General features: G+C 42.5%; 2 protein-coding genes across 2 annotated transcripts; both read right to left on the minus strand.

Annotated features, from left to right (window-relative positions):
- Window positions 1–38,220: 38,220 nt before the first annotated feature.
- Window positions 38,221–57,566, minus strand: dok2 (docking protein 2; the record flags this gene model as incomplete). Its single annotated transcript, XM_080852145.1, has 6 exons — window positions 38,221–39,228; window positions 39,377–39,552; window positions 49,594–49,708; window positions 52,524–52,691; window positions 53,104–53,232; window positions 57,507–57,566. 6 exons carry the CDS (start codon window positions 57,564–57,566, stop codon window positions 38,221–38,223), a joined length of 1,656 nt encoding a protein of 551 aa, XP_080708271.1.
- A 6,534-nt stretch (window positions 57,567–64,100) lies between these two features.
- kazald3 (Kazal-type serine peptidase inhibitor domain 3) lies at window positions 64,101–69,669 on the minus strand. Its single transcript, XM_080852687.1, has 4 exons — window positions 69,007–69,669; window positions 67,362–67,522; window positions 66,315–66,462; window positions 64,101–65,822 (listed from the first exon to the last, which is right to left on the minus strand). The coding sequence occupies exons 1-4, from the start codon at window positions 69,503–69,505 to the stop codon at window positions 65,740–65,742; spliced, it is 891 nt and encodes a 296-aa protein (XP_080708813.1). The 5' UTR covers window positions 69,506–69,669; the 3' UTR covers window positions 64,101–65,739.
- Between the last annotated feature and the right edge of the window lie 2,420 nt (window positions 69,670–72,089).

Raw genomic sequence — 72,089 nt, forward strand, 5'->3', positions numbered from 1 at the left:
TGATAAGAACGGGTCCAAGGCTGAGTTCACTGGATAAAGAGGCTATTTAGTGTTCATAAGTAACCCCCCTAAATGTGTCACCTGCACCCTGACCCTCAGCGGAGCGGAGGAGTCGGTGAGTTATTATCACCAAGCCTCCATGAGAGAGAGCGGGAGCTCTTGTGACCCTTCGCAGGGGCAAGGATATGCCGCCCGCAAGCGATGCATTGCCCGCAGAGTCTGAAAAACAGCGGGCCTCCATCACTTTGCGGTAACTAAGAGGTTTGGTGCGTCAGTCTCAAGTGATGAGATTTGAGCCCTTCATTTTTATCTGCGTCTTACTTTAGTTTATCTCCCAAATAGCAGAGGAAGTCTCAATTTCAAGTCTTCAAGTCTCCATTTAAAGTGTCCATTCAAACACAAAAGAGACGTGGCAACTTTTCTCCCAGTCAGATCAGAGCAGAAAAACTTTTCTGCAGGGCTGGTATGGCAAAAACAGCTGAAAGTGGCCTACAGGAGTTTTTGTATATGTAGGTTTTATAGGTGTGCACTTTGTTTGGTCTACTGCCGGTTTGGGATGATTCCTGACCCAGATTGCGTACTCACTGAGACATATGTAAAGAAATCTGGATATATTATCTCTTTAGTCTGTGCTAAGAGAGGGATAGGGAGGGTGGAGGGAAAAACTCTTAACTCTACCAATGCAAAGTACAGAGCACCTGGAGATAGTTTCTTTATTTCTTTAGCAAAGAGCTTCTGAGCGTGATGGCTATCTCTAATTGTGAAAGTGCATTTACTGGAATCAGAAAGATTTCAATTATGATTCTGGAACTGGCTATGGACAAGAAAAGTGTTCAAAAGGAGACAATGAGAAAAGAAAAATTACTTTTCTGAATGCAATATTTTATGCTTGGACAGGTAAGGATTGGGATGCTGAGTTTTACTCAGGGAGAAATACAGCTATTTGTGTCTTTGTTTCTTTCTTTGTTTTTGTGTTTTCTTTTTCTTTTGGGGGGGGGGTGGGGGGGGGGGGGTGCATCATCGCTAAATACAATGTGCTGATTCTCTGGTGGGGCTGCCCAAAATGCATTACTTTGGTTACTTTAATACGATATGGACTGTTTTGGGGATACACAGAATGTACTGTGAACTGCATAAGTTGGTTAGAATTGAGTGCTTTGAAATAGTGTGTTTTGTTTTAGAACTACTAGATATGGTTTCAGCAGCATAACATCACCGCAGCGCTGTTTATTCGACAATAACCACAACACCTCGTGTTCTCTTACCTGTCATGGTCGTCTGATCACACTTCACATGATATTGCCATATGGAGCACAGTTCTTCAGGCAATATGGAGTTGTAATGCATCTATGATCAGAACTCAGCCTGTCACCAACATGTTGAGCACCAAACCACTGTCTAAAATATGACAAAAAGAGAGTGACACACAGTAAAAAAAAGGACAAAACATAGCCTACCATGAATACAGTCATAACTGGATGTTCTTCAGAACAGTGCATGATAACTGAGAGATCAACTTTTTCCAAAGTCCTTTCTTTCAGGTGGCTGGCTTTATTTCAGGTGGCTGGCACTCAGCATCTCTTAAGCATTGAGAGGTTTCCATTAACAGGAGCATTACCTGTTTCCATCAAACCCTTTGGTGGCTTTCAAAGGCAAACACTGGGCCGCCAGAGTGTGGGCGTTTTAGTGGCAGGAGGTTGTGCCAGCAGCCACATCAGAGATCTTACAGGTACGTACTGTAAATGGAACCCCACCTGAAGGCCAATGTTTCACGTTTTTGATAGATTTTTCAGCAACTGTGAGGCAATGTTTTCTCCCACCGAAACAAATGTTCCATTAGGGAAATGAATGTCCTGATAGTTCTCCAGGTTCACATGTCAACATCTTTTCAATATAATACTAGGCTTTATGTAAGTAGGTCATTAGACCTGTGATTGATGACCTGTGATTGAGGTGGAAAAAAAAATACAAGGGCAAAGAGTGGAAGACAAAAGGTTAGGGCTGTATTCCAGGCAGGCTCCATGCCAGCACCTTGCACACTGTAGCGTTCACTTTTAAAGAACACACCTGAGCACTCACACATATCAACATAGTTTACCGCTGTCTTTCAATGCAACTCTGGATTAGCAGTAAAACATAGTACATTCAAGCCGGCTACCAAGCAATGGTGAACACTACTAACAGCATGCAGTCATAACAGAAAGGGTTCACTTTGGATGGATTGTTTTGCAAGAAACGCTGTGGAGATCCTGCCTCCGCAGCGGCAATACGCTGAGTAGGTGAGAGAAGCATCTCAGTTGGAGAGACAGGAAGAGAAAGGGACCGGAGAGGAAGGGAATGGAGAGCCACGTGAGCAGATGGCAAAGCAAACCTGAGCTGTGTAGCTAATCGCGTTACAGGGCCACAGCGGCACCCTGTCTGCTAAGACTCACATAAATGGAATATCTAATCGTCTCTGGGGCAATCAAGGCCCTTCCTCCTGAAAATATATTTACAAAAAAGAAAATGTATAACTGAATTAGAGTCCGCAGTGGGAGGCCGTGGTTCAACTTAGGCTGCAGATGGACCCCAGGTTATAAGGGGATTGGAGACAGCTATAAGTGTACATCCACCTTACTGATAGCACATGGCCGACGTTTTTTCACACTTTATGGTCAGCTGAGGTCAAAGACTGACACTTTGTCCCCTGTGAGTCTGACAATCTGAGGCCTCCACACAGACTCAGATACTTCATAGATGTAAAACATGTCAAGAAATTGCTCAGTATACTGTCTGTTAACTTGTAAAGCAGGTTAATTTGGTTATTCATTGCCTAATACCAATGTCATATGTTCAGTTTCAAAGAGAGTCCCATGCTGCTGATTAAATCTATACCCTACGTTTATTGTTCAGTTGCTCTGAAGACCAGCGTCTGATTTAATATAAATATTTTAGATATTGTTGGTATGGTGTGTCCAGACTGTAAATGTTATCATAGTTCAGACACGGGTACAATTCCTACCTATTAGTCACACTTGCGAGACACTTTAAGAAAGACTGAGGGGACAGAGAAAAAAACAAGAAAGCACTCCGACGTAATCAAAATTCTCCTAGTCAGACTGCCAAAGCCAAAACCGTAACCGGGGAAATTTGATATGAAATGTTTTGAAATGCAGATTTGAATTGCAGATACACAAGGATGGCCCTGTGCCCCTGAAATTGGATATTTATGTCTGGAGATCCTTTTTTCTCTTTTTTTCCCCTCTCTTCTTTCCTGGATGTGCTAGATGAATCCAGCATTAAAGCCTCTGTTGTTTGACAAGCTGCTCTTAGCTGCTGACCCACATTTGCATCATCTAATGTATTTTTGTCTGCGTTTCACAGAAGACAAAGAATTAGGAAATTATTACAGAGGCATTCCACTCCGATTTTGACACGGTGGAGCAAAATTACTGTCACAGGAAAAGGCAGCCATCCATTTCACGAAGTCTGTTTACCTCGGATTGACTTCTGATCTGTTTTTCCGTCCCTCTGATGCTTTCTAATCTCATCTCCAAATACTTTTTTTATTATTTTTTTTAGGTGGGGATGGGGGGGGTGAGTTTATTCAGCCTGACCCGGAGTTTTACTTGGGAAAGACTTCCTGAGTACACCTCAGGCATGAAGATACACATATGAATATGAAACTATAACAGATGAACAAATGTGAACATGCAACAATTATTTTGTCATAATTGTCTCAGTTCTGAATATAAGTTTATAATCCCTTCATTATAAAATGAAAGTTGGGATACCTGAATCTCATTTCCTGTCCCTAGACAAATGGAGGGGGAACGATGCCTATCAAGACAAGCATTTCAGATATCTCATTAGTCTCCAGAGGTTGGGCTAACTGAAGCAGACTGCTCCTGCTGACCTCATCTGAATCTGGAGAGCTGACACATCATAGAGGCCCATCAGTCTATTCTGAAGGCTAGTTGGGTCATTGCCACACAGAGATGAAAAGACTTGATCTTTGGCCCGCCACTGATAATGCCCTGAACACTCAGAATTATCCTATTTGGTCCCCTTCAATGAAATCTTTTATTTGGAGTCAAGCGCCGTTAAATTGCAATTTGGGAATCGGTCCCGGTGATGACATTTGTGTTATTGGAATGATTTATGAACAAAGGCACACTAGGTGGGGAAAAAAAGAGAGGAAAAAAAAGAAAAAATCCCTTGTCACGCTACAGAAAAAGATTCCTTTACTTGTATTAGAGAACAGTTCCAGCACAAAGCCCTTTGCCCTTCAGTCATTCTCAGAATTTAGCTTCCATTGATATATACTCTTTTAAAGGTCAAAGGTCACTATCTCTGTTTGGGAGATTAGCATCCTACCTTAACTTTGTGCTCTGCAGAATGGCTCTTGACCACCGACTCTGGCAGGAACAGTGGCATTTGAATGTATATGACCTTAAATTGTTAATGTCTTAAATTATGTCTTCAGCACAAGTTAGTTGTCTTGTATGTTTAAAAAAACTGATTTATATTGTCCAACTTGTAAATGATGTGAGACTTATGTGAGAAGATCTCAGGCTTCGTCCTCACTATGCTGCTAAATTGGCTAAGCAGTAAAAACATACAGACCAAAAGCTGTGCGGGTGTTTATACTTCCTGTAATATATCCAGCCCATGCCACAGTAGCTTATAACATTTCAAAGGCAAAACTTCTGGGCATGATTCAAACTTCAAATTCAGACATCAGTCATAAAGGTGAATAGATTACTGATATATGCTTAACAGGTGAATTTAATAATAATTGTAACTGAAATAGTAATTGTAATGATTATCATTTGAATTATATCAGGTTTTTCCTCATAAACAAATAAATCATATCTAACTAGAGTTTAGGATTTAAACTGGAAAATATACCGTACATTTAAAACAGTTTGACGCATACCAAAGCTCAGGAGAGAGAAGGTGTAGAAGAAGGTGAAGAAGAAGGTGAGAAGAAATGTTTTTGTCTATGTACAATACATCACCAACCCATTTTTCTACTGAACAGCTTCTCTGATGGCAGAATTAGCCGTTTATTAATTAACCTTTCTTTAAATGTCACACCGAGCTGCTTTGTCAGTTTCGGACCCGGAAGGAGACTCATCTGGCAGCGGCATCTGCTCCCGTTCAGCTGTGGCTGACACCGGAGGAATTGTTTTTCGTAGCAGGGGAAATTGGGTAGCTGTCGACGAGAGGGAGCAAGCTGACGTACAAGCAGTGCTTTGTTTTGTGCTCAGGCAGCCAAAGAGAGGACAAGAGTACTGAGGCGGTTTTGAGCATTTTTTTCCCCCTCTTCTATTTTGGAGGAGACCTTGCCATGGCTTTCCTTTCTCAAACAAACCCCACAGAACCTCTTCGAAACTACACATGGGTTTGTTTACTCAGAGAAACAGTGCATTTCCTAGCGTTACATGATGATGTCAACAGACTTCCAGACACATGTGGAATTCACGATGAGATGCTGCTCAAAATAAACCACACCTGTTGTTTATTCCTCTCAAAGCATGGTGGCAAAAAATAAATAGTTTACCTAACGAGGTAATTCGTATGTTTTCATCTGCAGCTAAGCAACTGCTTTTTTCTGTAGTTTCTCCTTTAAAATCATTGATTGGTCGCCCAAATTCTCAATTCATCAATTTTGCCTCCTGTATAGCTTAATGTCTAATTGGTATATCAGGCCAACATATCTTCATGTAACAGATGTCTGATATAACTGTAATGTACTGGCTTTCTTATCAAAAGTATATCAGACAGGGTGAATATATTTAGTTTGTTTAAATTAGGTTTGTGTTTTGTTTTTTAATTCATCATTTATTAGACTCCATGGATCCGGTACCGTGTCTGAACCGATCTGTATCGATATGTACGAGTCTGTGCCACTCTGTACGGGTCTGTACCGCTCTGTACGGGTCTGTACCGATCAGTACGGGTCTGTATCGATATGTATGGGTCTGTACCGATCTGTACGGGTCTCTAACGGTCTGTATGGGTCTGTACCGATCTGTACGTGTCTCTAACGGTCTGTATGGGTCTGTACCGATCTGTACTGACTCTGTCCCGGTCTGTACACAATCTGTCCCGGTCTGAACACGATCCATTCCAAACCGTAACGATCCATACACTGTACACAATCCGTACCGATTTGTACCAGTCTGTACACAATTCATACCGACTTTAACCCAATCCCAGCTCAAAGGTTTGGTTTTGTTCAACTACAACGAGCTATAGTGAAAAAAGCCAAACTGTCTAGAGAGCCTAAACTGAGTCTACTTTCTACAGTCTAAACATTTCAATTTGCATCAGTTATTACAACATCAGTTATTAAAACCAAGGTAACCATATTGTCAACACAGCATATTTATATTTTGAAGTACACTACCGTTCAAAGGTTGGGGACACTTAGAAATGTCCTTGTTTTTGAAAGAAAAGGGCTGTTTTTTTCCAAAAGGATAAGATTTAATTAATCAGAAATACACTCTATACATTGTTAATGTGGTAAATGACTATTCAAGGTGGAAACGTCTGATTTTTAATGAAATATCTACATAGATGTATAGAGGCCCATCTCCAGCAACTATCACTCCAGTTTTTTAACGGTACCTTGTGTTTTCTAATAGCCTAAGAAGACTAATGGATGATTAGAAAACTCTTGAAAACCCTTGTGCAATTATCTTAGCACAGCTGAAAACCGTTTTGCTGATGAGAGAAGCTAAAAACTGAGCCTTCCTTTGAGCTATTTGATTTTCTGGAGCATCACATTTGTGGGTTCGATCATACTCTTAAAATGGCTAGAACAAAAGAACCGTGTGAAACTCGCCAGTCTATTCTTGTTCTAAGAGGGGAAGGCTATTCCATGCGAGAAATTGCAAAGAAACTCAAGATTTCTTGCAACGGTGTGTACTACTCCCTTCAGAGAAGAGCACAAACTGGCTCTAACAAGAGTAAAAAAAGAAGTGGGAGGCCCCGGTGCACAACTCAGCAAGAGGACAAGTACATTAGAGTCTCTAGTTTGAGAAATAGACGCCTCACAGGTCCTCAACTGGCAGCTTCTTTAAATGGAACCCGCAAAACGCAGTGTCAACATCTACAGTAAAGAGGCGACTCCGGGATGTTGGCCTTCTAGGCAGAGTGGCAAAGAAAAAGCCATATCTGAGACTGGCCCATAAAAAGAAAAAGATTGGTATGGGCAAAAGAACACAGGCATTGGACAGAGGAAGATTGGACAAGTTTGAGGTGTTTGGATCACACAGAAGAACATTTGTGAGACGCAAAACAGGTGAAAAGATGCTTAAGGAGTGCCTGACACCATCTGTAATGGTCTGGGGCTGCTTTGATGCTGGTAAAGTGGGAGATTTGTACCAAGTAAAGGGAACTTTAAATAAAGAGGGCTATCACTCCATTTTGCAACGCCATGCCATACCCTGTGGACAGCGCTTGATAGGAGCCAATTTCCTCCTACAACAGGACAATGACCCAAAGCACACCTCCAAATTATGCAAAAACTATTTGGGGAAGAAGCAGGCAGCTGGTTTGCTGACTGTAATGGAGTGGCCAGCGCAGTCACCAGACCTCAATCCTATTGTGCTGTTGTGGGAGCAGCTTGACTGTATGGTACGGAAGAAGTGCCCATCAAGCCAATCCAACTTGTGGGAGCTGCTTCAGGAAGCCTGGGGTGAAATTTCCACAGATTACCTCAACAAATGAACAGCTAGAATGCCAAAGGTCTGCAATGCTGTAATTGCTGCAAAAGGAGCATTCTTTGATGAAAGCAAAGTTGGAAGAACTAAATTATTTTTTCAAATAAAAATCATTATTTCTAACCTTGTCAATGTCTTGACTATATTTTCTATTCATTTTGCAACTCATTTGATAAATAAAAGTGTGAGTTTTCATGGAAAACACGAAATTGTCTGGCTGTCCCTAAACTTTTAAACGGTAGTGTATATCCACAAGTTTTTCCTCTACATTGAGATGAAGGTTAGCCATGTATTTTCACTGAAGTGACAGCATGTGCACATAATGATTGTTTGGACAATAAACCTGGAAACCATGCTAATTAGTTCTGTTCTCTCTCCTTCTGCAACTCACCATGAGGGGAGTGGGAAAGAGATGAAGAGGGAAAGAGAAAGAGAAAAAGCCAGTGAAAGAGTGTTCTGGCATTCACCCTGCCCGTATCTAAACAGCAGATGGTCATAAGGATCCTCAGTTGTTCCACAACCCATCTTCCCAACAACAAGAGAGAGGGAAAATAAAAAAATGTGAACGCACAGGTATAAGGAAAGAGGGGGGAGGGGGGGGGGGGGAAAGGAATGGCACTCAGGGAGTGCAGCCCTCCGCCAAGGCCAAATGATCCATTTCGCATTGGCCCATGTTACACCCCTCCACCAGGTTTTAAGAAAATTGGGCTGGTGGTTTTTGCGTAATCCTGCTGACAAACCGTCAGACAGACAGACAGACAAACAAACCGCACTGAAAACACAACCTCCTTGACGGAGATAAAAATGACTCATAATGTATTCAGGGATGAAAAAACCAACAACATGTTTTGTTAGCATTTTCCTGTCATGAGGCAGGCTTAGGGATTCCATTTCTGGACAGGCATTGAGATTCAGACGCTTCTCCCACTCACTTCCTGCGCATCCCAAGACCCCAAGCAGCAGGTGAATACTCTCCCGCGCTCTGTGGGGGTTTCCAGGCAGCATGTTATTTTTTTTATTATTCCTTAAAGGGGCGTTTATGACAGAGATTAATGTCTGCTCACAGGGAAGAAAGCCTATAGCACACCAAACCAGCACCCCCCGAAAGCATCCTTTACCCTCCACCTCGATCTGTGTCTCTCTGGCTGGCTGTTTTCCGTCTGTCTCTATGTGTTCTCGCTAGTGGTAGTGGTAGTACATTTACCAGATCGGTAGAACACCCGCATTGTGGGTCTAATTCAGTTTTAGGGCTTTCATCTTCTGTCTGTCCATTTTTATTCTCTCTCTGTCTCTCTATCTTTCTTGCTCTCAGTGCCTCTGATGTGCTCTCTTTTCCTCTGTCTCTCTCTCTTTCATTCGCTCCCACGCACTCGCTCTCTGTCTATCTCTCTCTCTAGCTCTCTGTCTATCTCTCTATCTAGCTCTCTGTCTATCTCTCTCTCTAGCTCTCTGTCTATCTCTCTCTCTAGCTCTCTGTCTTTCTCTCTCCCTCCCTCTCTAGCTCTCTGTCTTTCTCTCTCTCTAGCTCTCTGTCTATCTCTTTCTCTAGCTCTCTGTCTTTCTCTCTCCCTCCCTTTCTCTCACTGTCTTTCTTTCTCTCTACCTCTTTTTGTCTTTCTCTCTCCCCCGCCTCTCTCTCTCTTTATCTCTCTCTCCCCAGTTTGCCCGTGCTCAGCAGGAAAGCAGAATCCTCTTCCTGGTTTGCGTCCCAGAGTACAGCAGCTCCTCAGCGGCAACTGTGGGAGTGCATGAGTGATTAGAAGGGGTGAGGAACGTGGCTGAATGCGCCACCCATCGCACTGACTGATAAATAACACTTTCCGCCCACTCCGATCGCTCCAGCCACCACCCCCGCCATACACCTACCTCCTCCTTCCTCATCCACCATCTCCATCCATGCAGGCCCACCAATCACAAGGTGTGTCAGTGATGGAGGAGACGGGTTGAAGAGGGCTGTGTGTGAGTGTGTGTGTGTGTGTGTGTGTGTGTGTGTGTGTGTGTGTGTGTGTGTGAGTGTGAGTGTGAGTGTGAGTGTGTGTGTGTTTGTGGGGGGGGGTTGTGTTGTTGAGAAACCAGACCAGGGGAAAAGAGAGACTACTGGACACAAGCCTTTAGGGAGGAAGGAGTGTTTCTTACTCTTCTGGTTGTCGTGGGGTGTGCAGGGAGTGCCATGGCAAGGGCTGGGATGCCATAGCGAGCGTCCCTTCAGAGAACACGAACTGGATGACAGAGACAATAATGTGGGAAAGAGGGAGAAGGAAAGCACTGGGGAAACAGGGAATGATGGATTGCCAGCAAGCCGTTGACTTTGAATATGAATGCAGTTGATTTTCTATTGGTCTCAACTGGATTTATTTTATGCAAAGTGTCAGGGTAGGAGATTAAATTGGCTTCCAGGGAACTGGATATTGAAAAAAAACTGAAAAAGCTGTGAAATGATAGTTGGAAGAGAAAAAAAATATGACAACAATGACAAATGCAGAATTCAACTTTTTCTAAAAATGCCATTACACTGTTATCCTTCTTTTTCATCCATATCCATGTGCCCATTTGTACCTCGTTTATTTATTTTGGATTCCATATATTTCAGCATACATACTGTTGCTATATTATATTACAAAATTCCCAAAGAATAATCATACTATCGGTTTTAGACAGCTTCTTTCTCATAGGATTAACATGGAGTCAGGTCAGAGAGAATATGGACATGTTGTGCATACAGAGTCTGTGTACACCTCTGTTGTAACGTGTGTGTGTCTGTGTTTATGTGTGTGTCTGTGTTTATTTGTGTGTGTGTGTGTGTGTGTGTGTGTGTGTGTGTGTGTGTGTGTGTGTGTGTGTGTGTGTGTGTGTGTGTGTGTGTCTGTATGGTGTGTGTGTGTATAGTGAAGTGGTGTCATGTGTCTGTGTGAGTTTGTGTGGGATTGTTCCTGTGTCTACAGTTTACATTTGACTGTGTGTGGCTGTGCGCATGTGAGCAGTCATTTGTATGTGCCTGCATGAGTGTGTGTGTGTGCGTAAAGTCCCTAGTGGGATGAGTGTGTGTGCGTACAGTCCCTACCGGCATGTGTGTGTGTACGTACCATCCCTACCGGCATGAGTGTGTGTACGTACCGTCCCTACCGGCATGAGTGTGTGTACGTACCGTCCCTACCAGCATGTGTGTGTGTGTACGTACCGTCCCTACCGGCATGAGTGTGTGTACGTACCGTCCCTACCGGCATGAGTGTGTGTACGTACCGTCCCTACCGGCATGAGTGTGTTCTGCATGTGTGTGTGCGTACAGTCCCTACCGGCATGTGTGTGCGCACAGTCCCTACCTGTATGTGTGTGTACTGTATGTGTCTATGAGTGTTCACCAGGGGATGAACACTGTTCTCTCCTCATAGCCCCCACACTGACACTCGTTTACATGGCTGGCAGACGTTGTGCTGGAATGCAGGAGGTCCACGTCCACACACACACACACACACATACACACACACACACACACACACACACACACACACACACACACACACCCACACACACACTCTCATACCGGATCATAAATGTTAATGTTACACTCGAGAGCTTCTTTCCTGCTATTCCCCCCTGTCCTCTTCTTCCCTCCACGCGAACCCTCTTTACAGGAATCTCTCGATCCATATTTATCATTCCAGGGGTGTTTACATCCAGGCAGCTGCTCAGGCCCCTGCTCTCGAGACGTGTGGCACACAACATAAAATATAAAAAGATCAGCAATGCCGTGTGTCAACACACGTACACACATAAATTATTACATACATGCATAGAGTGGTTGGAGGAGCTGAGAATCGCAAGAAACAAGCTGTGCTACACTAACATATGAATTCTGCTCTATAGAGAACATGTATAAAACATTACATTACTGACCTGAGGGGTATTGGTGATACACAGTTAAGAGTAGGCGTGTTTCAGATGGGGACTGGGGCATTCTGCAGGCCGTTTTCAAGAGCAGCAGTGAAGCCAGCAGGAGTTTTACTTTCACTGGACCCTTATTCAAAACTACATCATGTATAGTCAATGAACATTTACCCCCGTTTAAGAAAGTGTCTGTAAAATGGTGCTATTAATTTATATACTATAATGTCTACACTTAAACATTCCATTATGTATGTGCGGCCATACTTATATTGATGAACTGTGCTTTAATTGCTTTTAATGACAGGAATAATCTTTACATACAGGCTGAAATGCCAAACATGTGTCTCTATAAGGTTTCTTTAATAATTTAGCGGACATAATTATAAGGGCATTTAAATGGGTTGTTGGTGGCGAGAGGCTGCAGGATCTGGTTACCTCCCATTCGTGCTTATATGGCTGACATGATGATGCTGCTGACAACAACTGCTCCATGTACTCGTCAGCTGTAAGCGAAATTGAATAACAGTCTGAAATGGGCAAAGATGAAAGTGAAACCTAGCAAATGTAGAAGTGTATCTATCAGTAAGGGAAAACAGGTGGAGGAGTGTTTTTCATATTGATGGTGAGGGGATTCCGTCTATTGCAGAGGACCACCACATTGAGTGACCAAAGACAGATTTAAGAGAGTTTTTCAGGCTATCGATACCATTGATAAGACCTTCGGCATTGTATGGATAACAACACACGTGCCTCTAATACTTCTGGTGTCCATGACAACACAGTGACGAGCTACTGGAAAATAATGCAGAAATAGTGTGGAGGTACAAGCCAAGATATAACAAGTTCATAGACTGTGTGATAACTCACAAAACCAGTGGTAGCTCCTCTGCAGAATGAATACATGTGTACAACTCCTACAACCTTAGAATATTATACTGCATTTTTTTCACCTGCTAAGCCTGCATGATTGTCTTTGGGTTTTATTAAAATGCTGGTGCATGTCTTTTCAAATGTAAGTTGCACTTTCAACAGTGGATCATGCCCGTGTGGATTACATTACAAGAATGATTGTCACTGGGGACACATTGGTGTCAGATGGATACGTTTGATGAGAAGGCTTTCCCTCAACCCATATCGCATGGTGCGAAAAGGGGGGTGGGGGTTACCCCTCAATTCAAAACTTCAACCCTCCCTAAGAAGGTTGGTCTAAATATTTACACATTAAGTACTTTTTTGAACTACACTGTACTCTCTAGATTCTGTGTACACCCTGACGATAAAGTTGATCCCCACATGTCAATGTCATGGCATAATTCACTCTCTGCCTTATAGACTCCCACGGGTGTGGTGAGAAATAAAGAGGGCCACAGTAAGACCCTCTGGCTCTGGTGGTCTAGGTCTCACTGGTAGATCTTTGGTACGATGATTAGACACTCACAGATGACAACAAAAAAAACAAAAATACAGTATGCTGTGACTGCTTGGGCTATGACTTCTACAATCTCAGGAGATGGGATCTGTAGTCGTATAGAGGTACTTGGGTTGAATGTTTGTAGGTCTGTGTGAATGTTTGAGTGTGTGTGTGTGGGTGGGTGGTTTTGTATGTCTGATGGCTACTGTGAGAATGTGAATGAGGTTGTGTGTGTGAGAATAAGAGGGAGAGTATGTTTGTGCAAATATGTGTGTTTGTTTATTTGTGTGTGTCTGTATGTGTGTGGGTGTGGGTATGGGGGGGTAGGCATGTGTGCTATGTGTACATGTACATGTGAACATGGATTGAAGTTGTTTGTTTTTTTGTGTGTGTGTGTGTGTGTTCGCATGCATGTTTATGTGTGTGTGTGTGTGTGTGTGTGTGTGTTCGCATGTGTGTTTATGAGTGTGTGTGTGTGTGTGTGTGTGTGTGTGTGTGTGTGTGTGTGTGTTTGTGTGTGTGTGTGTGTGTGTTTGTGTGTGTGTGTGTGAGAGAGTAAACTCTAGAGCACACTTCTGATCCACATCAGTGGGACAGAGAGAGAGAAGTCCACCAGGCTTTGCTCCCTATAAAAAGGCAATTTCTCTGCAGATGATTTAGCCTCAGATAGTTGATTTCTACACAGCTACATGGCTCTGGCAATGAAATAGAGAGAGAGAAGGGGGAAAAGATAGAGAGATGGGAAGAGAAAAAAGAAGGAAGAGAAGAGCACAAAATTCCCATGACTGTGGCAAGAGGTGAGGAGAGAAGAACAGGAAAAGACGAGAATAAAACAAGGCAAGAGAAAAGGGTAAAATCAGACAGAAGAGGCTGATTGTCATGCCTTAGATTGGAAAAGAGATGAGAAGAGTAGAGTAGAGAATGAAAACAAGAGAAGAGCAAAGACCAATGGATGGGAGGAGTTGATGAGTGCCTGGCCTGGAAGGATAGCCTTATAAGTTATAAAAAAGTACTTTCTGATGCCAAATCAGCCTATAATTCTTTGATGATACAAAAAAAAATAACATCCCAAAGTTTCTCTTCAACACCATTTCTAGACTTGAAAACACAATGCAGTCAAACACTCTGCTCCTATAACCTGTATCAGTAATGATTTCATGACCTTCTTCAATAACAACATTTTAACAAATCGCCTCCCCCTCCAATACCCTGTTTTTAACCATTTGTAACACCCCCACAATCTGGTGTACTCCTAGAATGCTTCACACCTATTGACCTCCCTGAACTCACTTACCTGATCTCCTCTCCTCATGTAAATCATCAACATGCTTTCTAGACCCCATCCCTACAAAATGACTAAAACACACCCTGCTTTTATTAAATGTGAAATTAATTAAAGTAATTAACAATTTCCTAATTTCAGTACATGTACCACATTCATTAAAATTATCAGTGATCAAACCTGCTCTCAAAACAACTAACTTTTATCCTGAAAACCTGGCTAAATACAGGCCTATATCTAAACTAGGGTTATTTTTAAAGTACTAGCAAAGCAACTCACTTCCTTTCTACAGAAAATCCAAACAAGACGACCTCCAATCTAGCTTTAGAGCCCATCACAGCACTGAATCTGCCATGGTCAATGTTCTGAATGATTTACTCATTGCATTTGATCATAGATGCATGTCAATACCAGTTCTTTCAGACCTCAGTGCTGCATATACTACATAACAAACACACAACACACACATAACATGTATTACCTTTCACTAGACTACTGCACTTACTAAAGAATATGAACATGTCTCACCTACACTCTCTGCACTGGCTCCCGATCAAAGAGTACAATTCAAAGTACTCCCTCTGACAAACAAAGCTCTAAATGGCCTAGCTCCAAATTACCTCAAGCAATGAGCTGTCCCCTTCTGCTTACTTAGACCCCTGATTACTTAGACCCCTTTGTGCTCAGAGTGTAGGTCTTCTTGTAATTCTAAGAGCATCACAAAGCAGAGCCTTGGGGGGCACTGTGGCGCAAGCAGTAGCCCGACCACATACGGGCTTGACACCTATAGGGGACATGGGTTAAAATCCGGCCCGTTGTTGTTTCTCCTGTCCACTTCCCACCTCTTGTCCCACTCTTTACTGCACTATCAATTTACAAATTGTCGTACACCCTCTTACCCCCTGGCTCCACCGTGGGGAGGAGGCTGTGAGGGGTGTATGAGATAAACCTAGATGAGATGAGATGAGATGAGTTGAGATGAGATGAGATAAACCTAGATGAGATGAGATGAGATGAGATGAGATGAGATAAACCTAGATGAGATAAACCGAGATGAACCAAGATGAGATGAGATGAGATGAGATGAGATAAACCGAGATGAACCGAGATGAGATGAGATGAGATAAACCTAGATGAGATAAGATGAGATGAGATAAACCTAGATGAGATAAACCTAGATGAGATAAACCAAGATGAACTGAGATGAGATGAGATGAGATGAGATGAGATGAGATGAGATGAGATGAGATGAGATGAGATAAACCTAGATGAGATAAGATGAGATGAGATAAACCTAGATGAACCGAGATGAGATGAGATGAGATGAGATGAGATGAGATGAGATGAGATGAGATGAGATGAGATGAGATGAGATGAGATGAGATGTCTTGCCCAGACTTGTGCTTGCTCTCCTCCTCTTTGCTCACCTGCTTTGCTCCTCTTACTCATTCGGGGAGGCCAGTGTGGTGATTAAAGTAGAGGTTAAGAAGGGGTTGGATCGCAATCCAACCAGAACGCAGGAAGTTCAAAATAAATAGCACAAGGAATAAAACATCTTGTCCTGTGTATAACTAAAACTAAGAATTACCAGGCTGGGAAACTTCTCCCTTTCCTTCTCCCCTTCTTTTCTATCCTGATAAAGTGGCCATATAAATTGTTCTCTCAGGGTGCCTAAAGTGACCAGGGTTTGTATCCCAGTTTCTTCCCTTACCCTAATCCATGCTTATAATCCTGAGGGATCTCCCACTTATGTATTTATTTAGGTTATTTAGTTATTAGTTGTGTGTATGGATAACAAACTGTATGTCAGATGTATGTATGATATGTATGATGTTCTGTTTCTAACCCGTTTCTGTTCTTTATGATATACTAGGACCTTCACCTGCAAAAGCCAATGGCTGTGATAACATTGTTCCTCATTACCATAAGCTATAATTACATATACACATATAAGGCAGCTTAGCTCTGTCCACTCACTTTGTGTCTTTTCTTCCCATCCTACTCTAGACTCTCCACAGTTGGATGCTGCCACAGTCTTTCCACCTGATCTACCTGCAGAAACCATCTGCTTACAACTGCCCATTCCCCCCAACCAATATGCACATATTCTACTCTGCTTATATTACACACTGTATTTACCCGTAATATAAACAAATTACATCATTGACATCGTTTTCTGCTTCACTGCTCAGCTTGTCCTTATGAGGCCACTCTATACCCACTAGGCTGTTCTACAGCCAATACTTCAAATGCGGGCTCTCTCCATTTCTATCCATGATTCATTCTGTATATTTCATACCACCACCATCGCACCCCACCCCCAGGAAGACACTCACACACACACACACACACACACACACACACACACACACACACACACACACACACACACACACACACACACACACACACACACACATGATTTTTCTATATCTATCTCTCTACCCGGCCAGCCCCAAGCAGATGGGTCCCCCCTTTGAGCTGAGGTTCTGCTCAAGGCTTCTCCCTAGTTTTCCTTGCCCCAGTTGCCTTCGGGCTTGCTCTAGGGGGTTCAGACTCTGGGTGCCTGGAGTGAATTTCAATTGTTATTGCCAACATATAAATAGAATTCAATTGAATTGTATTAACTGAGATCAAAATGTCCTGTCATTACTCTGCTTTCAGAGTGCTCTCAGACATTCTTTCCCGCCAGGGGCTACTGCCATTCCACCATGTTTGGCCATCACCATCCCCAGCTACTCTCCACATATTGTTCAAGCGAATAATCTTCTCCGTGCTGCCTTTTATCTCTGACTAGCAGTCTACAGGTTTGTGAATGCAGTCTATACTCTGAGGGAGGGCTCAGCGTGTACTGTGTGCATTATGGGTGGAAAACACACTTCGTTCACGGCATGTGATTGCATGGCTTTTGCACAAAAGGCACAACAAAAACAAATGCTCTGCAACCTAGTCATAAATTCCCGAATATCCCATCCCTCTTTTTCTGCCTAAATAACTGAGCCACTGGGGAGGGGAAAACTCTCCAACACACAGTACATTTGCACTTTTATCTTCCTATAGTTATTATTACGCTGTTATTATGAAGGCCAGGTAATCTTTCTCTATGACAGATTAGGCTAATACCCGCATTGTCCTCTGCTGCTGTCTATAACAGTGCTGAAAGATTGTGCCAAAGCTGTAGTCAGTCCGCAAAACCCTCGACAGCTCAGTCATTTCTCCTCATGCTCTGAATACATGAGAATCCAAAGAGTGCTGCTGACTTGTCAGGAGGAAGAGGAAGACAGGAGCACAGTGGGGGGAATGAGGCGTACAGATCTCGGTCTGGGAGTCAACAGAAAGTCTCTCAGAGAGGGAAGCAGAAGACTGCTGGAGAGAGGTTCTGCTAGCAGTTCCTGGCAACTCCTCTGATCATTCCTCTCCTTCTCTCTCGCTACCTCTCTCTCTCTCTTTCTTTTTCACTCGCTCTCTCTTTCTCTCTACCTGCTGCCCAGTGTGTTCTGGATTGAGTCATCCACTAACACATTCCATCCCTCTAATCTATTTTTTATTTCCGTGTTACTGAGGTACTTGGGTGCATATTCTCACTTTGCCTTGCTACTGTGAAATAGACTACATTGCCATCTGCATATGATGTCCTAATGGTAAGGGAAGCTGCTGGAAAATAATGCTGAAAAGATAAATAACCGCCAATAACAGGCACTCCAAGGATACCCATGACCTGATCAGTGTCCCACTGCGTAGAAGAAAAGTGGTTTAGATTTATCAGCAACCAGGATCTCCCATAGGGATTTCATAATTGGGGTAAAGGAGGTATGGCTAATTGTTTTGCAAGTTAGCTGTCACCACATGAAACAGCAGTTATTGACATGCAATGTACGTCTATGCTTTTGCCAACAGTTTAACCTGTTTTTTGTGTGCCAAGATCTTTTTTAACTGTAAATAGAGATTTAAACAATTTTTCAAGAATTCCTGGAGGGAGCGATTTTGAAGGTACGTCCAGCAGAGAGTAACTGAAAATAACTCTGTGGGAGAAGAAGCTTCCCAGGCTGATCCTGTGGCTTTACCGAGGCATGAAATACCAAATAGAAACTAAAGCTTGATGTTATGATGGCGTGACCTTATTGTTCTTTTTTAGATAAATCTGAGTGGTTTTCACAGTTTTCCTGGTACTTTCATGAGTCACTTTGTATTTGTTTTCCCCGCGCATTGAGTCATTTGGAACCTGCCATGTTTGTTTGAGAAGATAGAGCTCTACAAATGCAGGTTGAATTGATTTGAACTCCAAGCAGCTCCAGAAGGCACGCTATGCAGATCAGGCTCTGGATCATCTTCCTGCTCTGGCTGGTGCTGTAAGGCCATAGCTCACCTCGAGCCACCGCTTCGGTAATACGTTTTACTTCTGGGCCATGTTTACTGCGCATTGCAAAAATATTTATGACATAATTTATTACCAGAGAATTTTATTTCTAGGCTCGGTGTGCAGAGATATGTGCTATGGATGGAAGACTGTATTGTGGGATAGAGAATTGACTGCCTTCTCTTTCTCTGACTCTCTCTCTCTCTTTTCTCTTTCTCTCATTCCCTCCTTGTCTTTTTCCAGCGAAACGACCTCATATCTCAGAGAGTGTCTCCATTTCCTCACGCTGTAGGGAGATTCATCTCATTACATTTAATAAAGCTGCTGACTTTCTGTGCCCTCTGCCACTTCCCTAGCCTGGTCACAACTTCATTATGCTCCCCTCTTTGCCATGAATTCTTCATGAACTTTCTGCATACCTAGGAAGTCTTGTGCAAAAAGCCAGCATGTCAGTGACGTTAGACACCGTCCATATTCGGGGATACAGAGTCAAAATACCGCAATATCACTGGGAGGGGAGTGTGTTAAATCTTTCAGAGCCGGCTGAGTTGTTACAGTGTAAGCTAAATGTGCTGCCATTCAAACATAGCAGTAAACGTCAGTGCATAGTTGATCACACACACATACACAGACACCCCCTCCCCACACACACACACACACACAGCCACACACAATCACGTACACTCATATACATGCACGCATACTCGTACACGCACACACACACGCACACCGACACCGACACACACACACACACACACACACACACACACACACACACACACACACACACACACACACACACACACACACACACACACACACACACACACACACACACACACACAGCATTAAAACAAACAAACTGACGGGGACTGATGAGTACACATGCACGGATGATCATAGAAATCAAGAAGCAAACAGAACAGTGAAGAAAGCCTCTCACACCTGAATGTGAATCTGCCAACAATTTAAAACAGAGTGAGATACACACACACACACACACACACACACACACACACCTGACTTGTCTGATTCCCAGACCTAGTCTATGCTTGGGCGACTTCATTATAAGGTAGCAGGTGTGTGTTGTAGCAGGAAGTGCTAACTCAGGCAGGTACCTGATGTGGTTGGCAGGCATCGCTCGCGCTGAATGAGTGACACCAGGGGAGAGGCTACATCAATGAAACCCTTAGTCCTCATTATCACCAGGTACTGTGTTACCCAGAGCGACAATGTGATCAAATTCCTAACTCTCTACATGTGGAAACACAGGATTTGATGCCAGACCAATATAAGTTATCCGCTGCATGCATTCAGTCACCCCTTGCCTTGGGGACACAGATCATACATGTGTGCTGATAAGTGTGTGTGTGTGTGTGTGTGTGTGTGTGTGTGTGTGTGTGTGTATGTGTGTGTGTGTGTGTGTGTGTGTGTGTGTGTGTGTGTGTGTGTGTGTGTGTGTGTTGCGAGAGAGAGAGAGAGAGAGCGAGAGAGAGATGCTAGAAGAGACACAAATAAAATATCTGTAATATATATCTGTGAGAAATGTTTGTATGTGTGTGTGTGAATTAATTTCAGTTTGTGTGTGTGTGTCTCTCTCTGATAACGATTGCAGAATGTGCAAGCAGGCATATGTGTTAAAAAAGCCTGCAGAAGATGCAATCTGAGTCATCCAAACATGGACAATTTCCATGTGTAATCCTGTGTGTGTGTTTGTGTGTGTGTAGGTGTGTGTGTGTGTGTGTGGAGGTGGTCACATATATTCAGTTTTAAGGTCTGAATAAATTCCAATCATGAAGGAACGATTCTCCATGAAATATTGCCAGTGCTGATAGAAAAGCAAGTAGAGTTTGAATAAATGAGAGGAACAAACTGAAGCGGGATGTTCATTAAAAGTGCTCGTTACTTCTTTCTAACATACTACCGTGTTCTCTCTCTTTTTGCTCTCGTTAATTATCAAAGACTTTTGGGCTTTTTTTACTCCACTAAGAGTCTCTAATAATCCCCAGTTTTGCTTCCTTTCCTTTAACTTCATTTATATTTTCCTTTTTTTCACTCTCTTCCTCTCTCTCCTTTGCCTTCCATCCTCTTTTTCCACAGACATTTCATTTCTCCATCTCTCATTGCTTTTTATTCACTGTCTCTTTCTCGCTCCCTCGCTCCATCTCTCCTCCCCAGGTATGGGTGGATGTTATCACTTCATTTCCCCAGTGGATGCTGAGGGTTGCTCAGAAGGAAGCAGCAGGAGGAGGCCTGTGAGGATCAGGGACTCAATTATCTTCAGTAAACAGGAAATCTCGCTCTTTTTCTCCCTCTTTCTCTCTCTCTTTCTCTTTCTCTCTCTCTCTCTCTCTCTGTTTCACTCACTGTCTCACCCCCACCCCTCTTTTTCTTTCGCTCTGTCTCTCCTTCTTTACCTATCCCCCCTCTCATTCATCCTTTCTTTTTCTCTGTCTCTCCCTCTCTACTCCCCCCCTCTCATTCATCCTGTCTTTCTCTCTGTCTTTCCCTCGCTAAACATTTCTCTCCCACCCCTCTATCTCTTTCTCTCTGTCTCCCTCTCTTTACATATTTATCTCCCTCTCTCATTCACCCTTTCATTCTCTCAGTTTCTCTGTCTCTCTACATACCCCTTCTCTCATTCACCCTTTCTTGGTCTCTCTCTGGCTCTCTCTCTCTATCTCTCTCTTCACACTTTCTCTCTCCCTCTCATGTCACCATTCTGCCTCTCATGTCATTATGGTGGTGGGGGATAACAAGCTGTGGATACAAATCTGGAGAAGCACTGTGTGTGTGTGTATGTGTGCCTGTGTGTGTGTGTGTGTGTGTGTGTGTGTGTGTGTGTGTGTGTGTGTGTGTGTGTGTGTGTGTGTGTGTGTGTGTGTGAGTGTGTGTGTGTGTGTGTGTGTGTGTGTGAGTGTGTGTGTATGTATGTGTATGTATGAGTGTGTGTGTGTGTTTGTGTGTGTGTGTGTGTGTGAGTGTGTGTGTATGTATGAGTGTGTGTGTGTGTGTGTGTGTGTATGTGTATGAGTGTGTGTGTGTGTGTGTGTGTGTGTATGAGTGTGTGTGTGTGTGTGTGTGTGTGTATGAGTGTGTTTGTGTGTGTGTATGAGTGTGTTTGTGTGTGTACTGTACGTGTATGAAACTGCGGGGCTGTCGAGCTGAGGTTGCCTCAGAGTCTCAGAGAAGAGTAGAGCTGAGCACATGTGTGAATCTGTCCTTCCTTGCCTGTAGCCCTGCACATGTCGGCCATATTACTTTTCAAAAGTTTTGCCAATTCTCACCACTGTGAGGGATCTGGTGGAATACTGATTTTACTTGTAATTGACCAGGGAGAGGGGATGAGTCCTCTGATATGGAAGTCTGATTAAATGTTATATAGAAGAATGATGGAAAATATGACCACTATTCATGAAGCATTTATCTAATTCCTACTAGTTTCTACTTTCTGTTCCTTTTCTTTCTCTCTCTCTCTCTCTGTCTCTCTGTCTCTCTCACTGAGTCTGAAAACTTTTCATTTATCTACCTTGTACCCTGTCAGAAGGTTTATGCAGTGCTGGAAGGTTAAACTCAGTTCATCTGAAGGATACATAGTACATTTCAGTCGAGTGCAGTTAAATGTATCAGTCATTACTATTCATTACTATTTTGACATATCTGCCTGAACCCTTGTCCCCCCTCTACTCTACTATTGAGGACAAACACCAGTCTAAATGAATTTGAATGAAGAATGACTTCACCTCACTCAAAATGCAGCAGACTTTTCACATTGCTCCGTAGATTCTTAATGGCTTTTTTGCCCAGCTAGTCAGCAGTGTAATACACCTCATTAAAATACACTCTCCAAAAAAGCTCACAACTTTGGCAGGATCCATTTAGTTTCAGTTACATATTTGATACTCATATTCAGCCCAACCTCAAATAATAAGCTATGTTTATGTAGTAGGTAGAGGTATTTACTCCTTTTATTATGTTGCAATTAAATGAGAAAAGTAAAGGTCACAAAATACAGAACTTACTATTATGCTAATCATTACCTACATGTGGTGACCTATGCATTTGGGTACATTTGGAAATGAACCAAAATGGGCTAAAGGTCTTCCATATGGTCAATGCACCTTTTAATTATTCCTTGACAAACTCTCTGTATAGGATGACAATCAGTTCACATCAATCTTTGCCTTATATATCCTACCACTACGAAGCTGTCAAGCTTAATTAATGAAGTTATGATGTTGAGGTGGAATTGTTCTTGCATGCATTTGTTCCTTAGTGTGTGCCAATGCCAATCATAATCACAGGCCTGGAGTCCAAACATCTCTTGGGTCAGTGTGTGAGCAGAGATCGGTTGACTGGATGACTAAGTATGTTCATATCCACTGGAGTACCTTCACACACAACACATCTTTTTAGTAATTGAAGATTGGATTGGATTTGATTCAACCAAAGTGCAGGTACAAATCAATGAAATGCAATTAGCATCTAACCAGAAGTGCAAAAATACAGTATTATTTATAGATAATTGCAGAAAAAGTAAGTACTACAGCATACGTGATGCTGTACTCTACAGTATGTACAGCGATGGGCAGCGGAGGGTTACAATATACAAATATTATACATGTAAATATTTTAAATACGTATATACAGAGGAGAGGGGACAGAGTGAGAGAATAGAGTACAAAAGTAAGTTTGTAGGTACACAGCACATGTACATTTGGTTGAGTATGTAGTGTAAACAGCAAGCAACATATAACCAGAATTTGGTTTATACAGTATATTTAGTTCACAGTTACGTCATTTAAACAGTGTAGGTGGTTTAGACTGTGCAATATATAAATAGTGCAAATGGCATGGTCGTTAAAGTACTGTAGGCAGTGCAGTAATAAGTGTAATGAGGCTATTAGAGTGGTGGTGTGGAGTTCAGCAGGATCATGGCCTCAGGGATGAAGCTTTTCCTGAGCCCACTGGTGTGGGAGCAGAGGCTCTTGTAACGCCTGCTGGACATGGGAGGAGGGTGAAGAGGCCATGGTTAGTATGAGATGTATTGGGTTAGTCATAATGAATTGGGAAGCTAATTATATTGTGATTCTGTAATACATTTTGCTTGGGTTGGGGAGTGTGATACATGTGATACAAAAAACATCAGTCGCTAGCAGGCTCGGACCATCCTCATGTTGTGTTCGATACAGTGATGGGGAGTAGTGAATTACATGTAATTAAACAAGTAGTTTAACTACATTTTGCAGTAGCTTGCTGGTAGTACAACTACATTTATATCTGCATAGAGATTCACATGTTTTTGCTGATTCTTTTGTTGTTACCTACTGAAACTACGAACGAAAGGCCAATTAAGGTAAGGAAATGTGAAATATTAGGCTTTAGCTTTTCATGTTTTGAATCTGAATTTATAAAACTAAACTTGAACATGTAAGGTCATTAGTCTTGATTATTGCAATGCATTAACAAATGTTTAGCTAACCAAACTAGATGAAAGAAAAGTTGTGTTGATTGGAAATGATTTGTTATCCACCAAGAAATACAGCAAGACATACAAGAGGACAGTTCCTCTGAAAACCCTCCCCACAGTCAGTAAAAACCACTCATTACCATACCATGAGACAGTCATTAAGGGGTCAACATGTGCAATGTCTGTAAACATTGCTGATCGCTACTTGATGCCCAAATAAGGGGAATCTGTTGAAGTACTAAGACAGGACAATCATGATACTGAAATAAAAAATCTAATCAAAGACGGAAGTTCATGGTAGTCACGGAAGTCATCAAGAAGGAGTGAAATAATATGTCCAAGTATTGTATTTTCACACACAGACACACACACACACACACACACACACACAGACACACACACACACACACACACACACACACACACGCTCACACACACACACACACACACACACACACACACACACACACACATGTCAATCATTGCAAGCTCTGCAAATTAACTTGCCACAGTTCCCACCCAAGAGCCATGGTCACAGTCAAGGTGTTGTTAGATTATTTGTTTTGGTTTTGAGTTTTTGTACTTGCAAAGTCTTTCGAACAAAGCATTTCCTCAAAACAAAATGGAAAAGAGCCCCTGGAACAAAATGCAATTATCCTGTTGTGACAATGCAGAAATTAATGTTGTTATTAATTAATGTCAATTAAAGTTAAAAAAAAAAAACTTTTCAGAATAATCACCAAGGCTCTTAGCTAACATGTCTCTTACAATCCAATGTGTACAGATCCCGCAATATAGTTTCTGCAGATCAAATCCAATGTATCTATTTTTTCATGACTGTGTGATGACATAACTAGTATTAGAGTCAAAGACCAGATGATAATGGTGATGTATATTTCGGAAATGATACTGTACCTTAATACTGCACCTTAAAACACAGCTGGCTCTTCTTTCTACTTAAATGTGCCTTGATAGCAAAGGAAGTTGCCAGTGGAGTAATAATTTCAGTGTTGAATGTGGAATTGATTAATTTCATTCTGTGCTCAAATGTAAAGGGCAACTGTGATCAAAGGAATTTAAATATGGACAAAACACATGAGTTAATGTAAGATAACATGTTTGAGGATGACTGTTGTTGTATTTTTTCCTAATATTGCAGAAGTTAAAAACAGCAAGCGTCTTTCAAAATAAATGTTCAATGGGAAATTATTTAATGAGGTCTGCTGCCTAACATCGAACAAAAAAACCTTTATCATGCCTTTTATCTTAATATTTCTCTCTTTGAGTTTCTTCTTCACATTGTCATTTTTTGTTTGGAAAGAAAATATTCCCGAGACTCACAGCAATAAAATTAAGAGGTTGAAAGCAATCTTGTAGTCCTCTGTTAAGCAAAGAGACTGTGTCTTCCTCCTAATCAATAGACCCTATGAAAAAACTATTTCTTTTAATGCATAACTGGCTTTTATTCAAATATGTGGCTTTGTAACAATATCTTATGCAAATGGTATTATTTCTCTCCATAATCTTGTTCACGGCACAATTTATTAGTTAGGGAAGGCACATTTCTCTACATACAAAAACAATACATATTGACCACAACTACTGTTAAATGAAGCGCAATGAATACAATAAAGATACGATTTAATAAGCATGCCAAGCACTAATGAAAGTGATACAGAACTTTAAAAAATATGTGGTTAAAATAATTACATTTAAAAAAAATGAAGGCCAGGCAATATGAATGTGTGTTTATATCTGAATTTGTACCTTGTTGATCCACTGCATTAAGTGATAGAACCAAACTGTAACTTTGATATGGCTAATCTTTAAAGCCTATGTCTGCAAAGTTTTGCCAAGATTTTAGCCCAAATAATTCTCACAGCATTTGTCTCACAGAACATTAAGAAGTAGCCTATAATATACGCTATACACTATAGCCAACACCTATACCCTCAGCTTGAAGCTCAGTATTTCATAATAAGTCATAGATGAGTTTGAATTGCAAGGCTTTCTCATTTTCAGTGCTGACACCAGAATAAAATACTAAAAAAAAAAATCAGGTACAGTCCTAGGGACTAAAATTGCTTGTGTAAGAAGAGTTATGAGGTACGGTTTATGGATTCAAAAGAGCGTCAGGCAACATGAAGCAAAAAGAAAGGGTATCGAATTTCTATCTAGTATTCTTTTGCCTTCAGGTAGTCTACAAAGGGACACACAGCATGACCTTTTTGTAGTTACAGTTGATTAAACTACATAGCCCATGTTGAGTGGGTCCCAACCCAAAGCGCAGCTCTCGTAGAACCACATCTGTACCATGACAGTGCGGAAGTCTCAGATCTGGCCCAAATCCAGTCGGGATTCAGTTGTTTCTGGACATTCTTTTTTTGTGGCCTGATTCGCTGAGCAGATAGGATATGATGCTGCCAGTACTAGTGTTTCTTCTCTCCATCTTTAGTCCCTTAAGGCTTCAGGGAGTGAAGTTTACACTGTTACAACTCTGACCCGCTGGCCTCAGCTGGAGATGTGTGTGTGTGTGTGTGTGTGTGTGTGTGTATGTGCGTGCGTGCGTGCGTGTGTGTGTGTCTGTGTCTGTGAGAGAGAGAGGGGGGGGGGGGATGTTTTTGTCTGTGTGTGTGTGCTCAACTGAATGGATGTGTGTGTGTGTGTGTGTCTGTGCATGCATGTTCCGTTGCCTGAATGTGCGTGTGTGTATGTAGCGGTTTGTGAGTGTGTTTGGGGCCGGGTGTGTGTGTGTGTGTGTATGTGTGTGTGTGTGTGTGTGTGTGTGTGTGTGTGTGTGTGTGTGTGTGTGTGTGTGTGTGTGTGTGTGTGTGTGTGTGTGTGTGTGTATGAGTGTGCACCTGCACAGATGCACCTGCACTGTGTTTGAGGTAATAAGCAGTCCAGGTGAGCAGGACTCAAACACCTGCATTTCCCTCCCGACAGGAGACAAGGACAAGGTTGGCAAAGCATCACAAGCGCTCCAAGCACTTTTCTAGCTTTTATTTGTTTCCTTTTTATCTTTACCCGAGTAAGTTCATGAATTTATTTCTTGTTCATCTCCCCTGATCCCTTCTTTCTTTCTTGTTTATTGTTGCTTAACACTCTTCTCACTTTTACTCACACTTGAATTATTCATATGATTCTGTGTGTAATGACTCTGAGTGTTGTCCTACATATTTAAAGCTTGTGAAACCTGTCTCACAAAGTAACACTTTTTACGCAGGGCATGTTTCATGTCGGTTGGTTTGAAATAAAGGAATAGTCTCTCATTCCATGTTAGACCTGCTGTGTGCTTGAACTCTTTTTAAAACAATATTGAAAACCAACTTTTGAACTCTGGCTTTCCCTGGAATATTTACTTGGTAATACATTTTTAAGCAGCACTTACCATATTTACCAGTCTCTCATTACAGATTAAGGAAACATGCTTAACTGAAAAAAATGCTTTTCCGACAATTCTACAGCTGGCATATTCTCCTCTTACTGTAAAATGTCTGTTACGGAGCGGAACGTCTGTTTGTGTTTTGGCCTATTTTGGCCTGATGTACTGCTATCAGTCACACCGGAGGTGTGGCAAAATAATGTTTTTTAGTACTTCGGCAAGTACCAGTGTGACAGAAATAAATGACAGAAACCCCAAGTTTGACTTTAAATTGACTCAATTTACGAAAGCAATTACTCTAAATGTTAAACGAATGCTGACGTCTAAATAGAGTAATATTACTCAAGCCAAGCCCCAGCTACTTAACTATTTTTTTGAATAGACGCCATACCCGTTTTAGGAGAGTTTGTTCTCGGATCATGGACCATACCCGTCAAGTCACCTCTTAGCCTACTCTGTCACTGAATCTCACAGATTTTCACACGCAATAGCATAGAATAATAATGACAAGTCCATAAGAGACTACCATGTTCGCATTGTGCGGCTTACTATGTATGTGTAGCAGGTTTAGGCTACTAGTCAACAAAGTAAACCGCCTTGTTTATGAAATGCCTAACACATGTAGCAATATGCCTGCATGTGTGTTTGTGTGTATGTGTGGACAGGGGGGTTGGCTCACGTATTCGCGTTTTCGGGATAACAGGCTTAGCTTAGGCAAACATTTTTATAAACGTAAAAATGTTTTGGTCATGTTCACTTATAATTTGTTATTCTTTTAATGTGTTTTTATTATTTTGATGGTTTGGTATTCTGTTCTTTATTGGTTTTGTTGTTTTTATTTATTTTTCTCTTACTTTTTATCACTTTCAGATTTTGCTTGCTGGTGTTCACTTTTTACTAAAAAATTTTCTAAATATCTTAAATGTTTGTAATCTTTTAAGTCCTGTTACTGTAGTTCTTATTATATTATTCTATTGTTATTTATTTTTATTGTAAATTGATTAACCATGACTGGAAAGCACTTTGGTACAACTCCTGTTTATAAAAATAAATGTGACGACTTCATATTTTGTGTGTGTCTAAGTGTATGTGAATGCCCTAGGATGGCAGTTATAACTAAATTAAAATCCCTAATATTTTTTAAAGAAGCACCACATATTTGTCACAAATACATTGTGATAACAGGCTGTATGATGACTGGTAAACATGTGAATAAAGGTGTTTCTTACTATCAAATGATCAATTAAGGACTTTCGCAAGTGTGTACATATTTCTCTCTGCACACTTTCTTCTGTTTCCTGAAAAAAAACACCACGTATTCGTACCTCAGGAATTTTTTGTGTATCTTCAGTGTAAATCCTCACTACCTCCCTTTCTCCTTCTCTCTTTCTCTTTCTCCTCTCTCCCTCTCACAGTCACTTTATTTCTGTTTTCTGATAATAACGTCATTGTCACAACTCTTGTCACTTGTTCCTTTAGGTAAGCCACTTATGTGTGAGTTTTGTCTGGAGAATGACCAGTAGCCCCCTCCCTCTCTCTCTTTCTCCCTCTTTAAAATGCCCGAGTGGCAATGAAGGAAGGATGCGTGCTGCTCCTGCTTGAAGTTTCCTGCTGTGCTCATTCTGGCCGGAGGAGGCTGGCCAGAAAGAGAGATAGAGTGAGAGGAGGGAGGAAGAGAAAGAAATGGAGAGAGAGAGAGGAGGGAGGAAGAGAAAGAAATGGAGCGAAAGAGATAGAGGGGGAGGACAGAGAAAGAGAAGGAGCGAAGAACAGAAAGAGAGCTGGAGAGAGAGAGGAGACAGAGATAAAGAGAAGGACCTATTGAGAGAAAGAGAAATGGAGAGAGAGAGAGAGAGAGGGGAGACAGAGAGAGAAAAGGAGCAAAGGTGATGGAGGAAGAGAGGAGAAAGAGAGAGAGATGGAGAAAGAGAAATGGAGAGAGAGATGGAGCGGCCTGATGGATGGGGATAATTGTCCTCGTGCTGTGTGCTTTTTGAAATGTGTCCATTGCTCTGCATGCCACTTTAGCCTTTTTCATCCTCCACCGGTGGCACTCACACTGGTCTGCACCACTCATCAGAACACCCAGGGAGTTCTGCCCAGAAGTGTGTGTGTGTGTGTGTCTGTGTGTGTCTGTGTGTGTGTCTGTGTGTGTGTGTCTGAGTGTCTTCCTGTATGTGTCTGTGTGTGTGTGTGTGTGTGTGTGTGTGTGTGTGTGTGTGTGTCTGAGTGTCTTCCTGTGTGTGTGTGTGTGTGTGTGTGTGCGTGTGTGTGTGTGTGTGTGTGTGTGTGTGTGTGTGTGTGTGTCTGAGTGTCTTCCTGTGTGTGTGTGTGTGTGTGTGTGTGTGTGCGTGTGTGTGTGTGTGTGTGTGTGTGTGTGTGTGTGTGTGTGTGTGTGTGTGTGTGTGGGCTGTTCATTACACCTTTTGTAAAATATGCATTTTAATTGCTGGAATTAAAACTATTATACTAGAAACTCTGTGGCTTCTCTCTCACTCTCTTTCTCCATTTCTCTCTCACTCTCGTTCTCCCTCTCTCTCTCTCACTCTCTCTCTCCCTTCTCCCTCCCTTAAAAACGTTCCACAAAGCACCTGGCATTCTAAGCTGCGTCAAACCACTCATCCCACTTGGCATTCCAGACAGAGCGCTGAGTTCTGGAATAATCTGCGAGACCTGGAGAGGGACGTTTTTCGCGGGTGAGGGCCCACACTTCCCACTGCCAAGGCCCCCCTTCCTCACCATCACCACCCCAACTGCCACCACCGCTCTCTCACTTGCCAGCGGTCTCACCGCATGCTGGCACTGCCAGGCAGGCTCACCCCATCTCCCAGGACCCTCTAACCACCACTGCCTACCGCCTACCCGCCTACCCGCCTAGCACTCGTCCCACAGCTGCCACCGGCTCGTGCCTCTAATGAGACTCCCCATCGAAGGGCATCATTAAGCCATCAGAGCCCCACTCCACACTGTGTGAGTGGATGGTTAGGGGGTGGAGGTTAGAGGCACAGGAGCCAGAGGAGAGCTGACCTGTCAGGGACCATAGGCCTCTCTGTCAGGGGCAGACTGATGGTATTAGTTGGTTTCACTTGTAATGAGATGGCTTTCATCATGTGCATAGACAATTCACTGATGCTTACACTAAATATACACTTGTAGACAAATATACTTATTTGTATACTTATTTTTTTGTTTAATAGAAGAACCTTTAATCAAATTCATAAGTGCATGAAACATAGGCTGACCATGGGGCTCCTGTTGTGACTATGAAAGGGTGCTGGAGAGGGCTGATATCTGAGCATGCTCAGGGTTAATATCTGAGCAAGCAACAGATACAATGGAGTGTTCTCGGTGGAGGGTTTTAACCTTGCCCAGTTATGCTGCCTTGTGTTCAATCTCATAGTCTTTTTTAACTCACTGGCAATTCCTCTGTATTATAAAGATTAAAAAAAAAAAAAAAAAAAACAGTTTTTAGACAAGCTGGTGTCTGGACAGGAATGAAAAAAAGAAATAAAAAATTAAATATATTAAAAAGAAAACAGTTTTTTTTTTCATGACAAAGCCTGTAACAACCAGAACCATATTTCCCTTCGAAATGAAGTACATACAGGTTGATGTTTGTGTCAACACATTGCAAGGTGACATATCTCCTTCCCACAGAAAGCCCAGCAGGACCAAGTTTTCAAAAGCACCATTATAATTGAACTTGAGTGGACCAGGATTAATCATACAGTTACCATGCAAACAATGCTGTCCTCGGAGTGGTACCGCAGAGACACATTATTTCTTCATTCAATGCCACAAATGAATTCCTGTCAAACCTGGAGTGGCTGCGACTGCAATGGTCTTCAAACATCCGCAGTATTGAACATGCAACTACCTCACATCAGATTTTTTTTGAATAGCAAGGATAACCACACAGCCTTAAGATGGCCCCAAACCTAGCCTGATCTTTTTGGACAGCGTCCTCTTTCTCAACTCTTAAACACATGTTCTCACTGAGACATTTTGCATTTTAAAGTAAATCTCCAGCCAGCCAGCCAGCCAGCCAGCCTGCCGTGATCCATTGCTGACCGCCAAATGAATGGCATACAGGCAGCACCTGTGCCACACCACCCTGCGCTCATTCAAACTTTCATAACAAGCGACGGAAAGTCTCTCCATTAGTCTATTTTTTTCAATTAATTTCAATAGTGTAAGAAATAATTGCTAGGTTTTTTTTTATTCAGGATTCTCAGGATTTAAGGTTTCACCAGTGTCTTTCCCAGTTCCTCGAGAAAAAGACTTCCCTCTCTTCCAATCCGGGTTTAGTGCCATCCAGGTGAAAAAGTTATTGTACGCCTAGATGTCAAATATGTAAAAAGAAAAATCGGCAGTGGCCAGCGTAGGGTCCTCCTTTTTGCAGCTGTGGGTAGACACCAGCTCGTCTATGTTGCCCACCCCTCCTTTTGTGGCATTATAATCCATGATGATCTCTGGTTTTTGATGCCCAAGACCAGAGATTCTCCCATCCCTGTGCAGTGTACTAATGAGTACCACATTATTGCATTTCTTTGCCACATAGGATACCAGGGGTGTGTCAGCTGTGTACACAAACTTGGAAGAGTTAGCAGGCCTGTTCTTTGAAGGCAGCAGTTGGGGTGGGAGCTCAGACCTGTATTTCCTTATCGTTCCCACCATGGTCATCTCCTGTCCCAGCTTGTACGATGTAAAAAAAATGTAGCATGTGATGTTGTGTCCACTGAGTCCCTGAGCCATGTCCAGGACAACTCTCAATCCTTGATTTTCCTCAGGGCGTCCTCATCAGGTTACCCTATCTAGACTTGTAAGTAAGCATATGAGGAAGTCGCATCACAGGCAGCCCAGATCTTTATATCATATTTTTTAAGTGTAGATGGTATATAATGTCTAAAGGGGCAGGGGCCCCTAAATGGCATCAGCGGCAGGGGCAGAAACACAAAACTCTGACTCACACACTCACTCAAACACACACACATACTTAGCCTACATACACACAAGGCCCACATACACACAAACACACATCAGCGTGCGCGCACACCAACAAACACACACACACACACACACACTTACAGCAGGCCAACTCACATAGGAAGAGAACAGACTTTAGGTACACAGGACCTAAGGACCCGAACACCCTGTATGGAATACAAATGTGTGTGTGGGGGGGGGGGGGGGAGGTTACGGTGTGCGTGCAATGAAAATGTAGCCTGATATCTATTCTTCGCAGAAAATGAGCCAAAGCCAATGAGTCTGAGTTTGAAAAAAATATTGGAAGTATTATTTTAGTTTTGATCAAAAATGAAAACGGGTCCCACAGACCCGGACACCATATAAGGCTTAAGTGTGAACATACATGCATACATTCTCATACACACATGCTATCGTTTCTATGTCGAAACTAGTTTATGTTTTTATCCGGGCATATTTCTTTAAATGTAGTTGTATCATGTCCATCATTCCATATAACCTCCCTTGTCATTTTCCCTTTCGCTACCTGTCTCTGTTAATTACATGTGATGTTATTGAGAGGCAGGTTGTGGTGCGTTTAACATTCAGAACAGGTAATAGTACGGGACCTCGCTGATCATAAATGCAGCTAATGCTCGGAGGCTGTGTAGTACTGCAGGGTGCACTGCACTCTGAAAGTCCACACGGCAGAAGTGCATTTACATAACCTTCCCACACAAGGAGACTCACTCTGCTCCACTGCATGCTTACATGGCTCAAGGGACTAATTGGGATGCACACTGAGAGCCAATGTTGCCATACGTATAATAACTGTATAATGTATGGCACATGTTCATGTTCCTGAACCTCCTCTGAAAGGGTCCCTCATTACCGGGTGAACTGAATATGACAGAGATGAAAAAAGTTAAGGGAAATTAGATAGGATGTCACAATCTGACCTGGCCCCATAACTTTATATACACTTACTTGTACTGGAGAGGGAAAATTGGTTTCTCAATACCTTGGATCCATACTAATCCTGTGACACAGGAGTCAAACCTGTTTCCATAAGACTGATGCTCTGTGAGGGGGATGGTAACAAGCGACCTCTAAGTAAAAATGTAAAAGCTTTAAAAATGACTTTTAGGAAATGCTCAGTTTAGTTTAAGGTCAATCTAGCAACGCTGATTTAAATGAAGTCAGCAGGAAGACTGTCGACTGTCCACACACAGCGCTTCTACTCGTGCTACTTCTACCCAAGACTTAACTGCCTTTGTATTAGAAAACACCAGCACTTAATTGGATCCAGTGGAACTAATTAACCATGACAAGGCATCCAATACTATGAGCACTCGTCTAATTATTGATCTGACACCATTGCGTTTAAGTGAGTGCATCTGAGAGATGTGTTAGATCAGTGGAAGGGCCCATCTCGTTCACCAGAGGTGCTTAATATGCAATTTAATTTAGTGGAACTCGAACACAAATTGTCAGAATGTTCATCTGATACTTCATACGTCACAGCGTTGAGCAGAAGATAAAAGTTTCAAGAGGCAGAGGCCATACCTCCACGGACTCTTTTGCATCGAATCTGATACCTCCACGGACTCAGCTTGGGGGTCTCTTTTGCATCGAATCTGACACAAGGTTGCCCAGTTCCTTCTTTTTTTGTTTCTCATGGGGTTTTATTTTTCTCCACAACCATTCCCACAGAGTTGGACTGGTTTGATGATCTTTCGAAGGGACTAATGCAAGTGTGTTGTGTTTCCCCCCATGTTGTCCCACTGCTAATGTTATCTGGCTAATTTTACCAGAGTTTGGTAATGTAGTAATGACGATTATGGAAGCCTCTGACATTCCGTGGTGTTTCAGTTGGATTTGAATTTGAATAACAATAAAAAGCTTCACTAGATAGAGAGACACAACCCCACTATGTCCACCCAACATGTGGATGAAACTCTAACAAAAAAAACAAAAAAAGAGTACTGAAAAAGACAGTTACTGTAATTCTGTAGCCCACGTTATGTGTTAAGTGCACGTTATATGAAATGATGTCCATCAGCTATATTTTCTCTCCTCCTCACCTGCGGTTGGCAGTTTGTGGCGGGGCCAGTCGCTGAGTGCTGTGAAGCCTGTAAGCCCCCTCCACAGCCAGAAACACTCAGTCATCCTACTTTCCCCCACTATGCTGACGCATCACTGAGCTATGGCCTAGTATATCCCCAGTGAATCCCTGACATATAATATATGCTGAGGACTGGGCAATCCACTCATTTTCATTGCAGATCTGGCCATCTTGCAGATCTGACCTTAAGCTGGTCGTGAGGCTGACTACTTGAAAGCACTTATAGATTTGCTCCTGTCATATGGCCTGTTCAGGCATAGAGTCATACAGTCATATGGCCTGTTCAGGCATAGAGTGATAGAGTAATATGGCCTGTTCAGGCATAGAGTTCCATTTTGTGGTTAGGTTTGTCTAAGCTTCCATTAAAGGCACCAAGAAAGGGGTAAGTGATGTCACTTGGATTTGTTTCATATGTACAAACTCATGTAAATACTCACGCGAGGAGGGCATTTTCATTACACTGGGAAACTCCACAAGGACAATGTACAAGGATAACCAGTTAATATAGGTTAAGTAGTAGTACACATCTGTGGTTGAGCACTCTTAGCATCTGATCTGCACTAGATAGCTCTTCAGACATTGCCAACCACTGCCATCTTTGTCAGCTTTACCTGAAATACAATTGTTTTTAATAACATTATGATTCGGTTCTCTCTTGTGCAGGAACAGCAAGAAACAACAAACCTCTGTTGCTAAGTAACAAATCAGATGAGGTACACTCCCGATATAATCTCATAATAATAATTTCCCTTCAAGCCATGACGTACCCTTCTAGCTGTGCCAGAATCCAAATTGTTCCACAGGAGCACCTGCCACCCCCAATCCCCCCCCCCCCCCCCCCCCATCTCCCCCCCCACCCCCCCCCCCCCCCCCCCACCCCCACCGTGACAGGCTATTTACAGCTGATTGTGTGTAAAAAGAAGCATCTGTCTGTCTGCATCCTAACAACCCCTCTTTGTTTGTTTGTTTGTTTGTGTTTATATTTATTAAAGGGCCAATAATTGCAGAAATCTTTTTTTTTTTTTTTTTAAATCATCCCAGTGGATTAACACTTTTTGATCCCAAGGACCTTGTTATCTTCAAACGCAAACAGGTGAAGCGAAAAAGCTCCGGCAGACATGAAAACAGCCAAAGTGGATTTGTGTCAGGAAGTGCATTCTTCCAGTTTAAATCTACTGTCAAGCAGGGAACCTTTTTATCTTTCTTTTACTGTGTCTGAATGGGGGGAAAGCATTTAAGGTGACGCGCTGGAACACTCCAGTCTAATTGCCGCCTGAGGGAGCATCCATCGAGAGCTTTCTAGTTGGTCAGTCGCTTGCTCATTAGGTCTGTTAGTGGCCGCCTCAATCAAAGCCCACCATCCTCAATCCACCAAGCTGCAAATTGGCATTCAGGGCTACCAGATATCGGTGGCCTTGAAGCGCATCTACTGCTGTCTCTATCCCCTCTCTCCGTTCCCTGCGCTCTCACTCACGCTGTTTTGCCGGGGCGGGCTCTAAAGGAGTCTCCAAAGGAGGCCACAGGGGCTAACCCTGAGAGAGTGGAGTCCACCTCTGAGCCAAATGCCATGAGGGTCTGAGAAGGACAGACAAAATGCCCTCTCAGGTGATGACTGTTTTCAGTTATGTCAGGTATGAACAGGAGATACAATGTATTCATTTGGTCCTTATATATTTAGTACCAGGCAGGCTGACATGATATGTATGCAATGATAATGTTTGTTGGTTGGGGTTATAGTCAATCACAACTCATAAGCCAGTTTGTGTGTAAGTGGTATTATATATTGCATGAATATAACATCATTCTGTAACATTAGGGTTTAATTAAAATGCGGGGAAAAGAGACTGTTGTGTAACCCTAATAGGCCATGGTTGTGTTTGCTGTTTGCTGTTGAGAGCCAGGCTTTTTACACTTATAAAATAACCATGTCCCTCTGTACCACAAGACACCTTTTTTATTCTGAGAGTCTCACACGCTGCCTTTGAAATAAGTTTACAATAAACACTTCTGACACAACGAAGCACCGCACTCATCTTCCTCAAGCAGCCAGCAAGAATCGAAAAGACTGAAATGCACTGTGTGGTGCTGTGCAGAAGAGAGACAGTGCCCCCTACTGTCAGACAATTGTAACTGCAATGAAGGGTGAAACGAAGTGGAGACGCAGTGGGGATGCTTACATGCAAAAGTGGCAGACTCTAGCAATGATGTCTGGCCCTGGTCTATGGTGAGCCGACTGCCTAGGTTATGTGTTAAAAAAAATTTGACACTTATATCACACCAGTTTTGTGAAACTGTGTTTCATGGTGGAGTCCCTGACGTTGCTGAGGCCACAGGAGTTCATCTGTGAGGCAGAAGTACTCTGCACCTTAGTGGTTCACCGCTTCAGGCACTGAGGTCCAGCCCATATGGTTCCTCTCCACGAGTCCTCAGACTGACCACTGAAAGCCCTGTTTCTATTTCGCTCTCTCTCTGTCTCTCTGTCTCTCTCTCTCTCTCTCTCTCTCTCTCTCTCTCTCTCTCTCTCTCATAGACACACGCACGCTGCTGTGTGCTTTCTTCCAGGCTCAAACAAGACTGAGGACAGAAGTGCACGTTCAATTAGCACTTTTCACATGCAGTGTGAAGCACATAGGAGACACGCGTCAATGAATCACCTGGGAAACATGTGAGAGTGAATCAACTGCAGAGTCTTTTCACAATGACCTCATCTATTGGAACTAGGGATTTCACCATGGCGTCAGTGTGCTGTAAGCTGCCTCAAGCGATACATCAGATGCATGCGACAGAACCGGTTAGGGGTTCTGCCAGTAAGCTTTCGACTGTGTCCCACTTTTCTGTGATACTTAACACTGGGTCCACAGGGGACGGGGAGAGGCATTAGGCTGCGCTTCAGGAAAAAGCTTCCTGCCAAGGCTCTTTTCTTAGGCCTGATAAGGACATGGTTGTGATTCTACAGATACCGGTAGAAACCAGCCACTGCTATTGCAGTTTGATGTCACACAATGTCAATGTGTGTGTGTGTGTGTGTGTATGAGGGTGGGGGGATGAGGGTTCAGTGGATGTGTCTGCGTATCATTGCCCTTGTCTGTTTTCAATTTCTTATGAGGCTAATAGTGCAACTTTGTTTCTCAAATGTATTTTTAAATACTAACTTGATGAAAGTGCATTACCTGTTGAGCTACAGGCAGGGAAATGGATTTGAAATGCAGGGATACGGGACTCACACAGCACCAGATACAACACACAACTTCCTGTGTTCTGTGTGTTGCTTTGGATAACACCATGTTTTTAACAACTAAATGACATGACCATTGCTGTTCCACAGTCGTTCCATAAAAAAAATGATGAGACCAGACTCCTCACAGTTTACATATTTTTAAATTACCCCAGCAGAAGTGCGCTATGCCACAAGCACATTAAAGTTCACGCATTCAAGATGGCTGTTGTAAAATGTCCAGCCTGGGTCCTACTCAGTTCCTGTTTCTCGCGAGTTGAGTTGTGAATAACAGCATGACAAAGTAACAGCATGATCATGTATGTCATGCAGTCTTAAATTAACTCAAGGAGAAGCAGTATCTGAAATGATCTGATGAGAGAGTTCAAAGTGTTTGTGGATTCGGGTCCATCTTTAACTCGATTGATTATTTTTCACATTCACATTGTCATAAGGGGACACAGCGGTTTCCCCGTTGTCCTCGCACACCCGTTCAGAGGAAGGTGGGAAGGCTCTCCTGGGCAGTTTGGGGACTGCGTAGTCATCGGCGTTTGGGTTGTATGGGTACTCGTGCCCACTGGGTTCCCCCGCCTCACCCAGGATCTTCCACGCCTGACCTTTCACCTCCTCAGGGTTGTCATATAGTGATGTGGAGCTGGTGGTTGTCATGGAAACAGAATCGGATCCAGCCACCCTTGCCGCAGCCTTGGCAATGCCCTCCGGCTCGTCGTAGATATGTTCGGCTCGGGTGTATTTGTCCTTTGGGCTCTCAGTGCGAACCCGGTGCACCCCACCAATGGCCATCTCGTCGATGGAGTCATAGAGCGGGTCGGCAGGGTTGTTGTCTAGCGCCCCAGCCTCCTGCTTTCCAGCTTGCAGGATGTCCGCCATCACGTTCTTGGCAATAGTGTCGAAAGGGAGCGAGTAGTCCGAGTCAGACTCTTCTAGGCTCTGGCACCTCTCTGTTCCGTGATCCAGACTGCCCAGGGTGATCTGCGAGTAGGTCTGGTCCTCGGATTTGGCTAGAGGACAGCTGCGGTGGTTCTTCACCTGGGTCTTGCGCGGCTGTGGCCGGGAGTCCAGGTTGAGGCTCTTGACCCCGGTGAGGACTTTGTCAGCTGGGGCGTCCAGGCGGGACCGCTGTCCGTCAGGAGGGGAGCGCCCAGTTTTGGTCTGGCTGTACTGGGCATCGTTCACCATGGAGTAGATCCTGCGATCCTCCACTATGACTGCAGGGGGCACCGGCGTCTCTTTCTCCAGGGTGCTGATGCCCCCCGAGGGATGCCTGCGAGACATTGTGGGGCGTTGGAGGTTGATGGCAGCCTCCACAGCCTGGAAAATCTCATTGCCTTGCTTCGTGTCGAACTCAAAGTTGCCCTCGCCTGACTTGCACCTTCTGCCCGCCTCAAAGGAGAACGTCGCCTATACAGAATGGAAAGGTTCATGTTCTTAGAAAACACATGTGGGGCGATCATATTATTACATGACAATTATAAGCAATTGCAAAATGAAAGAAAAGGTCAACCACTGCCCCCATTAGAGCTGTTAGTATCCATTTTGAAAGCGCTACCTTGTCCCGTCCGAAGCGCCTCAGGAAGCGGTAGGGCCAGGTGAACAACACCTCTCCTGATCTCGGCTCCTTAAGCAGGAGGCTCTCGTAGTCGGTTCTCATCAGGTAGTATCCCTTCATACCACATTTGTCTGCTATCTCCGTCCGCCTTACACACACCTTGAAGTCTTTCATCACTGTGGAAATGACAGAGAGGAGATGTGTGATTATGTGTGTGTATACGCACCTGTGTGTGTGTGTGTGTGTGTGTGTTTGTTTGTGTGTGTGTGTGTGTGTGTGTGTGTGTGTGTGTGTGTGTGTGTGTGTGTGTGTGTGTGTGTGTGTGTGTGTGTGTGTGTGTGTGTGTGTGTGTGTGTGTGTGTGGAAGGAGGGCGGAGGTTCTTATCCAACAGCACTTCATTAAACATAAAAGGGTTGCATATGTCAGAGCTGTAAAGGACATGCTGATCAGGCTAACCAGTCTCTTTCAAATACTGCAGAGATGGCACAGAGGTCTGCTCAGCAGCCGCAGCCATCCAACACCACTGGGCCATTTGTTTCACAGCTACATTATTAGCGTGGGAAGGGGCGGGGTGCTAAACAACCCTTCACTTTTTTTCAGAAAGTCAATGCATTTATCATGGATCTCTGTTTTTCTACTGTAAAAAACGGTTTCATGGTTACGAACTAGAGACATCTGGCTGAGAAATGGTATTGGAAAATGGATAGCACGACAAACAATCCCATTGTCTTTTTATCACCGTGCAGCATTTTTATCACTCAGTTTGGTGCCACAAACAGATTCTCTCTCTCTTACTTTTTTTTTCCTTTTTACATAGTTGTGCGCCTACTCTCCCTGAGTCTCTCTCTCTTTTACTGTGTGGAGTGGGAATGTGGTCATTTGTCTTGCCTCTTTGGCCGTTCGACAAATACTGAAAGGGGCTTGGCTGGGAAAGAGCATCTCCTCTCCTCTCAAGGGGGAACCCCCCACCACCACCTCCACCACCTCCAAAGCGTAATTACAGCCGAGGAGCAGGAGAGTGAATGTGCTGCATATGCAGGGATAAGGTCCCCCTGCCGGGACTCTCCGAGGGAATGTTTTCCTACACAGGAGCTCGGCAAGGGTGATCGAATTCCATTAATATCCGGAAGCGAAGTGTCAAGAAGCGGACAAGCACGTTCTGCTTTCGCTCGCTGACTTGGAAAAAGCGTCTGCACAGACACAAATCTAAACCATGGGGCAAAGGCGGTGGGGTGGGGGTCATTTCGAAGGCTGGGTTTGTTATTTGGTTGAAGTGTTGGGGGGCTTGTGATGTACTGCAATGACTGTCCACAGAATCAGCTGTCCAGACCTTTTTCCAGTGATACATGGAAGGGAGGCGGAAAGGATGTGAGCGGTGCATGTCGTCTATAAGAATCACAATTTCAGGCAAAGATGATCTGGATTCACTCCAGCAACTACATTACATGGATCCACTTCAAACATGTTCGGAACCCTATACTGTCAGCCTGAGAAAAGAAGGCTCACTCACACACGACCCCCCTCCCTAGAAAATGTTGAAGGCAACAATTTTAATGCTGTCAGTTGCCAGTCAGTTTCCAGAGGGTTGGAAAAAAAACATGCATGGAAAATACATCAGGCCTTGAAGCTTCATGGCAGTGTGTCCTGCCAAACCTGTCAAGCCTATGGAGAGAGAGAGAGAGATAGAGAGAGAGAGAGAGATAGAGAGAGAGAGAGAGAGAGAGAGAGAGAGAGAGAGAGATGGAGAGATGGAGAGAGAGATAGCGATAGAGAAAGAGAGAGATGGAGAGAGGGAGACAGAGAGAGAGATAGAGATAGAGAGATGGAGAGAGAGAGAGAGAAAGAAAGAGAGGGAGACAGAAAGAGAAATATACAGAAATAGCTGTATAGAGAGGTAGAGGGAGACTGACAGGCAGCAGTTCAGGAGGAGGACGTTGTGTTCCTGTCACTTGTGGCCAGCATGGTGCTACTGAGAGGAAGTTAGCGTTAGCGGTGGCAGAACAACTTCTCTCTCTGCAGCTGCCTCAGCTTCTCTTCGGGGTTCCACCTCTGCAGACAGACCCAAACTAACTGCCACCGGAAGTGTGCAAACAGGAAGAGAGTTGGTAGGCTTCTGTGAGAGAAGCCTCAGTATCACCCCTGTTGGTAGGAATCGCGGCTTTAAACTAACCATGGTCTATTTATGGACTTATTGAAGGAAGTTTATGCGCTGCCAGAGTGTTAAGTTCCTTGTTTTTCATGTGAAAACATCTCCTGCAGTGCATGTAGTGTATGCATCAGCTCCAGAAAACCATGGCAACAATAGGGTTAAATTAGGGCCTTAGCTTTAATTCAGGGCATCATGAACTATATTGTTTATAAATAAAGTTGCTATATCTGTCCATTTCGTACTCTCAACAGAGCGAACAGTTTTGTTGCTAAGAGCAAGCATCCAACCATTCACACCTTACCCCCTCCCCTCTCTGAACAACCATGTGTTGCTTCCGACCTCATTTGTGCTTTCTATTCTCTGTCTCTTTTTCTATCCCTCCCCACCTACCCATCCATCTCTCTCTTTCTCTCTCCCTCGCTCAGACTCTCTCTCTCTCTCTTTCTCTCTATCACCAGGTGTGAGCTCATGTGAGGAAGCTGAGGTTGAGGATGCGGCCCTCTGTTTAAAGAGCAGCTCATGACTTATCTATGAGGTGCATCAGGGTTTGAGCCGTGCATTGTGTGCATTATGCATGGAGCGCAGCCAGTCAGAGTTATGCACCAGTGAACACCTCAGCCCTCAGCAGCCTCGTCGAAATACACTCTGAAAGAAAATATGGTGTTGTTATTATGGCCGGGTAGCAGGGAAACTGCGAGCTACAATCACCAGTCGGCAGTAGGTTATCTTTGCCATCCCTGACCTCCCTGGGTGCCGCCCCTTTGACAACCTGTTTCACCAAATCATGTGTTTTAACTATCATAGGCTGCAGCTGCAGGCGTGCTCATGCACTATCCCGCATCTGAACCCCTCAAACATCTGAAACAGTTTCTGTGCGAGATGAATAATGCATACATTCTGTAAAGTTAATTCGCAATTTTTTTTTTTGAAGGCCCCACTGAAAAGCCATCAGGACTAAAGCAAAAACAAAAAAGGAAGAAGCATCTGAAGTGCTGTCTTCAATGTCAAACTGGTGCATGTGGTGCTTAAAAGTGTCGCACCGTTAGATTTTGCAACAGACAGAGCCTGGGAACTCCTCTTCGATTCACTGACCTCACACCAAAAACTCTCCCCGACCACTAGAGCCATGAATGGGCCTCCAGTGGTGCTCAATCAAATCGGGTGGCGGGTGGCTTCGGGCCATCTATCGGCGGCTGTAATCGAGCTGGCCTCCTTCCTTCCAGGGATAGTGAGCGGGAAGGGGGGTGGCTTTGATCTTCGGCTGATGGAACTGAGCGATATGCACCCCCATCACCCTACCCTCTTCCTCTACACACACACACACACACACACACACACCTGTACGCACACGCACACCACACCTGGCTGCACCTGCTCACACAGTGAACCACACACTGTTCATCTCTCTCACACACGCCATGATGCCGTTTAAGAGAGGGAAACTGCGAGATGCATGATGCAGAGTTACGCCTGGTCTGTGGAGAGCGGGATAGACGCCTGCAGCAATTTCTTCTTTTCTTTCTTTTCTTCTTTTTTGAAATTAGAGCGTGTCAATACACTAGCAATGGGGCTGTCTGCTTTGTTGGGGAAGTTGAAAAAGGCCACAACAAAAGCCTTGGTTTCATTTAGAATTTTGTCTTCCAACCTCAACTTTAACTTCCGATATTTTTTTTCACCTTCAAAAAAAGTCTTCCCACAAACAATGTTAATCTGTTCATCATCTATCCATCTATCTGTAGTCATCATGTGCGATTCAGAACAGTAGGATAATACATCGGTGCATCATTCACTGATCACAGCAGCGTGCCTGAGTTCTTCGATCAGTCAGCTTAGAGATCAACTGATGCATCCATACACAGGCACATTTGTCCTCCATTGTGCTATACCTTCAGGCCACGCCTAACAGCGCAGTAAACAAAAAGTGCTCCACTAAACCCGACCAGTCGTGTTGTGTCATATCATTCACTTTGCTCTGATTCTAATAACGCTCCACCGCTACCTTCCCCATTTTTGCTGCTACCGGAAAACGACTCACTACAGTGCATGTGATTGGTCAGCTGTTCAGAAATAATTTGAAGTTGAACTTTTTGCTGGTGAAAAGCGCTGGTTTTTGAAAATGCAAACTGTGAACATGACTTAAAGAAATGTCTGAACACAGCCTTATATTATTAAACAATGTCTAGGCGACCTTAATATCTCCATAAACATGAATTGCTTTTACATCATCTCAACTGAGGCAAAAAGAGCCCTGTAGATCTTCATGTAAGCACTCAGGTCAACTAGCAGTCAGGCTAACCACTATCTAGCTTGCCAGCTACCTGCTAATTAGTCAATATAATTCCTTACTCATTACTGTTAAATCACATACTGGGCGATGCTTAATTTTCTGTACCAGGTCACTGAGCTAATGTCAGCACCCTGACTGTGGATGAGCCATTCCTCAAATATTGAGTTGGTTGAAAGTACATGTTTTTGGGAATTGTTAAGAAATTGTTGGAATTGTTAGGAAAAAAATGACCTAGCTTTGATAAATTAAACTCAGGAAGGATCATATCCACAGGTGTAACAAAACATTATACAAAGGTATTTCTGGTTTGACTACCATTAACAAAATTTGAGGTGTTTTAACCCTAACCCTAACCCTAGATGTTAATACATAGAAACCAGAGAAATTCACTTTAAGATACTAGTTGCAAGAGGAATTTTCTTTCTGTTTATGCTCCATCCACCTATGACCCTGACTTCTTCTCTGTGTTGACAGATTATCTTCCCATTGTGACAGATTCTGAGGTGGTGATGTGGGTGGATATGAATGCTGTCATGTCCCACGACCCACTCAGATCAGCAGTGAGTGAATCCCATTGTCAGGCACTCTCCACTGATAAACCCAGGCATTATATGTCTTCTTTATCATTTGTAGATTCATGGCGGTTGCTTAATCCCTTCTACAAGAGCATATACATTATTTTCATCAAGGCGCAAGTCCTACTCTCATATTTATTTCTTGTACTCTTTCCTCATTATCACTTAATTATTATTTGTCCTGTGTTCCTGTCTGATCACAGCAGTAATATTTTAATCACTTTTATTGAATGGAGTAGTCTTAATAAAGACTCACTTGATGATCTCTAGGATGCAGTCAAGGGCTTTTTTCGTTACTTTTCAATTTCATATGCATCGCATTTCAGTCATGAATCCAGTGTTTAGGAAATATCAGATTTCTAAGATCAGCTTGTTTCATAAGAGATCGAATCAAGATATATATATATATTTTTCTTTCCAGTCACTAGAATAAGTCTTGAAATGAATCAGTTATTAAAAGTTAAAGCAGAGTTTCTAAATGAGGCAAAATTACTATTTTAATGGGAGTGGACCTAGTCATCTTTTAGCTTTACAACTATGCAGCAATTACATTTTCTAATATTTCGACCATAAAATGATCCTCTGGTGAGCTTCTAACTGACAAGAAACACATCATTAAAACCTTTTTGTCTCTTTCTACTGTACATCTAAATCTACGTACGATTGTGCTGCTTTTCCTTCTTTTTTACACACTTAATTCACCATGTGCTTCTCTGGCAGAACCAATAGCTTTTGTGGAGTTGGAAGAACTAAAATAAATATATGAGACGATGACAATATCAAGGTCTGGATAGAATTCCACTCAAAATTTGACTCCAATTTCTGGACTGAGTTAGGCCGACTTATAAAACACATGAGAAATAACTCAACTGGGCAAAGATCCTGCAGACAAGACATTCATACAGCTGTTATATACATTCTTATGAAAAATCATACGGACCCTGGTTCTAGTTCCATACACGTATCCATATACAGTATGCTGTCACAGTACTGTCGCAATGACTAGAGTTTTTTTAATTTATTTTTTCATGACCAAGCAGGTTCATGAAGACAACTGGCTTTATTAAATCACGCTTTGCCTCTGACCATCTTAAATGTCTTTCGCATATGATTTATTCTGCTGTCCAGTCTAACTCCCTGTGGGGTATGTTATTTAGAAAAACTTTTCATGAAAACTTTTGATTGCCTTACATTGTACAGTCTTTGGTTAGAACTCTGTATTCAGTATTTAAATGTATTATATATAATATTTATATTATTTATAAATAAGCCTGCCCTGTCAATTCCTCATCTTTTGGCATTTTTTTTAACAATTTATTTTTGGTTATAATAGACGGTCCACCTCTGGGACAAACTTAATTCTGTTCTCCACGAATATATTTGGAATGGGAAACACTCTTGTGTCAAGTTTTCCACTATTCAGCGGAGTAGGTCAGATTGATGTCTTTCTTTTTCATCCCAATTTCAATCTTTACACCCGATCATTTATCCTACTGCCCACATCGGTCTGGCACAGCTAAGATGCCAGACTGTCGTGGAGGGCTATTGACGAGTCAATCGTGGCCCCTCAGGAAATTAAAGGGCCTGTTTTTTTCTTACAGTATTCCTATTAGACAATGTAGTCTAATAAAACACATGGACGACACTGGAATCCTGGACAGGATCCTTGCTGAAATTTGCTTTTGTATTTGGAAAATACTCTATTACAATACTGTGGGTGGGCCAAAGGCAACCTCAAGGTTCTCAGCAATATGTTCAATGACAAAAGTCTGAGGACATTTCAGGATATTAAGACACAAGAGAGTGTACCTGGCACTTCATGTTTTATGTATTCCCATATTAAATCAGTTCTTAGTGCTGACGGGGTCCCTTTACATGTAAAGCTAGTGATACATATACTATGCAACTTAATATATTCCAACCAATATAGCTCTATGTCTGCCTTAAATTCTCATACAACACTCTTGGAGTAAATGCAGTTTGGTCTAAAGATTTGGGAAGACGTGTGCATTTTTTCTAATCAAACATTAAGAAAAAGATTATCCTAAGAACCCAAATCAGATGATACATTTCAAGTTGGTACACAAAATCTTTTTGGCCCCACCATTACATTTGCATCTCTCCTCCTTCATTTATCTCCCGTCTCCCCTCTTCTTCATTTGAGGTCTCCGAGCTATTTATGTTCTCAAGCAAGGACTTTTTTTTCTGACTGCCCAGCCATTCACTCATTCTGGCTACTGATACATCAAACCTAATAGATCTTTCCTAACTTGTTCTTTCTGAACGACTTTCTTCAATCTTTCATCGACACTTTTTTCAGGAGAACCTACTTCTTGCTGCTTTCACAGCAGCTTAGACACTGTTGATTAGTGGCTGGAACCCCTGCATTCAATGTCTAGACATTTATGGGCTCTCAGCGTGCTTGATATTGTTTCTATGGAGCTGTCAACAGCTCGCATACATGGGGCTAGTATTGGCATTTTGGGGAGGTGGAGAGCTGCTTCTGATAGTTAAAGCATTATTAGCAACTGTTAAAACACTTTATTTTCGCTGTTTTGATTTCTTATGATTTAAAAACAAATGTCTCAGTAATATGTCATCTGGGGATCGACTTATTTAAGAATGTGTATAAGCACGTCTGTTTATGTAGCATTCAGATGTATTTATGTGCATAAATGCTTGTATTTATATATATATATATATATATATATATATATATATATATATATATATATATAACTGTCAATGAATGAACAGACCACATCGCTGTCTGTCTGGCTAATATGTTTAAGGTGCACCTCTTTGGTCCTGTAACCACAACATTCCTTCCCCAGGAGCTTTCCTAAAGAATGGTGTGTCAGCTGGCCAAGGGAACGGCACTCGGCTAGTGCCAACTGAAGTCCCGTGAACAGGAAAGAACCATTTTACAACTTTCAATACTTTTCTATTATCAATATGTACTTGTCTACATCACAATGACATCCTATTCCTTATGATTGGGTACTGTTTACAAATATTGATAAGCGATAAGTTGCTCAATGCAGTAGAATATAGGCTATTCAAAAATCATGGTGAAAGCAATTTGTTTTAGCATAGTTAGCTTTAGCAAAGCAATACATTGGTGGACAAATGATAAATGCTGTCTGCACATTATTTATAACATCAGAATATAGCCTCTGCTTATCACTCCTAGTTCATAGTTCAAAGGCAGCCATGCCATTATGTGTTCTTGCAGTGATTACGGTCAGCCGTCTCGTTAACCTCAACCGGTTCATACCTCAGCCTGTTTAGCCTGTTCCACCTAGTTTCACAGGGTGGTTTTGAACCCTACCTATCTTGGGGAGATATAAATAAGACCGTGGCGAGCGCTCTCGCAGTGGTGAGACATTTTTTGTCTCTATAGTCTAAGGCAACCGAAACCTTGAATGAGAATCACACAATACAAGTCAATAGGACAAGAACCCAATTTTCCTCTATTCTAATAATTCCACAAATTAGTATGGAGCCTGGAGCGCATGGTCAGTCTTTATTCTGGGTGATCAGTCAAAGGGACAAGGCCTCTGCATATTTATATGGAAACAGATGGGCCTGTTAGAATCCATGAATGCGGCAGCTCTTCAAGCAATGGTCTGTGTGAGTTTAACACTGGAGTGGAGCACTGGACCATGCACATGTATGGCTCAGTTTATGACGCCCAGAAAACTGAAATTGAGTCATTTGGTCTAATTAGGTTGTGATAAAAGTGATTTGTGTGTGTGTGCGAAGCTGGCGGACTAATTCAATCCCAGATGTTTAGGTAGGATTGGGTATGATTTCAATAATATGGACAATTATTAACTACGTACTACGAGTTGCCTGTTTCTGAATTTTTTATATTTTTCCTCTATCTCAGTCTCTCTCTCTCTCTTTCATTCTCTCTCAGTCTGCCTGTCACTCAAACATTTGTATCCACACATACAAAGGTGTCTTAAGTCTTGTCAGCATACATGTAGGCTACAATTTGTCTGAGTCAAGAGAAATAATTAAAAGCAGAACTGTGTGGATGTGATACCAAGGCCAGAGAAGATTCAGAAACATGTGAGAGTAAAAAGTTGTATATACAACAAAGACTGCCCTGAAAATATGACTCAGCAAGCGTGGCTGCTTATCTCTGCACAGGGGCAATGCACACAGTATTTTGGAGCACACAGTGATGGCAGGATGTAGCATGTTTTTCACTGATAAGTGGTCAGTTCGCAAACAAAGCTGACTCTGGTGTGATGTCGCTTCTTGCCACCACAGAAAAGTGGAAAAAACGCCACAAAGTTCCATCACGTAATGGAGAGTAAGCCTGAGCTCAACAGAAGCATGACAGAACCTTGAAAAGGCTTGTTGAAGCACCTAGGCACTGTCTCAACTTTATAACCAGACTTTGTTTTTAGTTATGTTTACAATTATCATCATGCAACCATTTGTTAGTTGTACGATTTGTGAGAGGACATTTTTAAGGTAACATTGCAAAATGCAAATGCAAACACTCTGCAGAGCATAACTGATGCAAGTTTGACTGATGCATAACAGAGTGTGATGCCTATGTGATATGCATGATTTATGCAGCCACTGGCCTCGCTCAGTGTTTCCAATACCCTGATTTCACGCTTTCACATGCGTAGACAATCGCTCTGAACAAACCTGTGGTCCATTCTAAATAATAGCTGGAAAAAAGGATCTAGCCTCAGTCACCACAAATATTTAAAAAACGTATTGGACACTATACGTATAATCCACTCGCATATCAGAAATCATGCAATGTGTTTTCAACTTTTTTCACTTATACCTTCATACCTTCAGAGAGAGAAAGAAAGAGAGACAAATATATGTATAAACCTTCTGGTTTAGGACCACAGCAAACCACAATCTCCTTATAATAACTGGAAAATTTTACCTTTTGTAATGCACAGTATAGAAAGCTGATACATATCATTTTACTCTGCCCAATATAATGCTTACAGAGGATGTACTGTAGCTAGAGATGCCAGTGTAATGGGTTCAACCTCTGAGAATATTAGAATCTTCATGTATTTTGTCCATTAAGTGTTCACCGTTCAAACTGTAAATTGCTTTAGGTATAACTGTATGTTGAACTGAGCTGTTTTTTCATTGTGCTAGTATATATTTAATGACACAGACTGCTGGGACATGTACGTGCTCGTGGTAAAATCCTACCATTTTCCCTGTCACCATACAGGCTGTTTTTCTCCATGCTGACTCCATCTGCGTCTCCCAGAACCCTGGGAAGGCTGCCTCGCCTGGGCCCAGCCCCACGCTCAGCTTGGTTCATCTGTAATGCAACACAGTAATTTATCAACACAGGCTAGCATACGTTTGCTGATAAACAGGAACACACCAACACAGGCCAGCATAGGTTTGCTGATATACAGGAATACACCAACACAGGCTAGCATACGTTTGCTGATAAACAGGAACACACCAACACAGGCTAGCATAGGTTCCTGATAAACAGGAACACACCAACACAGGCTAGCATACGTTTGCTGATAAACAGGAACACACCAACACAGGCTAGCATAGGTTTGCTGATATACAGGAATACACCAACACAGGCTAGCATAGGTTTGCTGATATACAGGAACACACCAACACAGGCCAGCATAGGTTTGCTGATATACAGGAATACACTAGCACTTGATCACTGATACACAAGGGGAAGAATATGCAAGGGCACGTTTACAACTTCTGCTGCATTCTTTATCACTCGCAGAGTTCCACAGATAAAACATGTGCAAGCACAGGCTAATTGATAGACCAGGACAGGTTCACTGATGCAAGACAACACAAAGCACTGGGTAGCTGATGCACATAAATACACCAGCAGACTGTAAATGCTTGTGTCGAAACAGTGATGTAAAGCCGACAGGAATACACCTTCAACAGTTGTATGAGTTAAAAAGTATCATTATCCCAACCAGTAATGAATATACTGTACAATAACAGTTTAGCTGATGATGAAATGAACAAACCAGCAGAGTTTAAATAGGGACAAATCAGCATTAACTGTTTGATCTGAGACACAAAATTACTTTTTTACTGGTGTTCAGTGGTGTACAAAACAACAGAAAGCACTAGGTAGCTGATGCAGGGGTAAAGTGAAACATGTAACCTGCTGTCTTGTCTGACAGAGACATGACCTTACTATCAATACAATACAGGGAAGTAAATCACACTGGCTAGTACATCTCCAACATGCAAGCAGCCTTATCAGCTACATAATTAAATTAGAACACCATTCAAAAATCAGACATGAATCACATGAGCAACCCCACTGGGTACTATAGCTTGCACGAGGACAAATCTGAGGCCAACTAATTTGCTATTCAGTGAAATTCACAGAACAGCCTGATTAACCTATACTATTGATAGATCCACAGGTGTTCTACAACAGATGATCATATTTGGTATGTATATTCAACAACTATGACAAACGTAGAAACACCCCATCAAAAAGCTTGAATGTCCTCTGCAGAAGGTGTTTTTTTTATATATATAATAGATTGAGTGAGATGTTCGGGTAATAAAAGACCCATTTAGATAAAAGCAGGCATAAGCACATGTCTGATGCAGACATCAGATGATCTTAAATTGTAATCAGCTAGAATTGTCTGTTTGACTAATTAAGCCTTTTTCAAGCCTTGCGTCAATTGGACTCCTTTTGTGTGCTTTGATTATGAGTCATGTGGAGGAAATAGATGGCTTTCGATGTTGTTTTATTTCCTGGATTCATAATAAATTATAAGTTTTCCACTAGTGGCACTCAACAGCTCATTTGGACGGCCTGGGACTGAATGCCAGGCCTCTGACGGTGATTGTGATGTTCTAAAGGTGAATGGAATGAGATTTTTCTATCTCTTTGTCTGCGGGTTCCAGGAAATTGACTGGCTACTTAATGGATTCATTTGAAGAATTCTAAGAGCCGCGAATGACTGTGACCTCAGAGAGACCTGTCAAGCGTTGCCGTGGCCGCGTAGTGGCATTCTACAATGGAGCTATTGCCAAAACCTAATGCAGCACTGCACAATGATCATTTCAAATTGCAATTGCTACTGCTGTAGGCAGAGATGGGCTGATCGCCTGCCATGACAAGCTGACTGATTTGAAGCATGGCTCTGACATGGTTCTGGCTAAAGCAGCTTTGCACCGGGCCATAAGGGAGAGTGAGGCATCTCACCCCTTCGACCAAACACAGGGTTCTTTCTTTTCTTTATTTCTTTTTGGTTTTATTTCTTTTTCATTTGTCCTACACAGGCATGCATCTATCATTGCACTTTTGTATATGGTGCTATATGACATCAAATGTCTAACCCAATTTACAGATCACATTCAAACCCACCTTTAGAAAGGATATCTTTTTTTATTATACGCGAACGGCTCTTCAGAATGTTCAAAAAAGTACCGTTGATTTGAATGGGCCATCCCAACGTTCTTCCATACATTAATTCCTGCTAACAGACTGCTGCGAAAAGATAATGACCGCTGTCCTTGGCAACGGGTTTTGTGATTCTAATTCACATCTTTCATATCATTCCGCAAGAAGTCCGGTAATTTTAACGTAACAGACTCATGGTAATTTGAAGTCAGCAAGTAATGGGTTGCTATGCAACACCTGAAACTTCAAAGTTCTATTTGCTTGAAGAACTATTTATTTATAAACGGGACTCATGAAACGGCAACTAAATCATTAAAAAGAGGTATGTTGGAGGAATGTCTTCTATCGTTTTTGGCAAGTAACCGCATAATAAGCGGGATAATGTATTGTCCGTCGGTCATTAGCCAAAAATAAATCCCTTCAGGACGAAACAACACCCTCCGCTGCGCGTCGGGGTGTTATTCGCCCCGTCGGGTTTTATTTTTGGCTAATGACCTCCGGATAATACATTATCCCTTACGTATTTATTCTGACAGTTCAACGGTATCTGTCACAACATAGCTAAAATGACACTTGGACATTTTAATTATGACATGGCAGTGGTATGGAATTGTTCAAAAGACCAGAAATACTATCAGTAAGGCCAGAAATACTAGTGTGGCCTACCAGCTCACAAAATACCAACAATGATGTCAAATATTGCTATACATACTGGGAACGCAATTTCACAAAGCTTCTGTGTCCAGTCCTCAAGTTCGGAGTTGTCTGCGGCGAAGATGAACAGCTTCTCTGTGGTCTCGACCAGGAAGGGCCCGCAGTCCCGAGGACAACCCTCAATCTCCACCTCCGACACGCGGATGCAGTCACTCAGTTTTATCACCTGCAGTTTCACAACAGGTCAGTCAGTGCAGTGTCTCATTACGATTCTCACTTAGAGCGTCTGAATAAGTTCAAGGACTTTAGGGGTTGGAAATGCTCTTTGAACTCCTAAGTTCACAGTGAGACTTAACTCATCAAAGGCTGTAATGAACATATCATTAAACCTCAAATAAATCTGGTCTCTCATTGCTGCGAATGTCTAATGTCCTTTGTCCTGAATCGTGTTTACACGCTTGCAGTATAAACTGTGGATGAAAGCAAATCATCAAGACAAAATACTGACATAAGTTCCTGTAAAACTTGTTTACGTGGGATAGTACAGAGCCTTTTGGTACAAAGCTAACTCAGCAGGGACCAGCACATTGTTTACCCATATTGTTTACTCATGTTGTTTACTCATAGTCTGGAATCACCTTCTTGTTGTCCTGCTTGCGGTTGGGTTTCTCCAGGGTACTCATGCCGTCCTTACATTCAAAGAACTCCAGACGAGAAATGGAGCATGTGCTCTCTCTGTACAAGATGGTCCACACTTTCTTCCATTTCTATAGAGAGAGAGAGAGGCAAGAGAGATGTTAAAGGAAAGGGAGGCAAAGGGAGAGAGAATGAGTATGAGTAAACAAGAACAGAGAGAGAGAAGAAAGAGAAGATGAGTCCCAGAAGAGGCCCAATGAGTAACGTAGAGGCAGGCAGAGCATTTTCTTTTTTTTTTCACGAACGAGTGTATAGCTTTTTCTTTCTGTCTTTCCTTCTTACTTGTCTTTCCTCTTGCTTTCTATCATTCTCTGCCCCATAGTTTCCATTGCATGCATGTTCCTGTTTACACCACTTTATTTACTCACTTAACGTACTACAGGACAGTGAATCAAAAGAATAGTTTAATTTCCTTATCTGCGTTGAAATCACAGAATAACTGATGCTCTCAAGTATCATCTCTCTCAAAGATTATGTAAAAATACTGTAAATATTATTTGAATATATATTTTTTTCCTTTCCTTTTTAGCTTTGTTTGATCTGGTAGAGAGTATGGCTCTAATGCCGTCAGTTGGTATGGCTCCCATGCCCGAGGTTGCCGGTTTTTATCACAATGCAAGAGTGAGCTTCTTTCAATCCCTTTTTCACACTCACACCACTGAATCCTAATCACGTGAACAAAGCAAAATGTCAAATATTTCCTCTGTGTAAGGACAGGACTCAGGACAGAAAGAAGTATAGCTTAATGTGTGCAGAATTCAGTTCAGGTCTGTATCTGAGTGAGTGATGAAAGGGATAGAGAGAGAAATAATGGTTTGCATTAAAAACACATGAATGCCATTTTAACTGAATTGAACCCAAACAGCATAGACATTTCTGAACCAAGCGCTACTGGTAGAATGAAACACTGAGGTGCTGCGCACACGCACACACAAGCACACACACACACACACACACACACACACACACACACACACACACACACACACACACACACACACACACACACACACACACACACACACACACACACACACACACACACACAAAGGCGCTTTGTTTTACTAAACCATAACCTGACGCATCATGAAAATTTAAAAAATAAGTTTAGTTTAGTTTGTTTTTTTCACTAACAAATTCGATCAGGAGACATCAGACACTAGATAAACACAGATATTAAAGGTTTTTTGTAGGCCAACTGTGGCTAGGAGGCATTTTCTCATGACTAATGTCGTGACTTCTGACCCCTCACAGATACAAGCGGACAGAGTGGTTACAATGTTTACAGAGACTTTTCTTTTTCACTTATATATATATCAGAGTTTTATCCAAAGCCACTACAACTATTGCACTGACACATTTGTATCAGTACACGTGCTCCCTCCCACGTATCAAACCAATAACATCGGTGTGGTTGGCTTCTTGCTTTATTAGGTGAGGAGGTATACAGTCTTCCCCAACCTAGCGCAATAGTCTTAAGAAAAGCCATGGGAAACATCATTTTAACAAGTCTGTTGAAGTGCTATGATTAAAGAAGTAAGTTCTTTGGAAAGAACCACTTCCTTCTTTCACCAGTTAACAAAAGACCAAATAGGCCCTTCTAACACGTCATTTGTTGGTCAGCGGTTACTCCAAGATGATGTGAACATTCATGTTTTTATGAACTCAGAACCCTGTTGCGCCTGATCTGCTCCAACCTAGGCCCACTCTCTCAAAGCCATGCATGGGGAAACATGTGAGTCTGAGGAGGTGAGGAGCCCACTGAAAACTGAATTGGACAGACAGTGAAAGAAACAAGTGGAAGCACAGTCTCATTATGTTCTATTCTGTCGACGACACTTAATATGTGCTTAGTTTGATGCATTTTTTTTCTCAGCTAACACCACGCTGGGTGCGGTACATGCGGTCACATTAATTTAGCCTGTTCTCACAACTATTGAAGTGCTCTGTCTCACCTTTACATATAATTATTTATAAGTTATTTTAAGTTATGTGTGAAACCATCCACTCTGGGAAGTAATCACATAATGTTTTTTTACAGGGAAGACACACCATGCAAAATGACTGCCTTGTTCAGTCAGTTAGTAGTACTATCCACTGTAACTCCATGCCACCCACCATTCAAATGAAACCTTTGGCTCTCTTCTACACGGAATGTTTGTCACAATGGAGATGTGTTCTTTTGTTCTCTATCATCCTGCCATTACTCCATTGATATTTTCTTGAAGGTCATGTCATTGCCTGCAGGGTATACTACAAGGAAATATTTAGGTATTAAAGTAATTTTTTGACAATGATGTCTCACCGTGGTCTATAGGTAACAAATGTAGTTTTCAGGCTATAACTTGTAATAGGGCTGCAAACATATGAGAGTTTTGGCCTATAGGTCTTGTTTTGTCCTGAAGAGATTTATTTCTGACCGGCGGACCATACATTATCCCTTACATATTATTTGTCAAATGTGCTCTTGTTAGGTAAGGTTTTACTGAAGAGTGTTTGGGACTGAATTGCTTCCCCACCAATAAATCAGTAGAATGATAATAGATTAAAATGAATAATAAGGGCATGATATGTTTCCCATCTTCTCATATCATTAGTAAGATCATTCCTCAAAGGTGCAGCAAGCAATCCAATCCAATCCACTTTTTGTCAAATTTAGCAAATATCTCCTCACAGTCAGCTAGCTTTCGGTTCTGTGTGTATGCACAGAGAAACATTTGGTGTTCGCACACAGCCCTGGCTCTGTTAATGGAAAACAAATGGAAAATGGAGGTTGCTCTACTGCTCGGCAGGTGGGTAACATTAGTTTTGCTGTTCCACAGAACCAATAGGTCAGTAGTGTTTTGTCATCTTTGCTAATGTTTGTGATAGCTTATCCTACTGGTAAGTCAGCAAAGGAGGTACCTGTGTCACATTTGTGTGTCAGGTAATGGGTAATTGCATTCCCATTCCCAAGGACATTCAGCTTATCTTCTCGATGTCCAGGATATGCTGTTGTTAAGATATGAGCTATAGTAACAGGAGAGTTGAGAGTATGGCTGTCTGAAGTGGCTGTGCTGCCTCTGGGAAACCATCTCATCCTCTTCACAGCAACAACTGTAGTGACAATTTGCTTACCCTACACACAACCTGGATCACTTTAGTAACATCATTTGTTGTGTTGTTGTTCGCTGTATATCATGGTGTTTGTGTTTACAACATTTGCAACGGGTTGTATAGCCACGAAGCCATGTTACCCTCCTTTTTAGCTTAGCTGATACAAACCTATGGTCAGTCACTTTAGTTTTGTAAAAAAAAATCTCGCTAGTGGGGTGTATTTGTTTGGCTGGGTTCAAATATTAACAATCTTTCTCCACTATCAATAATAGGAGGTAATGGCTCATTGAAAAACTCTATGTGTTACCATCCCCTTGTCACATGCAACAAATCTCCCTCAGCATCTTCCTAATTTGAAGCTACATAGCAGCTTGTACAGTAATTGTGCATTTCATTTTGATGTTGGTGGCAATTCACTTAATAGGCATTAACAGTAAATGAGTAATTAGCATTCAGTCGAACTGAAGCCTAACTGCCAGTGCTGTGGTGATGGGTTTCCTCGTGCATCGTTTGCTTAACCAAATAAGATGTGACAAGTTTCCATATGCATTCGAAAGTGAGATTAACTTCCTCCAACAGGCAAAACAGAATTTGACTATACCATTCAATACTCTAAGAACAAACAATCCTCCTCTGATCCAGTGTCCAACGGTGTTAGTGCATAGCTCCTCTTTACAGGGACTCATCAGAAGTTGCAGTACTTACACAAAGACGTAGACACCATAGGATGTTTGGCAAGGAAACAGTGGTTTAAGATTGTGACTGAGAGAGATCATACCATCCAACATGAGCTTTTGTGACTGCCACTTGCTTTTATAAGTCTTTATATTATACATTCAGTCATTTAGCAGATACTTTTATCCAAATGATTATCATTATGTTTACAAACTATACATCAAGGAAAATATACCTCTGATCTTAACAGGCTTTGAACTAGTGGATATTCTCCTAAACGCCTTCAGTGATTCAAGTATTGCTAAAGCCCAAATCCTTTTTTAGATAAACCGTTCACTTCAACGTTCACTTATTTTGAGAATTACAACTTTTATATGACCGGTCAGTTATTCTCCTCCTCGGTTGGTTGTCATGAAGTTTAACATATAAATGTGCAGACAACAACGATAACTCAGTCAACGACCCTGGGCACCATTGAAGGCATTGAATCACCCAAGAATCACCCAAGAGGATACAAAGAGGGGCTTCATGTCTGCCCGACTTGTGAACCTGCATCGGTCGAGTGACGTCTTACCTTGCCGAACCTCTGTTGCTGCAGGTACAACATTCCTCTTTTCCTGATGTCTCCCTCCATGTTTCTTCTGTTCTCTCTCTCTCTCTCACTTTCTCTCTCTTTCTCTCTCCTTCCCACCAGGACCCGCGTCTTTCTTCTCTCTCTCTCTCTCTCTCCCTTTCTCTCTCTTTCTTCTCTTGCTCTCTCTCTCTTTCTATCTCTCTCTCTCTCGCTCTCTCTCTCTCTCTCTCTCTCTCTCTCTTTCTCTCCTTCCCACCAGGACCCCCTTCTTCTTCACTGGCCCAGTAGGGTATGACAGTCAAGCTTTTGTGAATTGCGAAAGCACAACAGAAATCTTTACTTCCTGTATGCACTGCAGAAGTCTTTGTATGAGCATGCGTTTGTGCATGTGTGTGTGTGTGTGTGTGTGTGTGTGTGTGTGTGTGTGTGTGTGTGTGTGTGTGTGTGTGTGTGTGTGTGTGTGTGTGTGTGTGTGTGTGTGTGTGTGTGTGCGGGTGTGTGTCCTGGTGTGTGTGTGTGTGTGTTCGTGTGAGTGTGTGTAAGTGTGTGACCTTTTGGTTCATGGCTTTCTATCGAATCAGTATCTACAGATGTATAAAACAGTTTTTTTTTACATAAGCATCATGCAATCACCAAACAATGGTCTACCATATACGTATGTTGCCATTATAGGTCAAGGTGGCATGATGGCTCCAATCGTGTGTACACCAATCACTCACTCTGTTGCTATTTTTAGACACCTGTAACTGTGGTCAATACAGGCATCCTGTTTAAGTGACAAATTTTCCATCAGCACACTATGCTCATTGTCGAGTCATCACCACTCACCCAGTGACCACACTTCAAAGAGGAAGTCTCCTCAAGTAAAAAGAAAAAAAAAAGAAAGAAAACTGAAACAAAGACTGAAAAGGTTGTTAGCTGTTAATGCTGTGGGAAAGCTTTTCCATAGCCATGTTTATCTAATCAGTTGTAACAAATGAGAGCCAGATTATGTTTTTTCAAGATTTTAGTCTTGTAGGTACATTGTGTCAATGGATGAATAGTACAGTAAGTACCTGCTTGAGACTGTCCAACTCCATGGAATACTTTAGGAATACACATAATACATTTACACAGATTTTGCTTGGGGAAACCAGCAATACTCTCACTGGACATGTCTGTCTGTCACTGAAACTGTTATGCCATACGACATGGAAGAGGAGGTTGCATGCAATCAGTAAGCACACTTCCACATATTGGACTATGGCCTCGTAATCAAATGACTCTGCAACATGGATCAGTATATTGGACTAATACTAAATCAAAGAATTTGAGAAATGTTTTTTTGAATAGACATCATGCAGAATGAGCTGTCTGTATTTTGTCATTTTGCATGTCAATGTAAGGGCCCCATTTGTTCAACATAGGAGGTCTTTGTGTCTTTATGCTAATAGTCAAAATCTAGTTTAGAAGAGGAATTAACTCTATGTTTTCCCCTACATTTGTCAATCGTTCTTTCTCTCTCCATTACTCTATCTCTCTCTATTTACAGGTTCTCTTTTTCTCTCTCTCTCTCGCTCTAGTTTGGTCAGTGCAACTATGCCTCTCTACTGTCCTCTAGTGTTGATTTGTAACTACTGCAGTCCGCATCCATGCCTCACGAGGTGATACAGAACATTACCTGAGGAATTGTTCACAGGACAGAAGCTAATTCATTCTAATAAGTAACTGATTAATACATTTGATGGCAGATGGAATATTAAAGGGAAGTGCTTGCGGTTTAATTTGTGCTCATGAACATTTGTCCCTATTAAGGACTGATTTATTATCTGCACCTGGACCACAAGATAGAAAGATGGCCTAAGTTTAACCATTAAGCTATAAATTGCCATACCATTTATCTAAAGGTTTTTTTTTTTGTTCAAAGGTGTCAATATACATTTCTACATTGGCATATCATTTCACAATAACCTGTCATAGAAACGTATGATGGTGTATGGCATCTGCAGCTCATGATTATATCATAGTTACATCATGGTTATGAGTAAAATGTAGGTACTGTTAAATCAAAGTCAGTTCCATTTTGCTTTTGACATGAGAAAATGTAAAATTTAGTGCATTTGCTGCGGAATGTCTGCACAAATTATAATTTTACTTCAGTGAGGCATAAGGGATCAGGCCCCAGCTCAGCTGTGGTCCTCACAAATGCAACAGTTCTGGGCTAGCATGCCTTTCTAAGTTCCTCCATGACTCACATTCTGTTGCGTTCCCCAGACTGCATTTCTGCACTCACCTCTGTCACTTTGCTCAGCTTGAGTGCGTCATGTCAACCCCAATTAAAACCACAACATGCTCAACATGCGTTCTTCCTGCTTCAAAGATATGAAACACCTTTACCATACCCTATACAGCAAAGGGCTGACTACTACTTTTCATTCATAGATAAATAGCAATGTCTTTGGAATGACTTTGAAATATTTGCAAACAATGGCTGTAAAATGTTTGGTTCTTTAAAAGCATTTTCAACTACTAGCATTGCATGCAGATGTAGGAAGATTTGCAAGAATAGCGGAGAGAGTGTTTGGAAGGAAAGTATATGTCGCAACGCACAGATACTTTACCTGGTGAGACGCAGGACGCAGGACCCCCTGGGGCGGGTTCTAATCAAGTGATCAAGTGACCACTACCATTGGGCAGTTTGGGGGCAATTCGATTAGGACCTCGATAAGTTGCCTGAAACGTTTGGGAAGGGAAAAGTGGAGTGCAGGGTGCAGGAAATGACAATTTTCAACACCAGTCTAGCCCTGGAGACAAATGCCCTGAAGGCCAGCCTGGACACCTTAACCCATGAACGAAAGGCCAGCAAAGTCAACTGAGCCCTAATATGATAACTTACTTAGCCCCGACATTTACTCTAATTCTCATCTTATACTCTAACTCACAAAGTGTTTACCTCATTGAAAAAGAGAGATTTCCACAGATGGCATGTTGATTGTTTGTGGTGGCCCGTGAAAATAAAGTTGGACCGATTTTGTTGGTCAAACCCGCGGCCATATGGGATTCCCTGCGGAGGCATTTGCTGATGAGTTACGGCTAGATTCAGCCACTTCTTCACTCCCCACTAACATTTCTCATTCAAATCGAGCCAGTTACCATGTAGCAAAACAAAGAACCTCTCTTGTGTGTGCTTTGTTCATGGTGCCAGACGCCCCTGCTGGGTTTGCACGTATGTGTGTGTGTGCGTATGTGTGTGTGCATATATACGTGCATGTGTGTGTGTGCGCGTGTGCATGCATATATGTGTGTGTGTGTTATGTATGTGTTTTCTCTCCGCTCCCCTGCTGTGATCAGGATGTGCTGTGTGAGGCCCCAGTCAGTGCACAGGTCGCTGCTGCTCAGTGTGACACGTAAGGGGTGAAGGTGTGACTGAGCCTCACCTCAGGCCCCTTGTTCAAGAGAGGATGACATCATCCTGCTTAGAGCAGGGAAGTTCCACACTCTACAGTTCTTTCACACGTTGTATTTGTCTGTACTACAGATGTGATTTGTTTGCAGCCATTGTTGTTTTTGTTGTTGTTGTTGTTGTTGTTGTTGTTATTGTTGTTGTTGTTGAATGCCCAGAAGGACTCCTGAGAGTGAACATACAGATCATCCACCCATCCACCCCAGCAGGTACAAACATCCACTCTGTGGGTGATATGCAGGATAGGCCATGCAAATAGAATAGCACATACTAGGTATATCAATCCACTTCTATGCTTCTACACAAGCATTGAAAAGTAGAAATATTGGTGTAGTTGTTAAATATGTTTCATCATCTAGTGCTTGTTATGTGAATTATGGACATAAAATGCTTAGATATCTACATCTGAGCTCTAAGTGGGATCAGTAGCAAAAAGATAATTGAGTCCCCAAGCAAAGTAGAAAAACTGCTTACAAGACAGTAGAACAGATGTGACCAATCTATATTTGTTGTAAAGTGTATTTAAGTGGCAGGAAAACCCCCTGAGTCCTCTCAGGCCTTCCTCTCTATGCACCTTTTGTAGTAATACACACGGTGGAAATGCCTTTGTAATGAGGATCATTTCAGGACTATGTTGTGGTTGAGGTTTGACTTGACAAGAATGCTCACTTGTACCAGATAACATTTAGATATTAAATCCAAGAAGGATATTGTCTTGTAGGCCTACTTAAAAAGCACTTAAGTGTTTTTTTTTATTATTATTATTAATTTTTTTTTTCTAGAAGAAGACCACATGGATGCCATTTAGATATCCTGTGGATAGCATTTACAGTGGCGGAATAACTGTGTTCTCCTGTTGTGGAAAAAATGATTTCTGAATGGCAGCAGACTCAAAGCCTCCACATCCTCTGCGTTTTATCAGAGGAAGTGGTGTATGAAACCATCCCTCAACATTTTACAGCCTCAGATGGCTTCTAGAAGGCATGCCAGTGAGAGTCCTCAAATAAAGCCAACAATTTAATCTAGTTTCATTCCGTTTTTACAACAGTGACCCCATAACATTTGCTTCTAGCTTGTCAAATGAGATAAATACGCGTAATAAAATGAAATCAAAACAAAGATGTCTTTTCTGTCAAGTAGCCAGACCATCTTTTCATTCGTGAATATAAAAAAGAGGAAAAAGAGTGGGGAAAGTAAGAACATGCAAATTGCGTGTTTAGGAGGAGCCCTGTCTGGAAGCAGTTTTCTTTGTTTAAATCAAACCAAGCCTGCGTCCTGCTGGAAAGCTGAAAAGTATTTTTCCAATGGTTTCCATGTGCCAGTCGCTGCTCCACTCTTCGGGAATATGGGGAGAAAGACGGATAGTGCTGGTCGAGAGCGCCTCCGTGTTGTTTCGGGGATGAAAAAAGCACCTCATGGAATAGCCATTAAAGTGAATGAGACTGGCAGAGTGAAAATCCCTGTTAGCACCCTGTTGGGGTCAGAGGGGGGAAGGAATGCTGTGCTTCTCTGTCTGGGGCCCCTACTCATCGTCAGCCAGACAGACTGCTGGGTGCACGTGTCTGAGTGTGTATGGGTGACTGAGCTTGTATGTTCATGCTGGAGAGTGAGTGAGAGTCTCTGAGAGATGTGTGTGTGCGTGTGTGTGTGTGTGTGCATATGCGTGTGTGTCTATGTGTGTAGGTGTGCATATGCATGTGTGGATTAGTGTCTATGTGGTTTGTGTTTGCCTTTGTATGTGTGTCCAAGGTAGTCAGTCCCTGAAGGTTACCTTTCTGCCTGTGTGTGTGTGTGTGTGTGTGTGTGTGTGTGTGTGTGTGTGTCTGCTACTCTATGTCTGCTACTCTAATTCTGTCAGAGTTTAACAGTTTTCCTTTATGTACTTCTGCATCTCTCTCTCTCTCTCTCTCTCTCTCTCTCTCCCTCTCTCCCTCCTGCTCTCATACTCTGTATGCCAGTAATGTCTTTTCACGACACAGGATATTAGCCATGCTCAAGGGAGGCTGGGGAAGCGGGGGGGTTAGGGGGTAGGAGGAGGGGGACGGCCCCCTGCTTCTTCCTCCAGGAGATTCCCACAATCCCCTAATTATTTCTCCTCATTTTTCCGCATGGAGCAAAGGAAGACGGTGGGGAAAGAGAGCAGAATTAGCTGATTTCACAGAATTGGAGAAAGCCGATTACCCATTGGACCCATCCCTCTAGATGTGTGGTTGTGGGTGGGGATGTGGGTGGGGAGGGTGTAAGGAGCGCACCTAGGGTGGAGGAGTGAGGGTCTCACAGTTGGACGATTGGATTTACAGGCCAATTCTCTTTTCCTTGTGCTTTTGGCATGATATCAGCTCATGTGTATATAAGCCACACTGCATCTTGAAAGATCACTACCATATGTTGGCACCAAATGCGTTTTAGTACCAACAATACATTATTTAGACTTTAGATTTAGTACTTGTGACAGGTGATACCATACCATGGTTCTAAAGTAATTTTCTTTTGAGGTTAGGTTGGGCCCTCCACCTAAGAAGGGCTTCTGTTATTACAGTCTCTAGCCGTTGAAGAATATAAAGCCATGGGTCATAAACAGACATCTGTTGCAATGACTCGACCTCTGCACTGTTATCTTGATAATCTGAATTTACCATTACATTTTGTATTTGCCTACAGTGGGAGGCGAGGTGGATATGCCCAGTGAGACCTGCCCGGCCCTGTGATTTACGCTGGCCACGAGTGTAACAGCTTTTGCAGCCTGGTGTTTGCAGGCGGTGTGCAAACAGACTTTTTGCTGAACTTTTTTGCAGTGGTTGTAATCCTTTTACTGTACTGCAGGCAGGCTCTGTGATGATCTACATCTTTGGAAAAAAGATTCACAGCTTAGCCCAGTTCAAAGTGGTTGGCTCCAGTATGGGCATTGATTTGGACACTTATATGTGATGAATGAAAAAATGAAATGAAAACACGTAGGAGTTACTATATAAGTATATATTTTATCAAAGGATGTAGAAGCAAACATGACTGAACCAAAAAGTGTTGGGGAAATTTTGTACTAACCACACTAAAGAGCTCACATCACATACTAGATAAATATCATAAATATAAATATCAAATGATGATTCCTGACCTTGGAAGTTTATTCAACAGTGAATAAAAAACATTTCAGAGGGAAAAACAACTCAAGAACTAAGAAACAAGACTGTACCAAAAAGAAAGGATATTTAAAAACGTTTACTTTTACTTTGTAAGCTTCTTCGGTTTGCACAGAGAGTTGAAGGCAATAACTTGTAATGCTAATTTCACAATGGCAGTTCCTTGCTTCCTCTGTCTCAGTGAACTTTCTAAAACATATCTTGTGCCAATTTTTTTTCAATATCAGGTCTGATGTAGTTCATCTTTTCATCAAATGGGATGGGATGGGATGACCAGGAGCAGCTTGTGGGCATGTGAGCATAAACGCATACTCCTGTCTGCACAGATGAGTGCTCTCAAAATACATTAAAACCATCTGTGCACTTCCTCAATCTCAGACTTGAAACTACACACACACAGACACACACACACACACACACACCCACAGACACACACACACACACACACACACACACACACACACACACACACACACACACACACACACACACACACACACACACACACACACACTACAGAAAGAGAGAGATAGAGAGGGACTTAGACAAAGTAACACAATCACACACAAAAGATAAACACACAACAACAATTTTGCCTACTCTTCCATGTGAGTGCTTGATCACATGTAGACACAAACACACATATACACACAAACACACAACCAAACTTTCGCAAACATGTGTTTCACATAAGCGCACACACTGCAATCCACACATACACACTTAAACACATGTAAAAAAAAAAAACACGTACACACACGCACAAACTCACACATTCAGTGTGTAACAGGCGAACATATACATGTGGGAAAATATATAAACGCAGATCTTGAAATACGTTCCTCTCCGGGAAACGGGAATGGGGGAAGAGGAAAAGGATGAACTAAGGTATTCCCCAATAAATCCAGGATGGCATTTGTACATTATGCCAATATAAGGCAGGAGGGGGGGAGGGGGGGGGGGGGGGGTAGAAGCAGAAAGAAATCGAAGAAGCAGATAGCCAAACGTTGTTCTAAGGACAGAAATTGAAAAAAATATATAATAGTAATAATAATAAAATTGAAGACAGCAGGGGTTCTTTCTTCTTGTACCATCACTTGGAATGTGCTTGAAAGGTTCACAGTTCAGAAGAAGTACGTGTTTTATAGTCGGTCAGAAAAGGGGACTGTGATGGGGCAGCCCGTAAAACAATGGAGGCTTTCATCACCACGGGTGTTGAGACACAGCTGCCCTAGCACTTGCATACGCCGGGCGCCGCACAGATTGTGTGTCTCTGTGTGTGTGTGTGTATGTGTGTGTGTGTGTGTGTGTGTGTGCGAAGGGCCCTGCCACCGCCAGTCAGAGCCATCATCAAACGTTTGCGTTGCTTGTGGGACACACGCTGACTGTGGCACTTCTCAGAAAGCTTTCCTCCCTGCGGCGAGCCATTCTTCATAGTTAAACACATACAGAAAACAAAATGAAAAATGAAAATAAAAAACCTTATTCCAGATGGTATGCTTAGTATGCTTGTGTGAGCCCTCAGTGCTTAGATCAGAAGGTCTTACAGAGGAGGCATTGTTGGTGATTGTTCTGTTGATAAACTCTGTACTTCCACTGGGGAACATCTTCATTTGAAAGTGTTTTATTGATTCTTGACTGTTCTTCTATCTCAGTAATAGTCTTCACCGTAGTCTTTTGACACCTCATATCCCAGCATCTCTTTCATGTTGTCCACGTAAGTAGACATTTCATCTGGAATCACAAAACAGCAGATCCGTTTCCTTCCAAACAAATAGACTCCAACTTCTGAACATCAACAGCGAAACCCATGCTGGCGAATTCCCTGTCATCTCATTAGCAAGGGCCCCTAATCTATCCTAATTATGGTTCTGGGATCCATCCAGTCCACAAATGGAGCACAGATGGATCGGTTTCCACCAGCCTTCCACAGAGAGCAGGACAGTAGCTCACAGTAGACCGTGGGGGGGGGGGGCCCTTGCCAAACGACCCCCCCCCCCCCCCCTACCCCCACCCCTCCTACTTCACCCACCACCCATGCCCAGAAAGAGTCTAGGCTTCAGATTTCAGAGGTCTCATTTCTCATCCTTGACCTGCATGACCTGAGAGGTTAAACCTGTCCAACATTTGCACGTTCCAAACAGCCCCCCCCAGCCCACCCCCCACACTGCCCTCACTGAGAGGTCACTAAAAGGAAAAAGGTTCAGGGGTCAAAGTCGTTTTTACCTGGGGGGAGGACCCCTAAAATGGCTGAGGCGGAGACGCTGCCGAGCTCGTTACGGGCCACACAGCGGTAGGTGCCCGAGTCCATCTGAGTGGCCTCCTCGATCTGGAGCCAGCTGGACAGCTCGTACTTCTGGGGGCCTCCACGAGACTGAGTGACAATCCAGAGATCCAATTAGATAGGTACTCCCAAAAACCACTCAAACAACATTGTTATTACACACACACACACACACACACACACACACACACACACACACACACACACACACACACACACACACACACACGTACACACGTGCACACACACAAAGAATTGTATTGTTCTATGGTCCATCCAGAGACTCCGGCCCTAATACTACGCTGTAAGGAGATACAGGTGTTGGATGGGATCTGTGGAAATACTTGTCACTCAGTACTAGGTTTCATCCAATAAACATTTCCACAGGCATTTCCAACAGGCTATACGTGGTTAAAATCACTGAGAAAACAATCTATGTATGCATGGGCCGCTCCATAACACAGACCCCTTGTGCTCAATACTGCTGTGGGTTGCATAACTTTTCATTACTTTATTGCTTTAGAAACGATGAAAGATCTAGTGTGCAGTCATAACATTAAACACAGTTTGTACTAACATCCTGTCAAGCGATAATTACATATAACATTCCGTTCTAGTTTCAGTTCACACTCATCTTCTTGGTCAAAGTGCACTAATTATTTTTATTATTATTGTTAAATAATAAATATTTGTACATTTAAAATGGTTTAATGTGATTAAGATCAATTGGCCATGTTCAAAAATGTGTCCTTTGCAACGATTATACTTCACACACAAAAAGAAAGCTATTTAAAACCATCACCAAAAATAAGACAATGTCATATGACATGCATATGTACATATACAGGCAGCCTGGAGGGGTTGGTTATAATGGAGCAATTTGAAATGTTTTTATTTTGTGTTGTGGTTTTTCCCTCTGTTTTCCACAGTTATTGATGGAGGCCAATTGTTCCCATGGAAACGCCTCCCTCTGACCACATCCGTAGTACCTGGACAGAGATGTGCGGGTCATCTCCAGGAAGGATGACATCCCGGCCGTCCTTTTTCCACTCCACCAGGGCCATGGGATAGGCAAAGACCTCACACAGGAGCGCCATGCTGCTTCCCGTCACGTTCACATGGTTGTGTGGTGGTACCTTGATGGTAGGGACTGAACAGGTAGCACGAGACAGGCGGAAAGAGAAGGGTAGAGTGCAAACATGAGAGAGAGAGAGCGAGAGAGAGAGAGAGAGAGAGAGAGATGGAGGAAGATGAAGAGGGAGAGGGAGATCAGACGCAGACGTTCCCTCAGCTGTTTTACCCTGTGGCTGGTGTCAATTGGGATAATTGGGACTTAATAAAAAAGTAAGAGGGGGCAAGGGGGAGACAGGGTGCTGGGGTAAGGACAGAGAGGAAATAGATAGGAAGGAGATCATGTTCGGGAGCTATTTCCTCTCTCTCTCCCTTCTCACTCCCCCTCTCTCTCTCGCCCTTCTCACTGCTCCCCCTCTCTCCCTTCTCACTTTCTCCCCCCCCTCTCCCTTCTCACTGCGACCCCCCCCTTCTCTCTTCTCACTTTCTCCCTCTCTCTCTCTCTCCCGCTGGTACAAGCTTGCTCTTCTCTCCACTCAGACTCCTGGACCTACATGAAAGGCAGTAAATCTTCCCCTAAACTCAGTGGGAAAATTATAGGGCCAGCGAAAAAAAAATTCCCCACAGCAGACACAGGAGAGGCTGGGGGAAGACTAGAAGTTACTGTTCATCCCCCGCTAAGGGTACGAGCCAAATTATAAATTGTTTCAAAATGGGTGTGCTTACCGACCCACTGCAGTCATTTATGCATGTATGTGTGTTTGTATGTATGTATGTATGTATGTATGTATGTATGTATGTATGTATGTATGTATGTATGTATGTATGTATGTATGTATGTATGTATGTATGTATGTATGTTTGTATGTATGTATGTATGTATGTATGTATGTAAGTATGTATGTATGTATGTATGTACAGTATGTATGTATGTAGGTAGGTATGTATGTATGTATGTATGTATGAATTTATTTATGCTAAAGGACTCAAATTACTTCAGAAAATGTTGTGCATTCTACAGGTTTTCTGCGTTTAGCTGTGAGCAGTATCACTAATGAACATTAACAAGTGGTCTAAGCTAATATGTCATAACTGTAACTACCCCCAAACCTACACCTGCCACTAACTACAGGTTTTACACAATTTACACAAAACTTATCTATATAAAGAACATTATTACAGACATTATACCCAAGGCTACTGAAAAGATTTTTTCACCCGGATTCTGATCCTCATGGGTATTTTTTGATAATAATTGGGGCTTTGACCTGTATCTCGCCATGTGTAAAGAGACTGGAGGGCAGGTAGAACAACCATCCAATCATGCAAAATTAAATTAAAACAATTAACCTATTAGCCATGCAGAACACAGAGTGATGTATCACATGAAGGGTTCTTAACATGGAGATGTATGACTCCCCATTTTAGATCAGTCAGTTCAGGTAACTTCCAGGACGTTGTTCACACTGGGCTGCGTTAATTTTTAAACAAACATTAAAAACCAATACATCAAATACATCACACAATCAAGATGTTTAAAGAGTTTCGATTAGTACACAATACCTGTTTTGCAAGGGCCTGTGGTTACGTTGAGCGTCGGGTCAGAAAACTTAGCTTCTTTGTATTTGCAAATATTCATGTAAATCTTTCCGTCCGAACCGCACAAGGGCTCTTGCGATCCACACACACACTGCGGCTCCGGTGCCTCGCCATCCACCGGCTCCGCCGAGTCGAGCTTGCACTCGAGGTCAGAACCGCACAAACCGTAGTACACATTTCTGTCATCCAGATCACACGTTTGGCCCTCAAGGTTCCCACATTCCAAGCAACAGTTGCAGCTATCCAGAACAACACCCGCTCGACAGCCAGCTGTCTGCGGACAGAGCTGTGGAACACACTCGTCACAGTCTGTAGAATTCCTCTCATCCATTTCAACCATGGCTCGATAATAATCAAAGGTGGCGAGATCCTCGTCAATATCCTCGTATTTGTAATTTGGAAAGCTGTCACATATTCCGATGCTGACGGCAATTAATGCCAATGTCATTTTAGCCCATGACATTATGGAAGAGTCTAGACGACCAGTGACACACAGAAAGGTTGGTCTATGCAATTTAGACGTAATTACAGACGTTGCTGCTTCTCTAATTGTCTGGCTACATAACGTCAAGTTGAGTACGGTTCAGGAATCCGTGTCAAAACAAACTTGGACATCTGACAGCAATGTAAAACCACTTCCAGTTTTAACGCGCGCCGAGAGTGTCTTCAATTATTTCGTTCTTTCAACTAAAATACTACAAAACTACGTTTGAATGGATTGGTAAACAGCAAGAGTTCGACTTCAGTACGGTAGTCTAATGTAATCCAAAATATCATTCTCAGGGAGAGAGAGAGAGAAATCCGGTTTGTAGCAGAGCGCTGCTGTCTTTGAAGTCCGCCCCGTCTCTCCTCCTGACATTCCCCCCTTCCCCCCGGTAATGTCTTGTCGGTCTACCTTGAGTGATTGGTAACAGCTTCCTCAAGCATCTGTTGCGCTAAGAAAGAAAAAAACCCGCGACTGATTCATTTTAACAAGTCAATTAAGACCTTGTGTGAAACATTCCAATCATGTCAGACAACAACATAGACTTAAAAAATCTGAGACACAATCAAAATTATGTTTTCTTGTGGATCTGTAGTTTACAGACTTGCTTGCAAAGTGTATTTCCTTTTGAACTCCGGTGTCGTGGTCTAGTCTGGACTGGAGAATTTAGATAGATGCGTGTCTGTGAAAAAAGAATCTCCACCATGTCCACGGATGGGCTACTGAAATACTTGATTTAGCAAGCTATGCAGTACAGGCATTTAAATCAATTAGCACAAGATCAAGAGCCGTGAGAAATTATCTTGGACCAAGTAGGCAGGCTACCTGCTGACCGAATTGCAAATGCAAGATTGCGCACTGATAGGTTTAATCGAGCCTAAACTCTCATCATAGACTGGAATTTGACAAAATAACTAATCAGAGAGAGAACGAAATATGTTTTGGTTTGAATGCACTTCTGCAGCTTATTCCCTTATATGACATAATAGTATCCTATTTGTATGTCTCCTACATAGAGAACGGAGAAAAAAATCCATACAGTGTAGTATTGTGATATTTTTCGGCACAATATTATACATCAATACAGTGGGGTCAAGTATTGTGAATTTTATTAATTTAACATTATGATTCAAATTTTATTTTGGTACATACATCTACCCGTATAACATTGCTTCTGAAGTCCAGAAGATGACACAAAATCTCATTCTTCTTTTGTCACAGCAGAAAGAGGTAAGGAAATCAGAGTCGAGTACATTTACCAGATGACTCTAGATACTCCTATATGCAAATTGAAAAATGTAAAACTTAAATAAATAAATAAAAGCATTTGCTGTATCATAAAATGTGAGGATTTTCAATGACATAGTATCGTGGCCAAAATATCGTGGTAGTATCATATCGTTACCTCTGTGGCAATTCTCACCCCTACTCCTACAACACTAGAATGGTCATCTGCCCATAAGTATTTGCCAGATGTACTCCAACACTGACATCTGCTGGCAAAATATTTGTATTGGCAGACATTGTTTCCACATGGCAATATGTGCTCCTCTCATCTTTAGATAAGATAGGACATGTTGAATACAATTCAGGTAAAACCTACTCACTGTGGCATAATTTACTTCATTTGAATCATTCGAACCTTTACCCAGCAACTATCTACCTCCCCTGGTCCCCTGTAACTGTTCAAATCACTCACCCTCAGGAACAGAGAACAGTCCACGGGAGGCTGATTGCCTGGAGTGTAACCATATTTTCATGAAAGATATCATGAAAGATTTGGCCTTGGCCCTTTATGTGGAAAAGTAAGGTTTCCTGCTGTGTTTGTGTGAACAACGAGGCCCTAATTGTTGACGTGTAGATGCTACAAAAAAACAGCCCAGGTTATGATATAGAGAAGTTCAACACCAGCAGATCAGCAAGCATATAAAATGTATTTGTGTATGTAAACGTAAGCATAATGTATGTTACTGTAAAGTGCATCATAAACATATGAATATCATAGGGACATTTAGCTGTTACCGCTCCCATTTCTCTCTCTCTCTCTATCTCTCTCTCTGCCCCCTAACACCACCCACACACACCCCCACCCCCCCACCCACACACACCCTGCACCCCCACTCACCCCCCTTCTCCCTCGCTTCAAGCGCACACCACAGCCAGTCCTCATTGTGAATCTCGGACTCTTGGCACTAGTTGTGCTGATTCATGGGATATCAAACAATGACTGGCGGGCTGAAATTGACAACTAATGAAATATCTTTGAGGGGGCATCAGAGGGCGGGGGCGCAAGGGGGGGAGGGAGGGAAGGGGTGTGGGGGGGTTGGAAGGGTGCAGGTTGGTACTACTCTGTCCACCAAAGCCCAGCTGGGCTGGTCAGCCTATTAGGACATGATTAGGAGGGCATCCTGGACACAGAGGAGTTTTGGCAAAGTTTCCACCCCTAGGCTTGCCGTATATATTGCGCCTCTCATGCCATCCAAAACAGACTGGCACAATCAGGAGCTGGTAAGTGAACAGCGTTGGGTTCGCTTTGCATTACAAAAATATTATTGTGTTTAGA

This window comes from Sprattus sprattus, assembly GCF_963457725.1.
Source record: "Sprattus sprattus genome assembly, chromosome: 15".
Lineage (NCBI taxonomy): Eukaryota > Metazoa > Chordata > Actinopteri > Clupeiformes > Clupeidae > Sprattus > Sprattus sprattus.

Excerpts from the sequence above, each read along its gene's own strand:
- kazald3 (XM_080852687.1), bottom strand. The coding sequence starts at position 69,505 with ATGTCATGGGCTAAAATGACATTGGCATTAATTGCCGTCAGCATCGGA. Across the intron at positions 67,523-69,006 it reads CACAGGCCCTTGCAAAACAG|TCCCTACCATCAAGGTACCA; the intron begins GTATTGTGTACT and ends CTACCTGTTCAG. Across the intron at positions 65,823-66,314 it reads TTTAGGGGTCCTCCCCCCAG|ATGAAATGTCTACTTACGTG; the intron begins GTAAAAACGACT and ends TTGTGATTCCAG.